Source organism: Sebastes umbrosus, unplaced genomic scaffold (genome assembly GCF_015220745.1).
Source record: "Sebastes umbrosus isolate fSebUmb1 unplaced genomic scaffold, fSebUmb1.pri scaffold_79_arrow_ctg1, whole genome shotgun sequence".
NCBI classification, from domain to species: domain Eukaryota; kingdom Metazoa; phylum Chordata; class Actinopteri; order Perciformes; family Sebastidae; genus Sebastes; species Sebastes umbrosus.
Window position 1 is genome coordinate 6,251 of NW_023618539.1, and position 72,089 is coordinate 78,339.

General features: G+C 43.6%; 4 protein-coding genes across 8 annotated transcripts in view; 3 read left to right on the top strand and 1 right to left on the bottom strand.

The window, feature by feature from the left end:
- The first annotated feature begins 2,024 nt into the window (after positions 1–2,024).
- LOC119484487 (myomesin-2-like) lies at positions 2,025–34,997 on the top strand. The gene is given in 25 exon segments (XM_037763318.1): positions 2,025–2,030; positions 3,862–4,073; positions 4,515–4,636; positions 5,470–5,484; positions 5,487–5,606; positions 5,609–5,655; positions 5,786–5,912; positions 13,059–13,237; positions 14,075–14,189; positions 17,220–17,379; positions 20,749–20,855; positions 20,944–20,988; positions 21,072–21,208; positions 22,281–22,425; positions 23,331–23,390; positions 24,599–24,666; positions 24,787–24,900; positions 25,806–25,893; positions 26,902–26,940; positions 27,140–27,245; positions 29,012–29,175; positions 29,319–29,355; positions 29,439–29,461; positions 32,102–32,157; positions 33,009–34,997. Coding segments are annotated over 25 exon segments (2,820 nt in total). The 3' UTR covers positions 33,537–34,997.
- A 1,133-nt stretch (positions 34,998–36,130) lies between these two features.
- On the top strand, positions 36,131–58,209 carry LOC119484491 (protein FAM83B-like). 2 transcript variants are annotated; one of them, XM_037763325.1, is made up of 5 exons: positions 36,131–36,459; positions 36,821–37,303; positions 40,828–40,992; positions 54,943–55,067; positions 55,713–58,209. In XM_037763325.1, exons 2-5 carry the CDS (start codon positions 36,860–36,862, stop codon positions 57,802–57,804), a joined length of 2,826 nt encoding a protein of 941 aa, XP_037619253.1. In that variant the 5' UTR covers positions 36,131–36,459; positions 36,821–36,859; the 3' UTR covers positions 57,805–58,209. The 2 variants fall into 2 exon arrangements, with proteins under 2 accessions (XP_037619253.1, XP_037619252.1); XM_037763324.1 differs by lacking the exon at positions 36,131–36,459 and adding an exon at positions 36,466–36,618.
- A 3,847-nt stretch (positions 58,210–62,056) lies between these two features.
- Positions 62,057–68,504, bottom strand: lgsn (lengsin, lens protein with glutamine synthetase domain). Of its 3 annotated transcripts, none has more exons than XM_037763315.1 (4): positions 68,170–68,504; positions 67,246–67,966; positions 63,677–63,843; positions 62,057–63,278 (listed from the first exon to the last, which is right to left on the bottom strand). In XM_037763315.1, exons 1-4 carry the CDS (start codon positions 68,191–68,193, stop codon positions 62,085–62,087), a joined length of 2,106 nt encoding a protein of 701 aa, XP_037619243.1. In that variant the 5' UTR covers positions 68,194–68,504; the 3' UTR covers positions 62,057–62,084. The 3 variants fall into 3 exon arrangements, with proteins under 3 accessions (XP_037619243.1, XP_037619244.1, XP_037619245.1); XM_037763316.1 differs by having other exon boundaries at positions 67,246–67,939; positions 68,155–68,504; XM_037763317.1 differs by having other exon boundaries at positions 67,246–67,939; positions 68,170–68,502.
- Positions 68,505–70,856: 2,352 nt separating this feature from the next.
- ptp4a1 (protein tyrosine phosphatase 4A1) overlaps positions 70,857–72,089 on the top strand; it is a 21,872-nt gene continuing 20,639 nt past the window's right edge. For both annotated transcript variants that reach the window (XM_037763319.1, XM_037763320.1), the window contains exon 1: positions 70,857–71,063. The gene's annotated coding sequence lies outside the window, so the exon portion shown is untranslated. The remainder of the gene's footprint in view (positions 71,064–72,089) is intronic.

The window sequence follows — 72,089 nt, forward strand, 5'->3', positions numbered from 1 at the left end:
TTGATTTGATTTTAGTCGGGTTTAACACGTCATGGTTTATGTTTCTATCACATCGTGGGTTCGTTGTTTATGTTTCTAACTCATCGTGGGTTCGTTGTTTATGTTTCTATCACATCGTGGGTTCGTTGTTTTATGTTTCTAACTCATCGTGGGTTCGTTGTTTTATGTTTCTATCACATCGTGGGTTCGTTGTTTATGTTCTATCACATCATGGGTTCGTTGTTTATGTTTCTAACTCCATCGTGGGTTCGTTGTTTATGTTTCTATCACATCGTGGGTTCGTTGTTTTATGTTTCTAACTCATCGTGGGTTCGTTGTTTATGTTTCTATCACATCGTGGGTTCGTTGTTTATGTTTCTATCACATCGTGGGTTCGTTGTTGTGCTTCAACATTTCTTCACAACAAAATATATCGACTTTGAAACAACGTCTGTATTTAAGGCTAAATAAATGTACAGCGTGCCGATGGGAAGAGATGTGGGATAGAGATGTGGGAAGAGATGTGGGAAAGAGATGTGGGAATGTGGGGTTGGCCTTCGAGTGCAGAATGTGGGAATGTGTCTTCACGTTTGCTGATGTTTAAGTCCTGAAGTGTAGATATTCAGTGTCAGAGTTTAATACTTTTGAAGATGAAAATCACGTCTAAAACAGTTTCTGCAAACACAAATGCATGAAATGAAATCTTCAAAGTAGCTTGTGTTCAAAGTGAATCCCTGTCTGTTGCAGGAAACCGAGTTGCCGGTCGGTACGTACAGTTTTAATAGAAACACCTTTATAGAGAGCACTGTTTCACGCTGCTGCAACGTCACACACTAGTTCACTGTTCTTCACTGTGTGTGGTCTAACAGCACAACCAGAACCAGAACCAGAACCAGGACTGCCTGTGTGTGGTCTAACAGCAGAACCAGAACCAGAACCAGAACCAGGACTGCTCGGGGCACACTGTCAGACCCTGCTGCAGTAAAATGAGAGCTTTTTCTAAAGGGACTCTGGTGCTCAGAAACACGACCGCTTTAGTTCAAAGGGCCCGTCAGAACCAACACAGAATGAAAGTCCCTCGTAGTAACTTTAACTTTAAACTATAGAACAAGGTGTATCTTTATCTTCTATCTTTCATTGGGATCTCCATTAGCTGAAGCCCTGACCTCATGTTGTGGCTGATCGGTGTATACGTTCTCCATTAAACCGACCCATCTGGAGCTTCTTGTAGTTCAGGTCCGATGTTGTCAGCTTCATCTGGAGCTTCTGGTAGTTCAGGTCCGATGTTGTCAGCTTCATCTGGAGCTTCTGGTAGTTCAGGTCCGATGTTGTCAGCTTCATCTGGAGCTTCTGGTAGTTCAGGTCCGATGTTGTCAGCTTCATCTGGAGCTTCTGGTAGTTCAGGTCCGATGTTGTCAGCTTCATCTGGAGCTTCTGGTAGTTCAGGTCCGATGTTGTCAGCTTCATCTGGAGCTTCCTGTAGTTCAGGTCCGATGTTGTCAGCTTCATCTGGAGCTTCTGGTAGTTCAGGTCCGATGTTGTCAGCTTCATCTGGAGCTTCTGGTAGTTCAGGTCCGATGTTGTCAGCTTCATCTGGAGCTTCCTGTAGTTCAGGTCCGATGTTGTCAGCTTCATCTGGAGCTTCCTGTAGTTCAGGTCCGATGCCGTCAGCTTCATCTGGAGCTTCTTGTAGTTCAGGTCCGATGCCGTCAGCTTCATCTGGAGCTTCTTGTAGTTCAGGTCCGATGCCGTCAGCTTCATCTGGTGCTTCCTGTAGTTCAGGTCCGATGCCGTCAGCTCGTGTCCCTGCATTCATTTTATTACATGCCAAATACAGTAGATGTGAAAAAATGCACACTTATTTATATTTTTTACATCAAAATCCCATTTAAGCGTCAACTTGTTCACTGATCTTGTTGAATTCAAGATGCAGAATATATATATATATATATATATATATGAATCCCATTCAATCAAACGCCGTCTAACTCAGGGCTCAGCAACCTTTACTATCACGTATAAAGACCTCCGTCTGGAGCCTCTTAATGAAGGTACGCAACGCAGCCTGTTGAGTCTGATGCAGCGAGGACCAGTGAGGTCCAGACGAGAGGCAGGACACTGAAGAAAGCTCTCAGGACGTTCTGGCTGGAAGCTGCTGCTGCTGATATCCAGCAGGTCCAGTGTGCTTGTTCTGAAAAGCTCTTTCAATATTACTTGTCTTGTTTGTCCAATCTGTCCGCGCACTATTCAATTACTCAAAGACTTTTCTTTTTTTGGGGATTTGGAATCCATAACTATCCTATTGAGCTATTAAGGTTCGGTTAAACTGGAGGATAAGGCGCCGGGCCGGAGACGTGCAGAACATAGAGGCTATGAGACGCATTTTAGTGGACTGAAATGATGGACTAATTTTATTCAGTGTATAGGATACATATCTCTGTTACAACTGGAGAATGTAAGAAACACTTCAGGCCGACAGCAATGATGTTAAAAAATAAACGTTATTCATTTCCATATCCACTCACCGGCCACTTTATTAGGTACACCTTGCTAGTACCGGTGGTATCCTCTTTATTAGGTACACCTTGCTAGTACCGGTGGTATCCTCTTTATTAGGTACACCTTGCTAGTACCGGCTGGTATCCACTTTATTAGGTACACCTTGCTAGTACCGGTGGTATCCTCTTTATTAGGTACACCTTGCTAGTACCGGCTGGTATCCACTTTATTAGGTACACCTTGCTAGTACCGGCTGGTATCCACTTTATTAGGTACACCTTGCTAGTACCGGTGGTATCCTCTTTATTAGGTACACCTTGCTAGTACCGGTGGTATCCTCTTATTAGGTACACCTTGCTAGTACCGGGTGGTCTTCATCTGCTTCCAGGTTGGACGTGTTGTGCGTTCAGAGATGGTATTCTGCATACCTTGGTTGTAACGAGTGGTTATTTGAGTTCCTGTTGCCTTTTCTACCATCTCCAACCACTCTGCCCATTCCTCCTCTGACCTCTGACATCAACAAGGCATTTCCGTCCACACAACCCCCGCTCACTGGATCTGTTCTCTTGTTGGGACCATCCTCTGTAAACCCTAGAGATGGTTATGTGTGAAAATCCCAGTAGATCAGCAGTTTAATACTCAGACCAGCCCGTCTGGCACCAACAACCATGCCACGTTCAAAGTCACTTAAATCCCTTTCTTCCCCATTCTGATGCTCGGTTTGAACTTCAGCAAGTCGTCTTCACCACGTCTAGATGACGTAATGCATTGAGTTGCTGCCATGTGATTGGCTGATTAGCTATTTGTGTTAACAAGCAATTGAACAGGTGTGCCTAATAAAGGGGCCGGTGAGTGTATATTTTCTGTCAAAGCCACTGGAGAGGCGGGGGGGGGGTAAAGAGCTGCAGGCTGCAGGTTGCAGGCTGCAGGTTGCAGGTTGCAGGCTGCAGGTTGCAGGCTGCAGGCTGCAGGTTGCAGGCTGCAGGCTGCAGGTTGCAGGTTGCAGGTTGCAGGTTGCAGGTTGAAGGCTGCAGGTTGCAGGTTGCAGGTTGCAGGTTGCAGGCTGCAGGTTGCAGGTTGCAGGTTGAAGGCTGCAGGTTTGCAGGTTGCAGGTTGCTTTCATTCCACAGAATCTTTCAAACTAATTCCACATGTTGTGTTGAACCCGGTTCCACAGACCTAAACTCACTCTGTGTTCCTCTCGTTTCATTGGAAACACCACGAGCACCTCTGCATGTTTTATAAGTGAGTCGTTGTGTAACCTGCAGCTGGAGGTGGAGGACACACAATGAGCAGGTTTACAGATGATTCGTAGTGTTTCTGTTCCGTGTAAAGCCAATGGATGAGGAATCGGTACATTAATAGTTATTGTATCATCACTAGTATTTAATAATAATAACTTCTCCCCCCCCCCGAACAGGCGTCCCGTCTGCTCCCGGTAAGGTCGTCGCCACCAGGAACACCAAATCGTCTGTGTTTGTTCAGTGGGAGGCTCCCAAACTGCTGAAGAACCTGATGGGGTACTACATCGACGGACGCATCGCCGGATCCAAGGAGTGGTTCCCCTGCAACCACAAACCCTTCAAACACACCAGGTCAGTGCTCAGGACCCACACAGTCCTGCTGACCTTAGAATAATATTCTCATAATATTAGGTCTTTTTTTCTCTTAAACTTCTGACTGTATTCTCATATATTATGACTTTATTCTCATAATATTGTCACTTTATTCTCATGATATTATTACTTTATTCTCATAATATTATATCTTTTTCTCTCTTAAACTTCTGACTTTATTCATAGATTATTCGAGATTTTTTATTCTTGAAATCTCTGGTTTATATATTTTTCCTCGATGTGGCCGATACTCGTCGTACTATAATGATCTGTTTGACTCACCTATAATATGTATTAAGATACAATAATTACATAGAGATATCATATGCAGGCACTAAAAGATCATCATGATGAGCAACTTTGAAAAGTCTGTAATTCTAATAGTAAACTCTGAAACTCTAGTAAACTGTGTGTTTTCAGGTTTGTGGTCCACGGTCTGATCCCAGGAGAGAGCTACACGTTCCGCGTCCAGGCTGTCAACGTGTACGGCCTCAGCGAGGAGTCTCAGGAGTCGTCTCCCATCGCCGTGGAGCCGGCCCTCGGTAACAGCAACCTCTCCTTCACCATACATCCATACACTCTGTTTCCATACAGGAGACCTGCAGCTAAAGATGCTCTAACATGATGATAACGGTTGCACAGAAGACGTCGGGTGTAAATTAAAAACTGCAGTTTCAAAAGGAACAGAAGTGAATATTGGTGACCTGAAAAGGTGAAACGTTCAAAGTTTATGTTCATTTCATTATTCTATCCAGGCGGGGGAGAGGATTATGGTATGTATGAAATAGTTGATTTCCTCCCACCTGACTCACCCACTTTGTGCACTTTCACTTTCACTTTCACTTTGTGCTTTAATCACAGGACTGCATATCTCCAGTGTCACCGCTCACAGCAGTAACAAAACGCACTGCCAGAAATATCCCAAAAAACACATAAAACTACTCTATATTATTATTATTATTATTATTATTATTATTATTATTATTATTAATATTATTGTTATTATTAATATTATTATTATTGTTATTATTATTATTGTTATTATTAATATTATTGTTATTATTATTATTATTATTATTATTATTATTATTATTATTATTATTGTTATTATTATTATTATTATTATTATTATTGTTATTATTTATTCTTATTATTATTGTTATTATTATTTTTATTATTATTATTAGTTATTCTTATCCATACAGTTATTCTGAAATCTTTCTGCTAGATGTGTTTTCCGGGAGTCAAAGTGTTTCCCTGACGGTAAACTGAAATAATGAAACACAGATGTATTATTAAAGTACTTGTTCTAAGTCTGTAGAAAGGTTCCGGTTGAGTGTCTGATATTAAACGTGATGTATTTGATGTGATCCAGCGACTCCCAGCGCTCCTCCGGCATCACCATGCTGAGCTGCGACGGCTCCTCCATGACCTTGGCCTGGAAGAAACCCAAACACTGCGGCGGCTCCAAGGTCAGCGCCTACTACATCGACAAGAGAGATGCCGACTCTCTGGCATGAAGGAGGTCAACCTGGCGGCCGTCACGGAGAGAATCTGCACCGTGAGTGGCGTCAGTCAGACACTAAATCATCACGCAGGAATATCAGTGATATAATGCACCTTTGTGTTGAGTCATCAGAGATGAAGAAGCGTCCGTCACATACAATGAGAGTCTCTCTGTGTGTCTTCAGGTCGACAGTCTGACGGAGGGAGTCTTCTACGAGTTCACAGTCCAGGCCGCTAACATGGCCGGCGTCGGCGTGCCCTCGGCTCCCAGCGCCCCGATGAAGTGTGAATCTTGGACCATGGAAGAGCCAGGTGGGAGATCCATCGCTGCTCCTACAGTAATCTAATACTGACCGCTTCCTGTCCTCCCGTGTCCCACTAGTGAAGGACGAGCGCGTGAACTGGTGCCAGATAGGACGAGTTTTACTTTGACAAAAAGAAAATACACCAGATCGCTTCTTCTCTCCAACAAATATGACATCAGTAGTCAAGTCAGTCCAAAGATCCAGAAACATATTAACCCTCTGAGACCCGTGGGACCGCCGGCGACCCGACATTACTGTCTTTAACCTCCTAAGACCTCCTGACTTCACTGTCTTTAACCTCCTGACTTCACTGTCTTTAACCTCCTGAGACCTCCTGATTTCACTGTCTTTAACCTCCTGAGAACTCCTGACTTCACTGTCTTTAACCTCCTGACTTCACTGTCTTTAACCTCCTGACTTCACTGTCTTTAACCTCCTGAGACCTCCTGACTTCACTGTCTTTAACCTCCTTAGACCTCCTGACTTCACTGTCTTTAACCTCCTGAGACCTTCTGACTTCACTGTCTTTAACCTCCTGACTTCACTGTCTTTAACCTCCTGACTTCACTGTCTTTAACCTCCTGAGACCCTCCTGACTTCACTGTCTTTAACCTCCTTAGACCTCCTGACTTCACTGTCTTTAACCTCCTGAGACCTCCTGACTTCACTGTCTTTAACCTCCTGAGACCTCCTGACTTCACTGTCTTTAACCTCCTTAGACCTCCTGACTTCACTGTCTTTAACCTCCTGACTTCACTGTCTTTAACCTCCTGACTTCACTGTCTTTAACCTCCTGAGACCTCCTGACTTCACTGTCTTTAACCTCCTGACTTCACTGTCTTTACCTCCTGACTTCACTGTCTTTAACCTCCTGACTTCAGTCTTTAACCTCCTGAGACCATCCTGAATTCACTGTCTTTAAACCTCCTAAGACCTCCTGACTTCACTGTCTTTAAACCTCCTAAGACCTCCTGACTTCACCTGTCTTTAACCTCCTCAAGACCTCCTGACATTCACTGTCTTTAACCTCCTGAGACATCCTGACTTCACTGTCTTTAACCTCCTAAGACCATCCTGAACTTCACTGTCTTTAACCTCCTGAGACCTCCTGACTTCACTGTCTTTAACCTCCTGACTTCACTGTCTTTAACTCCTGACTTCAGTCTTTAACCTCCTTGAGACCTCCTGACTTCACTGTCTTTAACCTCCTAAGACCTCCTGACTTCACTGTCTTTAACTCCTAAGAGACCTCCTGACTTCACTGTCTTTAACCTCTAAGACCTCCTGACTTCACTGTCTTTAACCTCCTGATCAGTACTTTAACCTCCTGAGACCTTCCTGACTTCCTGTCTTTAACCTCCTAGACTTCACTGTCTTTAACCTCCTGACTTCACTGTCTTTAACCTCCTGAGAACCTCCTGACTTCACTGTCTTTAACTCCTGACTTCACTGTCTTTAACCTCCTGACTTCACTGTCTTTAAACCTCCTAAGAACTCCTGACTTAATGTCTTTAACCTCCTAAGACCTCCTGACTTCACTGTCTTTAAACCTCCTGACTTCACTGTCTTTAACCTCCTTAGACCTCCTGACTTCACTGTCTTTAAACCTCCTGACTTCACTGTCTTTAACCTCCTAAGACCTCCTGACTTCACTGTCTTTAACCTCCTAAGACCTCCTGACTTCACTGTCTTAACCTCCTGACTTCACTGTCTTAACCTCCTGAGACCTCCTGACTTCACTGTCTTTAACTCCTAAGACCTCCTGACTTCACTGTCTTTAACCTCCTAGAAGACTCCTGACTTCACTGTCTTTAACCTCCTGAGACTCCTGACTTCACTGTCTTTAACTCCTAAGACCTCCTGACTCACTGTCTTTAACCTCCTGAGACCTCCTGACTTCACTGTCTTTAACCTCCTGACTTCACTGTCTTTAACCTCCTTAGACCTCCTGACTTCACTGTCTTTAACCTCCTAAGACCTCCTGACTTCACTGTCTTTAACCTCCTGACTTCACTGTCTTTAACCTCCTGAGACCTCCTGACTTCACTGTCTTTAACCTCCTTAGACCTCCTGACTTCACTGTCTTTAACCTCCTAAGACCTCCTGACTTCACTGTCTTTAACCTCCTGAGACCTCCTGACTTCACTGTCTTTAACCTCCTGACTTCACTGTCTTTAACCTCCTGACTTCACTGTCTTTAACCTCCTGAGACCTTCACTGTCTTTAACCAGTCCTTAAGACCTCCTGACTTCACTGTCTTTAACCTCCTAAGACCTCCTGACTTCACTGTCTTTAACCTCCTAGAGACCTCCTGACTTCACTGTCTTTAACCTCCTGACTTCACTGTCTTTAACCTCCGTAGACCTCCTGACTTTCACTGTCTTTAACCTCCTGACTTTCATCTGTCTTTACCTCCTGACTTCACTGTCCTTTAACCTCCTAAGACCTCCTGACTTCACTGTCTTTAACCTCTAAGACCTCCTGACTTCACTGGTCTTAACCTCCTGAGACCCTCCTGACTTCACTGTCTTTAAACCTCCTGACTTCACTGTCTTTAACCTCCATGAGCCCTCCTGACTTCACTGTCTTTACCCCTCCTGACCTTCACTGTCTTTAACCCTCCTAAGACCCTGACCTGCTTCACGTCTTTAACCTGCTGACTTCACTGTCTTAACCTCCTGAGACCTCCCTGACTTCACTGTCTTTAACCTGCTGACTTCACTGTCTTTAACCTCCTGAGACCTCCTGACTTCACTGTCTTTAAACCTCCTGACTTCACTGTCTTTAACCTCCGTAGACCTCATGACTTCCTGTCTTTACCCTCTCTGACTTACTGTCTTAACCTCCTGAGACCTCCTGACTTCACTGTCTTTAACCTGCTGACTTCACTGTCTTTAACCTCCTTAGACCTCCTGACTTCACTGTCTTTAACCTCCTAAGACCTCCTGACTTCACTGTCTTTAACCTCCTGACTTCACTGTCTTTAACCTCCTGACTTCACTGTCTTTAACCTCCTAAGACCTCCTGACTTCACTGTCTTTAACCTCCTAAGACCTCCTGACTTCACTGTCTTTAACCTCCTGAGACCTCCTGACTTCACTGTCTTTAACCTCCTAAGACCTCCTGACTTCACTGTCTTTAACCTCCTGAGACCTCCTGACTTCACTGTCTTTAACCTCCTGACTTCACTGTCTTTAACCTCCTGAGACCTCCTGACTTCACTGTCTTTAACCTCCTGACTTCACTGTCTTTAACCTCCTAAGAACTCCTGACTTCATTGTCTTTAACCTCCTAAGACCTCCTGACTTCACTGTCTTTAACCTCCTGACTTCACTGTTTTAACTCCTTAGACCTCCTGACTTCACTGTCTTTAACCTCCTGACTTCACTGTCTTTAACCTCCTGACTTCACTGTCTTTAACCTCCTGAGACCTCCTGACTTCACTGTCTTTAACCTCCTGACTTCACTGTCTTTAACCTCCTAAGACCTCCTGACTTCACTGTCTTTAACCTCCTAAGACCTCCTGACTTCACTGTCTTTAACCTCCTGAGACCTCCTGACTTCACTGTCTTTAAACCTCCTAAGACCTCCTGACTTACACTGTCTTTAAACCTCCTAAGACCTCCTGACTTAACTGTCTTTAACCTCCTGACTTCACTGTCTTTAACCTCCTTAGACCTCCTGACTTCACTGTCTTTAACCTCCTGACTTCACTGTCTTTAACCTCCTAAGACCTCCTGACTTCACTGTCTTTAACCTCCTGAGACCTCCTGACTTCACTGTCTTTAACCTCCTTAGACCTCCTGACTTCACTGTCTTTAACCTCCTGAGACCTCCTGACTTCATTGTCTTTAACCTCCTGAGACCTCCTGACTTCACTGTCTTTAACCTCCTTAGACCTCCTGACTTCATTGTCTTTAACCTCCTGAGACCTCCTGACTTCACTGTCTTTAACCTCCTGACTTCACTGTCTTTAACCTCCTTAGACCTCCTTACTTCACTGTCTTTAACCTCCTTAGACCTCCTGACTTCACTGTCTTTACCCTCCTGACTTCACTGTCTTTAACCTCCTGAGACCTCCTGACTTCACTGTCTTTAACCTCCTGACTTCACTGTCTTTAACCTCCTGAGACCTCCTGACTTCACTGTCTTTAACCTCCTGACTTCACTGTCTTTAACCTCCTGACTTCACTGTCTTTAACCTCCTGACTTAACTGTCTTTACCCTCCTGAGACCTCCTGACTTCATTGTCTTTAACCTCCTGAGACCTCCTGACTTCACTGTCTTTAACCTCCTGACTTCACTGTCTTTAACCTCCTGAGACCTCCTGACTTCACTGTCTTTAACCTCCTGACTTCACTGTCTTTAACCTCCTGACTTCACTGTCTTTAACCTCCTGACTTAACTGTCTTTACCCTCCTAAGACCTCCTGACTTCACTGTCTTTAACCTCCTGAGACCTCCTGACTTCACTGTCTTTACCCTCCTAAGACCTCCTGACTTCACTGTCTTTAACCTCCTGACTTCACTGTCTTTAACCTCCTGACTTCACTGTCTTTAACCTCCTGAGACCTCCTGACTTCACTGTCTTTAACCTCCTTAGACCTCCTGACTTCACTGTCTTTACCCTCCTAAGACCTCCTGACTTCACTGTCTTTAACCTCCTGAGACCTCCTGACTTCATTGTCTTTAACCTCCTGAGACCTCCTGACTTCACTGTCTTTAACCTCCTAAGACCTCCTGACTTCACTGTCTTTAACCTCCTGAGACCTCCTGACTTCACTGTCTTTAACCTCCTAAGACCTCCTGACTTCATTGTCTTTAACCTCCTAAGACCTCATGACTTCACTGTCTTTAACCTCCTGACTTCACTGTCTTTAACCTCCTGACTTCACTGTCTTTAACCTCCTTAGACCTCCTGACTTCACTGTCTTTAACCTCCTTAGACCTCCTGACTTCACTGTCTTTAACCTCCTGACTTCACTGTCTTTAACCTCCTGACTTCCACTGTCTTTAACCTCCTTAGACCTCCTGACTTCACTGTCTTTAACCTCCTTAGACCTCCTGACTTCACTGTCTTTAACCTCCTGACTTCACTGTCTTTAACCTCCTTAGACCTCCTGACTTCACTGTCTTTAACCTCCTGACTTCACTGTCTTTAACCTCCTTAGACCTCCTGACTTCACTGTCTTTAACCTCCTGACTTCACTGTCTTTAATCTCCTGACTTCACTGTCTTTACCCTCCTGAGAGCTCCTGACTTCACTGTCTTTAACCTCCTGAGACCTCCTGACTTCACTGTCTTTAACCTCCTGACTTCACTGTCTTTAACCTCCTGAGACCTCCTGACTTCACTGTCTTTAACCTCCTGACTTCACTGTCTTTAACCTCCTGAGACCTCCTGACTTTACTGTCTTTAACCTCCTGACTTCACTGTCTTTAACCTCCTTAGACCTCCTGACTTCACTGTCTTTAACCTCCTTAGACCTCCTGACTTTACTGTCTTTAACCTCCTGACTTCACTGTCTTTAACCTCCTGAGACCTCCTGACTTCACTGTCTTTAACCTCCTGACTTCACTGTCTTTAACCTCCTGAGACCTTCTGACTTCACTGTCTTTAACCTCCTGAGACCTCCTGACTTCACTGTCTTTAACCTCCTGAGACCTCCTGACTTCACTGTCTTTAACCTCCTGACTTCAGTCTTTAACCTCCTGAGACCTCCTGACTTCACTGTCTTTAACCTCCTGAGACCTCCTGACTTCACTGTCTTTAACCTCCTGAGACCTCCTGACTTCACTGTCTTTAACCTCCTGACTTCACTGTCTTTAACCTCCTGAGACCTCCTGACTTCACTGTCTTTAACCCCCTGAGACCTCCTGACTTCACTGTCTTTAACCTCCTGAGACCTCCTGACTTCACTGTCTTTAACCTCCTGACTTCACTGTCTTTAACCTCCTAAGACCTCCTGACTTCATTGTCTTTAACCGCCTGACTTCACTGTCTTTAACCTCCTAAGACCTCCTGACTTCATTGTCTTTAACCGCCTGACTTCACTGTCTTTTAGAGGCTGTAGCAGGTTCAGTTTTAGAGGTAGAGTGAGTTTACAGATAACATATGAAACTAACGAACCTGATGAATCCATCGGTACCAACCAGGTCAGACTAGCTGGTCAAGAAGGAGGTTAAATAACGCTCCAAACTTAGGCTACATTTCAGCGAGAAAAAAACTGGGGTCCAGGGGGTCTTTAGGAGGTCCAGGGAGTTCAGGGGGTCTTAAAGGGGTACAGGGGGTCTTCAGGGGTCCAGCGGATCTTTAGGGGGTCCAACGGGTCTTTAGGGGGTTCAGGAGGTCTTTAGGGGGTCCAGGGGGTCTTTAGGGGGTCCAGAGGGTCTTGAGGGGGTTCAGGAGGTCTGTAGGGGGTCCAGGGGGTCTTAAGGGGGTCCAGGGGGTCTTTAGGGGGTCCAGCGGGTCTTTAGGGGGTCCAGCGGGTCTTTAGGGGGTTCAGGGGGTCTTTAGGGGGTCCAGCGGGTTTTTAGGGGGTCCAGCGGGTCTTTAGGGGGTTCAGGGGGTCTTTAGGGGGTCCAGCTGGTCTTTAGGGGGTCTTTAGGGGGTCTTTAGGGGGAGATAGCAGGTCAACAGTAGATGTCACATAGAAGTGGTGAACATCATCTGAAAGCTGGAACCTGAAGATGTGAGATGCTGCTCAGCACTTTTACATAACTGTAGTGTGTAGAACATGATGATAGTATCTGATGGTCATTTCCATGCTCTATTAGGTCTCATCAGTTGATATCATTTGGTCCACAGATTTGGTGCTAAATTTAACCATTTTATTACCACTGGAGAATTGATAAAAATGATCAATAATCCTCCAGAATACCACATTAAGACACCAAGACCTCGAGGAACACCAGAGAAGAAGACATGCTGGGGTTTGGCATCAAAAACTTTTGACATTTGCAGATTTCTGTATTTTTCAGTGATCGGATGGTGAACAGAAACCCCCTTATTGATCAATCTGCTGATCTGGATCAGGGTGTTAAACACAAAGGTCAATGTTTAACCTGAATCACGACCACAGACTGCAGACAGAACTGCAGGCCGACGGCTCCTCCCTTTGGTCCTGCTCATGTGGTATTTAATCTTCCCTCCAGGTCCAGCCTACGACCTGAGCTTCAGCGAGGTCCGGAGTCAGTCCCTGGTCCTCCTGTGGAAGGCTCCGGTCTACATCGGAGGCGCTGCCGTCACTGGATATTTGGTGGACATGGCTAAGAAGGGCTCGTCCGAGTTCGTTACTCTGACTCAGGAGGCCGTGAGCCACCGTTACCTGCAGGTAGGACACCGACACCGACGCCAACCGGTCGACTAGACGCTACGCTGCTACTTATTAAACGTGGCGTTCATTAGACACCTCAAAGCTCTGTTCAGCAGTTTAATCCCAGGAAAAAACTCCCTTCATGTCTTTGTATGAATATGCAAATTAATCTGACTGAAACTGAAACTTACCGGATGACCAACATGTCGGCTCGTACTCGCTGCGTCCCCACGGTAACTGGATGGAACAGCATCGGCCTTATAATAGTGGTCTGGATACTAAACTCTGGAAACGACCTACTGCAGACCTGAGTTCTCTCCATTAGTTTGGCTGAGACGTTAAACTGCTCCCATCTGTCTCTGATCTCAGGTCCTTTGGTTTAAAACATGAAGGCTCACCATTTTCTCCTTCTGCAACTTTGCAACAGAACTCGTCTCGTTTTGAAAATAGTCAAACATACCTTGTGAAATACCGATCTGTAGCTCCACCTGGCTTCTCCTCTGATACCCCTCGCTCCGCCGCAGCGCTACGCTGATGATGTGGTTCTTTAGGTCAGTGACGTATGAACCCCAGTCTGTCTGACTCCGTGGTTCTGAGACGCTCGTTGTTGGTACTCTGCCGTTGATCATGATGAGTCTTGTAGCGTATAAAAACCACCGTATTGACGCGTTGCCAAGGTTCTAAAGTTGAGTGTTTAAGCCTAGGCCCTGAGATCCCGTTCACAGACGTTTTTACAGCAGTCAAATGTCAAAGACTTTATTGATTCTTTATTATTGAAAGTTTGATTTATAACGTTTTCATCTATAACAGTCATCCTGACTGTTGATGTAAAGGTGTTTCCATGGTTACCTGCAGGTGAGCGGTCTGCAGGAAGGTGAAACCTACGTGTTCAGAGTTCGTTCTGTCAACGCTGTAGGAGTCGGGAAACCTTCCCAGCTGTCTGAGCCGGTCTGTGCCAGAGCTCTTCCAGGTAACAACAACTACTTCTACTATGTCTACTTCTACTACGTCTACTTCTACTCCGTCTACTTCTATTACGTCTACTTCTACTACGTCTACTTCTACTACGTCTACTTCTACTACGTCTACTTCTACTACGTCTACTTCTACTACGTCTACTTCTACTACGTCTACTTCTACTCCGTCTACTTCTATTACGTCTACTTCTACTACGTCTACTTCTACTACCTCTACTTCTACTACGTCTACTTCTACTCCGTCTACTTCTATTACGTCTACTTCTACTACGTCTACTTCTACTACGTCTACTTCTACTACCTCTACTTCTACTACGTCTACTTCTACTCCGTCTACTTCTATTACGTCTACTTCTACTACGTCTACTTCTACTACATCTACTTCTACTCCGTCTACTTCTATTACGTCTACTTCTACTACCTCTACTTCTACTACGTCTACTTCTACTCCGTCTACTTCTATTACGTCTACTTCTACTACGTCTACTTCTACTACATCTACTTCTACTCCGTCTACTTCTATTACGTCTACTTCTACTACCTCTACTTCTACTACGTCTACTTCTACTCCGTCTACTTCTATTACGTCTACTTCTACTACGTCTACTTCTACTACGTCTACTTCTACTACCTCTACTTCTACTACGTCTACTTCTACTCCGTCTACTTCTATTACGTCTACTTCTACTACGTCTACTTCTACTACATCTACTTCTACTCCGTCTACTTCTATTACGTCTACTTCTACTACGTCTACTTCTACTACCTCTACTTCTACTACGTCTACTTCTACTACCTCTACTTCTACTACTTCTACTCCGTCTACTTCTATTACGTCTACTTCTACTACGTCTACTTCTACTACGTCTACTTCTACTACGTCTACTTCTACTACCTCTACTTCTACTACGTCTACTTCTACTACGTCTACTTCTACTACCTCTACTTCTACTACGTCTACTTCTACTACGTCTACTTCTACTCCGTCTACTTCTATTACGTCTACTTCTACTACGTCTACTTCTACTACGTCTACTTCTACTACGTCTACTTCTACTATTTACTTCTACTACGTCTACTTCTACTCCGTCTACTTCTACTACGTCTACTTCTACTACCTCTACTTCTACTACGTCTACTTCTACTATGTCTACTTCTACTCCGTCTACTTCTATTACGTCTACTTCTACTATGTCTACTTCTACTACGTCTACTTCTACTACCTCTACTTCTACTCCGTCTACTTCTATTACGTCTACTTCTACTATGTCTACTTCTACTCCGTCTACTTCTATTACGTCTACTTCTACTATGTCTACTTCTACTACCTCTACTTTTACTACGTCTACTTCTACTATGTCTACTTCTACTCCGTCTACTTCTATTACGTCTACTTCTACTATGTCTACTTCTACTACCTCTACTTTTACTACGTCTACTTCTACTACGTCTACTTCTACTACGTCTACTTCTACTATTTACTTCTACTACGTCTACTTCTACTCCGTCTACTTCTACTACGTCTACTTCTACTACCTCTACTTCTACTACGTCTACTTCTACTATGTCTACTTCTACTCCGTCTACTTCTATTACGTCTACTTCTACTATGTCTACTTCTACTACGTCTACTTCTACTACCTCTACTTCTACTCCGTCTACTTCTACTACGTCTACTTCTACTATGTCTACTTCTACTCCGTCTACTTCTATTACGTCTACTTCTACTACGTCTACTTCTACTACCTCTACTTCTACTACGTCTACTTCTACTATGTCTACTTCTACTCCGTCTACTTCTATTACGTCTACTTCTACTATGTCTACTTCTACTACGTCTACTTCTACTACCTCTACTTCTACTCCGTCTACTTCTATTACGTCTACTTCTACTATGTCTACTTCTACTCCGTCTACTTCTATTACGTCTACTTCTACTATGTCTACTTCTACTCCGTCTACTTTTACTACGTCTACTTCTACTATGTCTACTTCTACTACCTCTACTTCTACTACGTCTACTTCTACTATGTCTACTTCTACTCCGTCTACTTCTATTACGTCTACTTCTACTATGTCTACTTCTACTACGTCTACTTCTACTACCTCTACTTTTACTACGTCTACTTCTACTATGTCTACTTCTACTACCTCTACTTCTACTACATCTACTTCTACTATGTCTACTTCTACTACGTCTACTTCTACTCATTTATTTATTTACCGTGATGCATGTTTTATATTAATAACACAATACCTGCTGACGTGTTAGGCATCTTCTATTAAACACACAAAGGTAATCCAGCACATTATTATATTAATAATAATAATAATTATTATTATTATTATTAATACAGCCTGATTTATGTTTATTACACAGAAACGACCATGAAGGTTTCCATGGTAACGTGGATTAAACATGTACCAGAACCGACTCCGCTCGTTAACATCCGTCCTGTGAAACACTCACTTTAAAGTGCTTTATTGTTACTCTGGTTTACGCCGGGTTCTCTGTTCTCCGTTCTTGACTCACCTTCCAGCCGAGGATTAATCTCTTCCACCGGCTTCGCTCGACGCCGGGATGGCGAGCACATTCCACGCAATCAGTGACAGGACTTTCACAATAAAATAAATTCCTGGCGGCTGATTATGCTCGGTAATATTAGATGTTAAAAATACTGCACAATCATTTTCATTTCTGATTTCTCCAGAATATATTATTGATCTCACGCGCTGCCTGAATTTATTCATCTTTACCCATCAATTCATATCAATGTTTTGAACTCTGTCACAACTTGTTTGCATGCAGGACTATTTCTAAGTGAATAATACACATGTTGTACGTTGGCTGAACTAACTGAGGTGCACAGAGATACCCAGATGACCTCACATTAAGCTGAATGTGGACCTGAGTGTTTTATTTCAGATTTATTTAGAAGGTCTTTTTCGCTGTAACTTCTCAGAGAAACGTGTTATATTATATTATTATATATATTATTATATTATATTATTGGTGTTGACAGGCACTGAGGAGATCGTGGCCAGCGTGGACGAGGAGACCGGAGACATCTTCCTGTCTCTGGAGGCCTGCGAGATCTGCGAGACGTCCAAGTTCGTGTGGTCCAAGAACTACAAAGCCATCGCCGACTGCCCCAGGGTCACCGCCACCGCCAAGGGCAGAACGTAAGCTCGCCGTTCTCCTCGACGCGTCACGGAGGCGTCAGGCGTTCATGTCTTTGGTCACAGTAAAGAATAAAATAATCCATAAATACAGCAAACAGCTCAAAGTCATGAGTTAAACTCAGGAGACAGTAAACGGTAAATGGACTTGCATTTATATAGCGCTCTTAAATAACTCCATCTAAAGCTAATAATAATAATAATAATGTTTATTATTGGATCATTAGAAACGTTATTCTCATTGTATGTCTGCCAGGAGGGGAAAGTAACTAAGTACATTTACTCAAGTACTATACTTAAGCACATTTCTAGGTACTTGTAGACTTCTACATCTCTATTTTGAGAAAATTACAGATCCATAAAATAAAGCACCAAAAAAACTGACATGACTGTAAAAGGCTTCGTCTCAAACAAAACAACTTATTAAAGTATTCTTTACACTCGACTGCAGAACGAAGACTACGACGGAGTATCAGGAACATGCTGAGGGAAAAAGAATCAGAGATTTAGAGAATAAAGTCATAACTTCAGGATAATTAAAGTCATGTCCTCCTCCTCTAGAGAGTCAGTTTCCTCCATCAGCTCCGTGTGGTTCTTTCTTCAGAATAAACTCAGTTTCTTTAACAACAATCTGTTCCAGGTCCTGATGCTGATGATAATGTGCTGCTGATGAGCCAAAAGATGAAGTATAAAACTAAAGTAGAACTTCACAAGATGCTCCACGTTCCTCATGTTCACACTATTTACCCTCTAAAACAGTGGTCTCAAACTCAATTTACCTGGGGGCCGCTGGAGGCAGAGTCTGGGTGAGGCTGGGCCGCATCAGGTATTCCACAAAAAAAGCTTTGTTAAAAAAAAAATAATCTTCTCAAACGTCATTATTAACAGTTCTTTAACTTGAATGGGTTCTTCTGAACATGAACGGTTCTTCTGAACATGGCCTCTATTGCGTCTCCCACTTTTCCTGAAATTGTCTGTGCTCGTCACCAGCCTTTCTCTTCACTGCAGGCTTTGAAAAAGACATGATATATATTCATTCCACTTGGTGTCACTCCGCAGTAAAGTTGTGCCTGCTGTGTTTGTGTTGCTCTGCAGTTACACCACCAAACCGCTAGTTGGCGGCGTCTCTATGAGTTTCTTCTTCTTCTTGTACTACAAACAGAAACTGAGCGGAGTTGGAGCTAATAACTGTTGAACCACAGAACTTTTACTGACATTACTGCAACGCCGAGAAGAGAACATATGTCTGAGTGGATCTGTGTGAACAAACATTGAACAGATGGAGGCAGAGAGAAGTAGAACTTGGTCCTGGCCGCTCAGCATCGCTGAGAGACTGGACCAATCACAGCTGTTGCGGTCTGCGTCGCCGCGACGTGTAGTTACATTTCTGGAGAGGTGCACGTCAGGCTACGGCGTCGATTCAACGCAGAAGTATAAATCAAGCTTTAATCAAGCTTATGCGATGTTACACGGGCCGCCATAGCTGTTGTGAAATGTTTCTCTGCTTGCATCAAGCCCGGCCGATTGCCCGCCCCCGGGAGCCACATACCCCGCTGTGATTGGTAGGTTCGTTCAGCTCGGGCTCGCGCAACAAAGGGACCTTCCACGGCAAACTGCCATTCACATAAAACTCGCGGGCCGAGGGCGCGTGGTTAGCTCAGTTGGTAGAGCGGGCGCTCATGTAACAAGACTTGGTCCTGACCGCGGCGGCCCGGGTTCGAATCCGGCCTGTGGCCCTTTCCGCATCCACTCTCTCTCTCCCCCCTTTCCAAGACTCTATCCACTGTGCTGTCAATAAAAATGAAAAAATGCCCCCAAAAAAAAAACTTTATAAAAAAAAAAAAAAAAAAAAAATTTGCGGGCCGCACAAACATTAAACTTTCATATCAAGGTGGGGGCCACAAAATATCGTCTTGCGGGCCGCAATTGGCCCGCGGGCCGCGAGTTTGAGACCCATGCTCTAAAACAACACGTAACATTACTACTTTATAATATTATCACTTTATTCTCATAATACTACAACTTTTATTCTCATAAACCTACTGTATGATTGGCCCTGATACTCCGTCGTAGAAAACACTATGAACGTCGTATTGAAATGCTGATTTCTGTGGGAGGAAGTGAAACCAGCAGCAGCTTCGGTTTAATCCTGTAGAGTTGACGGCTATAAACGTGTTGACCTTGACGGGTATAAACGTGTTGACCTTGACGGGTATAAACGTGTTGACCTTGACGGGTATGAACGTGTTGACCTTGACGGGTATAAACGTGTTGACCTTGACGGGTATAAACGTGTTGACCTTGACGGGTATGAACGTGTTGACCTTGACGGGTATGAACGTGTTGACCTTGACGGGTATAAACGTGTTGACCTTGACGGGTATAAACGTGTTGACCTTGACGGGTATGAACGTGTTGACCTTGACGGGTATAAACGTGTTGACCTTGACGGGTATGAACGTGTTGACCTTGACGGGTATAAACGTGTTGACCTTGACTGGTATGAACGTGTTGACCTTGACGGGTATGAACGTGTTGACCTTGACGGGTATAAACGTGTTGACCTTGACGGGTATAAACGTGTTGACCTTGACGGGTATAAACGTGTTGACCTTGACGGGTATGAACGTGTTGACCTTGACGGGTATAAACGTGTTGACCTTGACGGGTATAAATGTGTTGACCTTGACGGGTATGAACGTGTTGACCTTGACGGGTATGAACGTGTTGACCTTGACGGGTATAAACGTGTTGACCTTGACGGGTATAAACGTGTTGACCTTGACGGGTATAAACGTGTTGACCTTGACGGGTATTAACGTGTTGACCTTGACGGGTATAAACGTGTTGACCTTGACTGGTATTAACGTGTTGACCTTGACGGGTATAAACGTGTTGACCTTGACGGGTATAAACGTGTTGACCTTGACGGGTATGAACGTGTTGACCTTGACGGGTATAAACGTGTTGACCTTGACGGGTATGAACGTGTTGACCTTGACGGGTATGAACGTGTTGACCTTGACGGGTATAAACGTGTTGACCTTGACGGGTATAAACGTGTTGACCTTGACGGGTATAAACGTGTTGACCTTGACGGGTATAAACGTGTTGACCTTGACGGGTATGAACGTGTTGACCTTGACGGGTATAAACATGTTGACCTTGACGGGTATGAACGTGTTGACCTTGACGGGTATAAACGTGTTGACCTTGACGGGTATAAACGTGTTGACCTTGACGGGTATGAACGTGTTGACCTTGACGGGTATAAACGTGTTGACCTTGACGGGTATGAACGTGTTGACCTTGACGGGTATAAACGTGTTGACTTTGATGGATGTTTAATAGTTGACTGTGTTTGTTTCTCAGCTCCAGACTGACTTTCACCAACCCCGATAAAGACGATCTGGGCAGATACTCCGTGGTCGTCACGGACACAGACGGAGTGTCTGCCAGCCACACTCTGACGGAGGACGGTAGGTCCTGTAGTTAACTCACTCCTTCTCCTCAGGCTCTGTTCTTCTGGTGTCTCATGTTTCATGTTGTCTTGACTCCGTCCTGCAGCCCTGAACACGATGCTGGAGCTCAGCTACGCCATCAGACATCCCAGTGAGTATAGTTCTTCAGCAGCAGACCATCACTCAGATGAACACTGGGAGTCACTGTGTGTGTCTGTGGTTGTTTCTGTGCAGTCGTTCCTCTGAAACACGGTCTGAACTACGAGATCTTGGAGAAGGGTCACGTGCGCTTCTGGCTGCAGGCCGTCAAACTGTCTCCGTCCGTCTCCTACCGGTTCATCGTTAACGACAAGGAGGTCAAAACCGGGGAGGTAACGCTTCTTCTAACACTCCTACCGACTAACCTTTAAGATCAAAATGTTCACCTCACATTTAATCAACATGTTGCTGTCAGGGCTCCCAAACGCTGGAACGCTGGAACGCACTTCCTGTACTCTGGAACGCACTTCCTGTAGAGACTCCGTCGTCTAATTTTGATCCACTTTGAAAAAACATTTGAAAAACTTTAGCATTCATATCCGGTCCCAACGTTATATGTTATGCGTTTTTTATGTGCATATATGTGGTGGAGCAGAACATGTACAGAACATGTCTGTATGGGTATATATACATATATGTATATATGTATATATACATATGTATATATGTATATATATATATGTTTTTATCAACTTGTCCTACCATTTTACCACTTTTATTATTACTGATATGTTCTGTGATGTTGTGTTTTATTATTATGATTGTGTTACCATATTTACTTTATTTATCTGCTTTTATTGTCTAGTGAAGCACTTTGTAACATCTGTTTTGAAAAGTGCTATATAAATAAATATTATTATAATTATTGTTATTATTATTATTTATTAATCAAGTACTGTACTTAAAGGGATAGGTAGGATTTTTTGAAGTGGGGTTGTTTGAGGTATGTATCCGGATTTTAGACACCTTAGAAATCAATATCAGTTTAAATGTACGCTATATTTAGAATATTTTCCCCGCTTCACCGACAACACGCCAAGCAGCGCGTGGTGGCTGCGTGGCGTGTTGTTTTTTATTTCGGCGTCCCTGTTATCAGGTTAGAGCAGCCACACTGCCCACGTGAGACACGAGTCTCACGTGGGCAGTGTGGATGAAAAAAGAAAAGTAAAAAAGTAGTATTTATATACAATGAAAAGTCAAATAAATTGTCAAACACCTGATGCCTTGATTTACATACCCTAACCCTAACCCTAACCGTAACCCTAACCCTAACCCTAACCCTAACCCATATTGGAAAAGGAAGGAGAAGAAGTAGAAACTTATTTAATGTTCGGGTCTTCAGATAGAATCCATGAATTTATATTTAGATCATGATTTCTCAGTAGATGTAAATCTGTCTCTCAGGGCATCAAGATCAGCCACGACGTGGCGACGGGAGTCATCCAGATGACGGTGGATACTTTCACCAGAGCCAACGAGGGAACTTACACCGTTCAGATCCACGACGGCAAGGCCAAGACCCAGAGCTCCCTGGTCCTGGTGGGAGACGGTGAGGCCGTCATCACACACACACACACACACACAACTCACACACACACACACACACACACACACACACACAACTCACACACACACACACACACACAACTCACACACACACACACACACACACACAACTCACACACACACACACACACACACACACACAACTCACACACACACACAACTCACACACACTCACACACACTCACATTAGAGATTAGCTCATTCATTTATCAGATAAACATCTTGGTTCAGTCTGAGAGAAAGAAGTTCATGTCTGATTTAAATGGAATTATTTGAGAAGATTTGTGTTTTTTGTGTCCAAATGAATCTCAATGTTATTATGGGATGTCCTGCACTGCCAACCTGTAAGCTCTCCCATTGGTACATCCTTATACTGGGTCTGAAATTGGAACCCGCCACCCGCTAAATGTGGGTTAATGAAGTCAGTGGCGGTGAAATCATCAGGACATCAGCCACGTTGGCAGGCAGAGAAAACACTAGTGATGGAATAGAGAACCGTAGTTGTCCGATGCCTCCGTGACCATCGATTCCTCTCATTGATGCTTTCCCACAGTTACGCTGCACAATGACGCAGACGCACGCTGCATCATGTTTCAGTTTGTTTGGGACCGGAGACACGGTGGAGAGAAAAAAAGCTCTCAACAGCGTGGAGCTACTAAACCTGAGAGGATGCACCCTATTTCTACCTGATAAAGAGACACTGTGAACAACAAACCTGTGTTTGAATCAGCAGGAGGAGAGTTAGAAACGTTAGTCCTGATACCAGAGATACCAACGTTACATCATTAAAATACTGCATCAGCTGTTTGTTCTTCATCTGCCATTTTTATGTTGTATGTTTAAATCATTTTGCAGAAGCAGAACTCTAAATGTGTTTCCCTGTTTCAGTGTTCAAAGTTGCTCTGAAGGAGGCCGAGTTTCAGAGGAAAGAGCACATCAGGAAGCAAGGTGAGTACCTGACACACAGGATCACCTGGAAACACGCCGCCAGGGCTGCTGTCACGCTGTAAACATCACGCACACACACTAAACAACACTAAACAAAAAAATGTACAATACCAGCCCAAAACCACAGAGATGCTGATTCACACGGGGCTGATATCATCACGGGACCTCTGGGGGGAGTTTTCATTTGACAACTTACGGACAGATGTTCACGACCTTCACAATTATTACAGATGACCAGAGGTCCCCAGGTACTACTAGTACTGTGTGAGTATACTGTATATATACTGTATGTAATAGGGCTTTAGAGGGTCCGTTCCTCAGCAGACATCACAGTATATACAGTATATATATATACATGCTGTATATATATATACAGTATGTATATATATATACAGTATGTAATAGGGCTTTAGAGGGTCCGTTCCTCAGCAGACATCACAGTATATACAGTATATATATATACATACTGTATATATATATACAGTATGTATATATATATACAGTATGTAATAGGGCTTTAGAGGGTCCGTTCCTCAGCAGACATCACAGTATATACAGTATATATATATACATACTGTATATATATATACAGTATGTATATATATATACAGTATGTAATAGGGCTTTAGAGGGTCCGTTCCTCAGCAGACATCACAGTATGTTGTGTTCTGATTTGTTGGTCTGTTAGCAGGAGAACTCTGAACTGTGAACAGATGTCTGTGAATTCTGCTGTAAAACTAAACCACAGACAAAAAGACAAGTCACTAGTTTCTACTGAAGTATTGAACTTAAATGAAGACACATTTATGTATTTGAATCCCTCACAGATTCATAATCAGGTGGACTGAGTCGACTGAGTCGGGGAAGTCCCGTCTTTAATCTATCTTTTATTTTAGAGCCGTTCCTGATGTTACTTCAGTCTTAATCTCATTTGAACTGTCTCTTTTATTTCCTTTAAAAATGCTTTTCTTCTCCTGTTCTCACCCTTTCTCTACACTATGTTGGTTTTTATTTTCATTGAATCCTGATGATTGATGACGTGTCTGTTGTATTTCCTTTGTGAAGCACTCTGTCATAAAGATAGTTATTATATTTAAAATGAGTAGATATAGATCTGATTTAAAGGAACGTGTTTAGGAGAACTGTACAGCCTCAGCAGAGTGTTTTTATTCACCGTTGCTCTTAACGTCATCATCTAAATGTTCCAGGTCCTCATTTCTCTGAGTATCTGTACTTCACCGTCACCGAGGACTGCACCGTCCTGCTGGCCTGCAAGGTAACCGGGACATCAGCCTCTCCGTCACCTCTTCCATCACCTCTTCCATCACCTCTTCTCCTCCCAGTCAAACTCAACCTGGTGTGTGTGTGTGTGTGTGTGTGTGTGTGTGTGTGTCAGGTGGCCAATGTGAAGAAGGAGACGTCCTTCCACTGGTACAAAGAGGACGATGAGATTGTTCCAGAGACTCCTCCTAATGTCCTGTCTGGAGCCTGCGCTCTGCCCATCCCTCTGGTGACTACTGCAGCACCCACACCACAGTATATACACACATATATATACACACATATACATACTGTACATACTGTATATACTGTATATACTGTATACAAGCTAACAGGACCTGGTTGGGACTTCTAGTTTCATATGATGCCGGTATTCTTCCCTCTTCCTTTAACACTGAGCCGCTACGACCTCTGAGAGACAGAAGAGCAGCTAGCAGGTTGTTAAGAGGTTATAAGTTTATACAATATAAAATCAATACTTCACGTCCGTGTATTGATACAATATATGCCACGCAAAATATACCGTCATTTCTTAATATAATAATACATTAATTCATAATATAATAATATATTAATTAATTAATTAATTAATCGTCATTTTTTAAAATAATAATGCATTAATTAATAATATAATAATACATTAATTAATAATGTAATAATACATTAATTAATAATATAATAATACATTAATTAATCAATTAATTAATCGTCATTCTTGTAATATAATAATACATTCATTAATTAATGTATTATTATATTAAGAAATGACGGTATATTTTGCGTGGCATATATTGTATCAATACACGGACGTGAAGTATTGATTTTATATTGTATAAACTTATAACCTCTTAACAACCTGCTAGCTGCTCTTCTGTCTCTCAGAGGTCGTAGCGGCTCAGTGTTAAAGGAAGAGGGAAGAATACCGGCATCATATGAAACTAGAAGCCTTAAGGAATCCATTGCTACCAACCAGGTCCATCAATTCATTCATTCATTCATTCATTCATTCATTAAAGACATGAAATACAAGATGAAACATTCACTCCTGTATCAATAATATGTTTGAGACTAAAATATAGATTTATTTTAACGTTAATGTTTGTTGATAAAATAATCTTTGTTCTTTTCTTCCAGTTCTCCAGAAAGGATCAGGGCGTCTTCAAGGCCGTCCTCGGGGACGACAGAGGAAAGGACACATCTACGTTTGACATCTCAGGCACAGGTACGAATAATAATAATAATAATAATAACAATAATAATAATAATAATAATAATAATAACAATAATAATAATAACAATAATAATAATGATAATATGATAATAATAATAATAATAATAATAATAATAATAACAATAATAATAATAATAATAATAATAATGCTAATAATAATAATAATAATAATAACAATAATAACAATAATAATAATGATAATATGATAATAATAATAATAATAATAATGCTAATAATAATAATAATAACAATAATAACAATAATAATAATGATAATATGATAATAATAATAATAATAATAATAATAATAATAATAATAATAATGATAATAATGATAATAATAATGATAATAATTATAATTATTATTGTTATTATTATTTTATTTTATTTATTTTATTTATTTTATTTATTTTATTTATTTTATTTATTCATTTTTCTTTTCCTATTTATTATTTTTTTATTTCCATTATACCTCAATTTAGTTTTTCTTTTGCTATTAAGGTATATTCTAGATATTTTCTCTATATTTTTGTCTATAATTTTAACTTTATTTATCCATAATTTAGATGATATCTTCTGTGGTTTCCGGTGTGTGTGTTTTCTGTTTGAGTAGACGGACGTGTTGAAACACGGCTGAGTGTTCTTCAGAAAACTAAAAATTCCTTTCCCTGGACAGCTAAACTTTTATTATTGTATTACTGACGATCAGTAAAAGACCTTTGAAAGAGAGAAAGAGGAAATAAACAGTGATTTAAAAACAGCGAGAGGGACTCTGAAGCTCGCCCGCTGTAAGAAGTGGTGCTAGAGAAAGGCTCAGGTAAAGAGAGAGGTTTTTATAAAAGTCAACAGAGTCTGGCTCTCTGATCTCTGATCTCTGATCTCTGATCTCCATCAGTAGAGAATGTAAAGGTGAATCTGGTGAAGTGGGTCACTCATCTTGGTGTTGATTATTATTATAATAAACATGTTAATGATAATGTATTCTTTCTTTGATTTGCAGTGTTTGATGACATCATCAATGCCCTCGCCCAGAATGCTGGTGAGTTTGATCTGTATGAAAATGTTCTGGAGAGGGAAGAGCAGCAGCTCCCCAGAATCTGCTGAGTATCAGTACTTAGTGAATACTTCAAGTAGTATAACAGTACATAACTGGGACACACATGCAGCCTTTTGAAATGCACAGAAAACCTCTTTCTTTCCCGTCTGACTGTGAGTTCATGTGTGTTTGTGTCCGTCAGGTGCGTCTGCGTCTGAGCTGGTGCTGCAGTGTACACCAGAGGGCATCCGGCTGCAGTGCTACATGAACTACTACACGGAGGAGATGAAGACCGTCTGGAAGCACAAGTACAGTCTCATTCCTCTATTTCACTCCACCTAGTACCATGCAGATATTTACCTCTAGCTGAGGTGTAACAGCGTTTATATCTGTTGAGCTCTGTCTATGTGTAAAAAGTTTAGTTTGTGAATATTCATATTGTAGTACAGCGATATTTGCAACCAGAGACTGGTACAAAAACACAGAATAAAACTTGCTTTCATGTACAAAAACAACATATTACAGAGCAGATCATGAGAGATATCAACCAGTGTTTGTTTAAAGGCTGATTAGAACGTAGTCAACAGGTATATATGTACACCGATACAGCTTCTCCTGCATTAACAACAGCAGTTCAACTCTCACGCTGCTGTTCTATACTGTATGTGCTGTTCTATACTGTATGTGGTGTACTCCCTAAGAAGTTGTACACACTTGCAGTATTTCAAATCACATTGAACAGAAATGATAATTGTATGTGTTGGTTGTGGCTTTCATTACATCAGAACATGTTTTTATCTGTCAGCTGTCAGCAGTAGAATACCTCAGTTGATGGATCATGTAAAGGTTTTGTTTAGGAAGTGTTGCACCTCATAATTAAGCTGAGGCCGTGCCGGGATGATGTACAGCTAGTGGGTCAAACCCCTTCTGTCGGGGTATACGTTACACCGGCTCGCTCTACCAGAGGCTTAACACTTTGGTATTTGGAGGAACATGATGGCGTCATGACCACGATAACAATGTTCAAAACAACGTGACGTTCATTTAGTGAATCACAGTCTCATTTAGAGAATCACGGTCTCATTTAGAGAATCACGGTCTCATTTAGAGAATCACGGTCTCATTTAGTGAATCACGGCCTCATTTAGAGAATCACGGTCTCATTTAGAGAATCACGGTCTCATTTAGTGAATCACGGCCTCATTTAGAGAATCACGGTCTCATTTAGTGAATCACGGTCTCATTTAGTGAATCACGGTCTCATTTAGTGAATCACGGTCTCATTTAGAGAATCACGGTCTCATTTAGAGAATCACGGTCTCATTTAGAGTCGAGGATGCTTTAGGGCGGGGCTACCTGGTGACTGACGGGTCGCTACCACGCCGTTGTCCCATCTGGGAGTTGTCCGTGTTCCAGTCTTACTTACAGTCTTTCCAACATCGTCCACCCTACCTTTAATTATAACATTTTGGTCGCCTAAAAGCGTGTTATTCAGCGTTGGGATGTACGTAGCTCCGCCCTCTCTGTCACTCTGGTTGCAAAAAAACAAGATGGCGAACTCGAGGCTTCAAAACGTCAGTCTACAAACCGACGGGTGACGTCACGGTGACTACGTCCACTTCTTATATTCAGTCAATGGTTATCTGCCTGAACATAGGTCTGTGGTGAACACAAGCATTTTAAAATATGTCAGTAAATATCCCACTCGTGAATTATGAAGCTTTTACGTGTTCTAAAAAGGCGGTAGCCAACAAGTGGCTAAATGAAAACACACAGGTTGTCGTAAAAAAATCATATGACAAGTTGGAAGCTTCGTGGCGTTGAAGTAATGGTGACCGTGCTGTAGTTGGTTTATAGCCTAATGTTAGCCAGAGAGATGATCACTTCCTGTTAGTGGAGGGAACCAGAGAGATGATCACTTCCTGTTAGTGGAGGGAACCAGAGAGATGATCACTTCCTGTATCTCAGTGTTTGATGTCACATCATCAGTATGAAGTGAGAAGTGACCTCTGTGATGTGAAGAAGTGACCTCTGTGATGTGAAGAAGTGACCTCTGTGATGTGAACCCCTGCAGGGAGAGTAAGATCGCGTCCTCTGAGAAGATGAGGATCGGAGGAACGGCGGAGATGGCCTGGATGCAGATCTGTGATCCGTCTGACAAGGAGAAGGGAAACTACTCCATCGAGATCTCAGACGGCGTTCAGACCCACGCCAGAACCTTCGACCTCTCCGGACAAGGTCAGAGTCCACATCAGGACATAAACATGTCTTTACTCTGTAGCCGTTAGTTTTCATTCTTATGAGTTATTGATGTATTGTTTTATTTTTTTATTTTTGGTGGCTTTGAAAAGTAAAGTCATGAGTTCATTTTCTTTTTGCAGCGTACACCGACGCCTACGAGGAGTACCTGAGACTGAAGTGAGTCATCTGTCAGTACGCTAGTCTGTGAACATCTTTAAACTCAATCATATTAATCATATCCATATTCTTTCATCTTTTAGGGCGGCCGCATTTGCTGAGAAGAGTGAGTATATCATTATCTATTATCCTGACACATTATTCATTCCTTCTAAAACTGAGGGTCTCGGGGGCGGGGGGGTTAATCAGTTAATCCATTAATCCATTAATCGTCTCGTCAAAATGTCAGAAAATAGTGAAAAATGTCCGTCCTTGTTTCTTAAAGTCCAAAGTGATGTCTTTAAATGTCTCGTTTTATCAGTCAAAACCCAAATACAGATATTCAGTTTAGTATGATATAAAACAGAGAAAAGCAGGAAATGCAGCGATTATTTTCATTATAGATTAATCTGACTCTTTCTTTCTTCTTCTATCAGTCCAGAACTAGTGAACCTATAGAGCCTCTGAAAGACAGTAAAGATCTGACGGATCTCAGAGGGGTTAAAGGGACATATTTAAGATTTTATGACTTTAATTGATCACGTCATGATGACGTTTTTAAACCTCCAGTGACATTCTGAACATTTTCAGACGCCCAGACGAGTTATTTGCTTTTCAGGCAGCTCAAGTACGAATGAAGTTCAAACAGTTTAGACCTCTTTCTCCTTCTGAAGAGCTCCTCTCTGTTTACACTGAGACAGGTGGAGTCTTCCATGACATCATCATGACTTCATCATGACTTCATTATGACTTCATCAGGACTTCATCATGACATCATCATGACATCATCATGACTTCATCATGACTTCATCATGACTTCATCATCACTTCATCATGACTTCATCATGACTTCATCATAACATCATCATGACTTCATCATCACTTCATCATGACTTCATCATCACTTCATCATGACTTTATCATGACTTCATCATGACTTCATCATGACTTCATCATGACATCATCATGACATCATCATGACTTCATCATCACTTCATCATGACTTCATCATGACATCATCATGACTTCATCACGACTTCATCACGATTTCATCACGACATCATCACGACATCATCACGACTTCATCACGACTTCATCACGACATCATCACGACATCATCACGACTTCATCATCACTTCATCATGACTTCATCATGACTTCATCATGACATCATCATGACTTCATCATGACATCATCATGACATCATCATGACTTCATCATGACTTCATCATCACTTCATCATGACTTCATCATGACTTCATCATGACTTCATCATGAATTCATCATGACTTCATCATGACTTCATCATGACATCATCACGACATCATCACGACTTCATCACGACTTCATCACGACTTCATCATGACTTCATCATGAATTCATCATGACTTCATCATGACTTCATCACGACATCATCATGACATCATCATCACTTCATCATCACTTCATCATGACTTCATCATGACTTCATCATGAATTCATCATGACTTCATCATGACTTCATCACGACATCATCATGACATCATCATCACTTCATCATCACTTCATCATGACTTCATCATGACTTCATCACGACTTCATCACGACTTTATCACGACTTCATCACGACTTCATCACGACATCATCACGACATCATCACGACTTCATCACGACTTTATCATGACTTCATCATGACTTCATCATCACTTCATCATGACTTCATCATGACTTTATCATGACTTCATCATGACTTCATCATGACATCATCATGACATCATCATGACTTCATCATGACTTCATCATGACTTCATCATGACTTCATCATGACTTCATCATGACTTCATCATGACTTCATCATGACATCATCATGACATCATCATGACTTCATCATGACTTCATCATGAATTCATCATGACTTCATCATGACTTTATCATGACTTCATCATGACTTCATCATCACTTCATCATGACTTCATCATGACTTTATCATGACTTCATCATGACTTCATCATGACATCATCATGACATCATCATGACTTCATCATGACTTCATCATGAATTCATCATGACTTCATCATGACTTCATCATGACTTTATCATGACTTCATAATGACTTCATCATGACTTCATCAAGACTTCATCACGACTTCACCATGACTTTACCACGACTTCACCAGGACTTCATCACGACTTCATCACGACTTCACCAGGACTTCATCACGACTTCATCACGACTTCATCACGACTTCACCACGAATTCATCACGACTTCATCACGACTTCATCACGACTTCATCACGACTTCACCACGACTTCATCACGACTTCATCACGACTTCATCACGACTTCATCACGACTTCATCATGACTTCATCAAGACTTCATCACGACTTCACCACGACTTCATCACGACTTCATCACGACTTCATCACGACTTCACCATGACTTCATCACGACTTCATCACGACTTCACCATGACTTCATCACGACTTCATCACGACTTCATCAAGACTTCACCACGACTTCACCACGACTTCATCACGACTTCATCACGACTTCATCACGACTTCATCATGACATCATCACGACTTCATCACGACTTCATCACGACTTTATCATGACTTCATCACGACTTTATCACGACTTCATCACGACTTCATCACGACTTCATCACGACTTCATCATGACATCATCATGACATCATCATGACTTCACAATGCAAACCAGGCCGATATTCTGCTCTAAAGTGGAGTTTCCTGTGTCTGATGACGTGTTGTTGTGTCTCCTCAGACCGCGGCAGAGTGGTCGGTGGTCTGCCTGACGTGGTCACTATTATGGAGGAGAAGGTAAACACTGTGTTAATAATATGTATATTGTTATGCATTCATTTGAGGGGTTTTGTTTGCAGTAATAAGGAGGTCGAAGAGCTGAACGGCCCCGGCAGCATTCCTTTATGAAACAAATGTAAAACTGGGCCGTCCCTTGCTCTTGTTTGGTATCCAGATATGCACATACGGTCGGTTTTACAGGTTTACAAGTATTTCTTTTTTTAGCTTTTTCTAGTTCAAGTCTTCATAAACAGACGCAGTTTGCTGAGCTGTCACAGAGAAGAATCTGCTGGCACTCAGTAGATTTTATGATTTCCAGCACACCGTAGTTCTCCGACAAGCTTGTGGTACCGTGAGCCACAGAATGCTAAACCGTGGTACCGCCAGCCGCCGTCTGACTCCAGTTGCTCCTAAAGTAATGTTATTATGGTATGGACGGCCTCTGAGAGAGGTGAACGGCGTTACCACGGTTTAACGCTTGGCGGCTCACGTAACCTGAGTCTTGGAAAGAGAGGAGTGAGCAGAGGGGAACACCACTAAACACCACTAAATCCAACGGACTGTTCCTTTAAAAACCTAAAACATATCCAGTAATTCACAAGAAATAGCAAAGATTTGAAAAACGTCTGAAAAAATGAACCTTTCTGTGGCAGAAATATATTTTTCTTCTTCTTTCTTATCCTGTTAGTGATCTTATGACCCTTCAGATTTATTTTAGGACCCCTTGAGGGGTCCCGATCCCCGTGTTGGGAACCAGTGCTCTCAGTATAAGTGGGTTTATTACAGCGTAGCTGAACTGCTCCTTTAAGTGTTTTTAAACCTCCGTTTAGAATGAATGTTGACTTGAGTTGACTCTCGACCCTCTCCAGTCTCTGAGCCTGACCTGCACCGTGTGGGGCGAGCCGACCCCCGAGGTCTCCTGGTTCAAGAACGAGCAGGAAGTCGCCTCCACCCCGCACACCAAGGTCACGTTTGAGGGCGGCAAGTTCGCCAGCCTGGTCATCAACACGGTCACTCCTGACGACTCCGGCAAGTACAGCATCAACGTCCGGAACAAGTACGGCGGCGAGTTCGTGGAGATCACCGTCAGCGTCTACAAGCACGGCGAGAAGATCCCCGAGCCCAAACTGGGACAGCCCAAAACGCCCGCCGCCACGCCAGCGTCCACGCCCGTGCCGCCGAGGTCCCCGGCTCCCCCCTCCAAGACCCCGACCCCGACCCCCTCTAAGTCCCAGACCCCGGCGTCCATGAAGAGCCCGACTCCGGCCTCGACCCCGGCTTCCACCCCGGTCCCCAAATCTCCCACCCCGACCCCAAAGTCTCCGACTCCATCCCGCGGCGCCAAGTCGCCCACCCCGCCCAGGTTCATGAAGTCTCCGACCCCACCGAGGAAGTAAACGGCGGTGGTGACGTCTAACGGGGGAAACGTTTGCTGATTTATAGCATGAGTGTGAAACCCTGAGGTGTTAGAGTTCATGTAGACGTAGCCGCTGATAGAAGTCTGAGAATTTCTGGACGACCGCTGACTTAAAGAACGGGTTCTAACTAATGAGAAGGTTCTAACCAGGTAGAAGGTTCTAACTAGGTAGAAGGTTCTAACCAGGTAGAAGGTTCTAACTAGTTAGAAGGTTCTAACCATTTAGAAGGTTCTAACTAGTTAGAAGGTTCTTTCCAGGTAGAAGGTTCTAACCGGTTAGAAGGTTCTAACCAGTTAGAAGGTTCTAACCAGTTCTAGTGTTCTCTATCATCTCTGAGAACTAGTTCCAGGATATATCCAGATATAACAGACAGACTTTACAGCGGCTACCAGCGTACAGTAGATTTCCTTTCAGTTTCATATCGCTGTGCTTTTAACAGGCAGGAAAACTAAGAAAAAGAATAAAAAAACAACAGGGTAGATGTTTAAATGTTTTAAAAGCTGCACCTTCCACTTCTCAGTGGAACGCCTGTATACTTTATGTTTGTGGATGTTAAAGGAGAATTCCTGTTTTATTACAACTTGGGTCATAATCACGTCATTTCAGTGACGTCACTACAAAGACAGTCAGACGGGTTGTAGTTGGGTTCACAACCCGTTCTCACTCCCGACTCTTCAAATACCACCGTCCGGTCGGCGCCCCTCAGCATCGGAAACAGACCCTTTAGCAACAGTACGAGATGAGCCGGGCTTTCAACTAACTCCAGACTAAACCCCCCCCGCGGCGTTCTTCCACGCTCGGAGCAGCGGCGTACAGTATTAATAGCGTGACAGTCGTTCAGGGTGGAAGGGGAGCGGCGGTGGACGAGTCAAACAAACACAAGACTTTCCACCAGGAGACCACCGTTCGTGTCCCGCGTGAAACTAAAAGTAACGTTGACTTATTTAGTCACGTGACTCGTCGGTATCGTCAGCCCCGTGAGTCATGTGACTCGTTAGTCAGTGAAGTCAACGTCAACCACCACCGTTTCCTAACCCTACCTAAGTGGTTGTGTTGCCTGAATCTGGTGAGTACATCTGGTAAGTTATCATAACCAGTTAAAACGACGACCAGATCTCCGGAAATCAGACCACAGTTGTTATAAAGTGGAATTGTCCTTTAAAGATGGTGAGCTGGGAGCGGGCAGGGATGGAGCCGGGTCATGTGGTCGGGACCTGGGACGGAGATTAACACCACATTATTTAGTCTTTCTTTCTCTGGGGTGATGATGTCTTCCTCCTTTAGGAACCGATCCTTTAGTCCCAGGTAGCTTTCATCAGTTAGTGATCCTGTGAATAATGAATATTCACTTCCTGACCCGAGAGGTCGGTCTGTCTGCGACATGTTGTGTTTCCCCCCCGATGCTTTGTGATGGCAATAAACGTATGAACCTCCTCCTGACGTCTTTGTGATTGATCTCTTCTCTTCTCTGTCTCCATTTAAAAGTTTAAAATCAGCTGTTATGTTGATTGTTTTCTTGTTCCTTCAATATTAACTGTTTTATTGATGGTCCCCACAGTGTTGCATGATGGGAGAATACTGTTGGATGTTGAATTTGTTTTCCAGTCCAGAGAAGCGTAAGTGACCTTCGATCATTATTGAACCAACACGGTGCAACTGGGCTCTAAATATGGAGTTAAACCTTCTTCTCTCTGTTTAAATCTGCTCACGGTTTGATGCTCAGTTTACAGGTTATTGATTCCTTCTGTTCTGATTCAACTGGTGCTCAGACGCTTTGTCTCCTTCTGTCCTTTTCTCTGTCAGTCTGGTTGATCCATCCAACAGCATTTTGGTCTCCATGTACAGAACAAACCCTTCATACTGAATAGAGCGTTAGCTAGAATGAGTCCTAAATCACAGAAATGAGTCAGCATTTCTTCACTTCCTGTTCCGTCGTCTGGAAGGTCTCTGGTTACCTCTGGGAACCAGGGAGATGATCACTTCCTGTTGGTGGAGGGAACCAGGGAGATGATCACTTCCTGTTAGTGGAGGAACCAGAGAGATGATCACTTCCTGTTAGTGGAGGAACCAGAGAGACGATCACTTCCTGTTAGTGGAGGAACCAGGGAGATGATCGCTTCCTGTTAGTGGAGGAACCAGGGAGATGATCGCTTCCTGTTAGTGGAGGAACCAGGGAGATGATCACTTCCTGTTGGTGGAGGGAACCAGAGAGATGATCACTTCCTGTTAGTGGAGGAACCAGAGAGATGATCACTTCCTGTTAGTGGAGGGAACCAGAGAGATGATCACTTCCTGTTAGTGGAGGGAACCAGAGAGATGATCACTTCCTGTTAGTGGAGGGAACCAGAGAGATGATCACTTCCTGTTAGTGGAGGGAACCAGAGAGATGATCACTTCCTGTTAGTGGAGGGAACCAGAGAGATGATCACTTCCTGTTAGTGGAGGGAACCAGAGAGATGATCACTTCCTGTTAGTGGAGGGAACCAGAGAGATGATCACTTCCTGTTAGTGGAGGGAACCAGAGAGATGATCACTTCCTGTTAGTGGAGGAACCAGAGAGATGATCACTTCCTGTTAGTGGAGGGAACCAGAGAAATACAAATAAAACACGTCATCCCTGCAGCAATCTATAACTAAAGAAGTGCATCTATTAGTAAAGAGTATTTTCTACAACCTCAAAGCGTGAGAGAGCATTGAAACATCTATCGAGTCGTCCTCTCAGTAATCTGACTGGAACCCGTACAGCTTCTTCTTCATGCTTCTGAGGGGTTAACCATGTTTGTCAGGAGGTAACAGGACTCCTGCTGCAGCACATGTGCACACATTGTGTCATATCCAGGTTGAAATGCTCCGGCCGACAGCTGAGCAGGTAAACAAACCTGCTCCTGCTCCTGAAAGCCAGGTGAGCTGAGGTGGGCGGGGCTCGTGTCAGTATGTGAGCCAACAGGGCAGGTACAACAACATATTGGTTCAGATCCACACCTTAGTGCTGCAGAGACACAGACTGGAGGCTTTCACTTCTCTTCAAGCTGTTTCAGGGTTTCCTTTCAGCAGTCATGAAGTAAGTGTGTTGATGTTTCTCATCCTGATGTTGGAGGTTAACCGTCTGTCACCTCATGCTTTGTACTATTTACCTACTGGTGGTGAATCACACTGGACAGACAGGTTTTAACGTTGTCCCTTTACATATGTAAACTGCTCTCTGTGTTGCTTCATTCTGGTTTTGAGTCTGATTAACAGTCACACCACCTGTCACACTGCAGGTAAAGAGAGGCCTGCTGCTCACATAGAGAGTCTCATCCATGGAGTCCAATCTGTCCTGCCTGTCTTCACTGAAAGAAGAAGACGATCCGGTTTACATCCAGCCGCATTACAAAGAGTCCTACCGCCTGGCCATTTATGCCCTGCTGTGCGGAGGCAAGGAGGCCTACGAGGAGTTCCTCCGGGCCGAGCAGATCAGCCACTTCCTGTCGGAGGAGGAGATCCTGTTCATTTTGGAAAATGCAGAGTTACCGGTCGTGGAGGACGACGACTCCTCCGAGGGGAGACGGGTCGCCGACGAGGCCGGCCACTCCACCTACTTCCCGACCGAGTCGGACGACGAGGTGCCGGACCTGGACCTGGGCTGGCCGGAGGTCCCGCTGGAGGGCGCCGAGACCAGCATCAGCCTGCTGTTCCACCCGCCCAGACAAAACACACCCACCATCAAAGAAGTGGTTCGCAAACAGATCCAGGAGGCGAAGAAGGTGAGGACACAATACTGATAAAGACAATATGGTATTATAGAATAATAGAACAGTCCCAGTCATCTGATCCATCAGAGAGCGGCAGGTGAGCTGAACAATTGTGCATTTTGTGATAAAAGCAACACACAGATTTCGGTTTATATGTTATAGATATAGATATTTGACCCCTGAAGGCCGTGGCAGACATTTTAAAAAATGGCTCCAAAAAGGCGCTAAATATTCCTAAATCAGAGTCATGATGATTTCCAAGGTGTGTTCAAGCTGATCAGATCAGATGTCAGAAGATCACAGACAGGTTTTTATTACCTCTTTAGTTTTTAAAGGTGCTTTTTAAAAACTTTTAAGCTGAGAAAAAACCTGAAAACCAAATAAAAGGAGCATGAAGGTCACTTCAGGGTCAAAGTTCACCCCTTCACCTTCATGATAGAATAACAACCAATATACAACCTGTGACAATAGAAGTTACCACCAATCCTGAACTTCATCCAGCGACATCTCCATCACTTTGACTGCTAATAAAAAGAGAAACGCACCGATGGAAAGCTGAAGATCTCTCCGTTCTAACGGTGTATTTCTTGCAGCGCCCAGATCTCTATATCTATACATAACATACAATCTGTGCTAAATGTGTTGCTTTTATCATAAAAGGCACAATTGTTGTGGATATTTCAGCTTAACTGCCCGGCTATCATGGAGGATAAATGTGTAGAGATTCCTCTTCCTGTCTTTGGTGTACACACATATTTAACACAACAGCAGTTAATCTGCAGCACAAACACAGTGACAGGCGTTGCTTTGCACACTACATATTTCTCTGCGTACACAGCACACTGCAGGCCTCTTAGAGATCATTTACTCAAGTGAAAGTAGAAATACCAGAATCTAAAAATACACCATTACAAGTACAAGTCCTGAATTAAGGACAGAAGTTTTATCAGCAAAGTATCCAAAGTAAAAGTACTCGTTATGCACAATGGCTCCTTTAAAAAGTCCAATATTATTATAGAATATTACATTACAGTCCAGTCGCACAGCAGTTCGTGAAATAGTCATGAAATGTAATGTATTGATTCGTGTACATAGACACCAATTTGATGGTCAGCATGAAATCAGTTCTGACTCTTAGTGGAACAATTCATTCACAAATTCACAGACTGATCAACACGGTCCAGACGTGAGCTCGCTTTGGACCGAGTCTTGTTTTTCTGTGGATCGGGGGGGTTTAAGGCCTTCATGATGACAAATCAAATGGCATCAGTTTACTTCAAGAGGCTGTAATTTAGATGTTCCGTGATTTACATTTACAAGGAGCACTGCCCCATTCGGATAAAACCTGCAGAAACACATCACACAATCAGGATGGATCCACTTGATCTGACTCAGTCCTCATGTAAGAGCCTGCGGGGCTGACGAGCAGACGTGTGCCGGATCACACATGTTACAACGCAGCCTCCCGCTCCTCTGGAGGTCCGACCTGCTCCGTCCTGCAGCCGCTTACCCACTGTGATAAAACCATAAAACCATAACCACCAATCTATTACGCTGAACTAAAGGTTAACTGTTAAATGTAAAACAGCTTGTTGTGATTCAGTAACATGTCACATATTACAATGAACTAAAAGAATAGAAACTGAATACAAAGAGGCCGATATAGACGGTTTATGTTGTCAAGTTTGAAAAGGTCTACATGCAGCGAGCTAAACACACATCCTGTAACAGCTGAGTTGACCTTTAACGATTTTACTGGAGGCGTTTGTACTGCGAAACTCATAGACATATAATCATAGACGCTGCATTGGACGCTTCAACCCGTCGCAGCGATATGTCAACGTGGGCGGCATATTGGACCTGTCCAGACTGGCCTGTAACCTCCTACAAGTGAACGGGGGAGCTGCCGTTTCTCTGGATAAAAAGCACTATAACGCCTACATTTCTCAACCGGTTTCAACCAGTCGTTATCAAATTAAAGGGGAACGTAATAATTGGGGGCTCGTCCAAGATCCCAGACGAGCCTCCAATTGTTACGTTCCCCGTTTAGGGTCCAGGGGATAAAGGGAGCAACAAGAAATGTTTACCCAGGAAGGAGAGGGACTGGCAACGGATGTGTGTAAACAATAATTATACAATTTATTAACAATAAATTATTAGTACTATTTTGCATACTGATACTTTCGGTACTTTTACTGAAGTAAAATTTTAAATGCAGGACTGAGTATTTTTACACTGTGGTATTACTACTTTTATTGAAATATCTGAGTACTTCTACCAACACTAACTTTATTGGACAGCAGGTTTGACAAGCAACAGTAATTATGTGAAGAAAACGTGGATCCAGCAGCTACTGAAGTTATAACCGTGACCTTCAGCTGGCAGAATACTGACTAGCGGCAAAAAAGGAGCACCTGAGGCCAATTATTAGTCATTACTGCTGTTAATTAAAAGAAGAAATGATGAAACATGTTGCCGCAGCATGAGGTATATACTGTACGACTTACAGACTACATGTTGCTCTGCTCAGCTTCACAGAGGTAAAACGTTAATAACTGTTAACGGGTTTATTCATAGACGAGGTTAACATGAAGGTTTCACTCTCAGACTCATTTTACTAATCAGCCAACGTGTCTCAGCTTGAATGTTCTCCGTGTTCAACTCCTCACGTTGTGATGACGACCGGCTCGCCGTCTCCAGAGCTCAAACTAATAATTCACACATTACAGCAGGGCGTGGGCGTGAGCGTGAGCGTGAGCGTGAGCGTGTCCACAGATATCCACCGTGTGGAATGACTGATAAAATGCACGCGGTGATGTGCACGGCCCAGTGTAATCATGCACAGTGTACAAGGTGTGAAATCCAGTCTGATCATTATTAAGACACAAACCACTAATTAGTCCTCAGAGAACCTCTCCTTATTATTATTATTATTATTCATTTACACTCCTCTTCATCCTCTTCATCCTCCTCATTCACACTCCTCTTCATCCTCCTCATTCACACTCCTCCTCATCCTCTTCATCCTCCTCATTCACACTCCTCTTCATCCTCCTCATTCACACTCCTCCTCATCCTCTTCATCCTCCTCATTCACACTCCTCTTCATCCTCTTCATCCTCCTCATTCACACTCCTCTTCATCCTCTTCATTCACACTCCTCCTCATCCTCTTCATCCTCCTCCTCATCCTCTTCATCCTCCTCATTCACACTCCTCCTCATCCTCTTCATCCTCCTCATTCACACTCCTCTTCATCCTCTTCATTCACACTCCTCCTCATCCTCTTCATCCTCTTCATTCACACTCCTCCTCATCCTCCTCATTCACACTCCTCCTCATCCTCCTCATCCTCCTCATTCACACTCCTCTTCATCCTCCTCATTCACACTCCTCCTCATCCTCCTCATTTACAGTATCTGAATCTGTTTTGACACATTTAAAATGTATTTTTCTTGGTAGAGCTTTTGTCTGAAAGCTCCTACAGTGCCTCTCTGACTGAACTTTATTTCTGTCTTCATCTTATCTTGTCTTCAGGTTATCGCCATAGCGATGGACGTCTTCACCGACGTGGACATTTTCAAAGAGCTCATCACGGCCACGTTGAGGGGCGTGGTCGTCTACGTCCTCCTGGACGATTCCCAGTTCAAGAGCTTCCTCGCCATGTCCCACCGGGTGGGCGTCAACATCCAGGACCTCAAGGTGACAAATACACAACCGTACCCGTGATGCAGCCACCGCAGCTCGATTAGACGCCATGTCGGCGGTTACTGTTGATCTGCTGGCCGACTCCGTTCACACAATCGCTTCCTTCCACTTCAAACATTTAAATCATCCGACCTTTTGAGTTTTGATGCTTTTTGCTGAATATAGCGTCAGTTTCTCCGTGACTCTCCATTATGGTACGTGCACGTTGGACAGGTAGAGCTGCCCATAGGTAGAGCTGCACGTAGGTAGAGCTGCTGCCCGTGGGTAGAGCTGCCCATAGGTAGAGCTGCACGTAGGTAGAGCTGCCTGTTGGTAGAGCTGCTGCCCGTGGGTAGAGCTGCCCGTAGGTAGAGCTGCTGCCCGTGGGTAGAGCTGCCCATAGGTAGAGCTGCACGTAGGTAGAGCTGCTGCCCGTGGGTAGAGCTGCCCGTAGGTAGAGCTGCTGCCCGTGGGTAGAGCTGCCCATAGGTAGAGCTGCACGTAGGTAGAGCTGCCTGTTGGTAGAGCTGCTGCCCGTGGGTAGAGCTGCCTGTAGGTAGAGCTGCTGCCCGTAGGTAGAGCTGCCCATAGGTAGAGCTGCACGTAGGTAGAGCTGCCTGTAGGTAGAGCTGCACGTAGGTAGAGCTGCACGTAGGTAGAGCTGCCCATAGGTAGAGCTGCCCGTAGGTAGAGCTGCCTGTAGGTAGAGCTGCCTGTAGGTAGAGCTGCCCTTAGGTAGAGCTGCTGCCCGTGGGTAGAGCTGCCCATAGGTAGAGCTGCACGTAGGTAGAGCTGCTGCCCGTGGGTAGAGCTGCCCATAGGTAGAGCTGCACGTAGGTAGAGCTGCTGCCCGTAGGTAGAGCTGCTGCCCGTAGGTAGTGCTGCCCGTAGGTAGAGCTGCCCATAGGTAGAGCTACACGTAGGTAGAGCTGCCCGTAGGTAGAGCTGCCCGTAGGTAGAGCTGCCCGTAGGTAGAGCTGCTGCCCGTAGGTAGAGCTGCCCGTAGGTAGAGCTGCTGCCCGTAGGTAGAGCTGCTGCCCGTAGGTAGTGCTGCCCGTAGGTAGAGCTGCCCATAGGTAGAGCTACACGTAGGTAGAGCTGCCCGTAGGTAGAGCTGCCCGTAGGTAGTGCTGCCCGTAGGTAGAGCTGCCCATAGGTAGAGCTGCACGTAGGTAGAGCTGCCTGTAGGTAGAGCTGCACGTAGGTAGAGCTGCACGTAGGTAGAGCTGCATGTAGGTAGAGCTGCCTGTAGGTAGAGCTGCCCGTAGGTAGAGCTGCTGCCCGTAGGTAGAGCTGCCCGTAGGTAGAGCTGCCTGTAGGTAGAGCTGCCCGTAGGTAGAGCTGCTGCACGTAGGTAGAGCTGCTGCCCGTAGGTAGAGCTGCACGTAGGTAGAGCTGCTGCACGTAGGTAGAGCTGCCCGTAGGTAGAGCTGCTGCACGTAGGTAGAGCTGCCCGTAGGTAGAGCTGCTGCACGTAGGTAGAGCTACCCGTAGGTAGAGCTGCACGTAGGTAGAGCTGCCCGTAGGTAGAGCTGCTGCCCGTGGGTAGAGCTGCCCATAGGTAGAGCTGCACGTAGGTAGAGCTGCTGCCCGTGGGTAGAGCTGCCCGTAGGTAGAGCTGCTGCCCGTGGGTAGAGCTGCCCATAGGTAGAGCTGCACGTAGGTAGAGCTGCCTGTTGGTAGAGCTGCTGCCCGTGGGTAGAGCTGCCTGTAGGTAGAGCTGCTGCCCGTGGGTAGAGCTGCCCATAGGTAGAGCTGCACGTAGGTAGAGCTGCCTGTAGGTAGAGCTGCACGTAGGTAGAGCTGCACGTAGGTAGAGCTGCCCATAGGTAGAGCTGCCCGTAGGTAGAGCTGCCTGTAGGTAGAGCTGCCTGTAGGTAGAGCTGCCCTTAGGTAGAGCTGCTGCCCGTGGGTAGAGCTGCCCATAGGTAGAGCTGCACGTAGGTAGAGCTGCTGCCCGTAGGTAGAGCTGCCCATAGGTAGAGCTGCACGTAGGTAGAGCTGCTGCCCGTAGGTAGAGCTGCCCATAGGTAGAGCTGCACGTAGGTAGAGCTGCCTGTAGGTAGAGCTGCACGTAGGTAGAGCTGCACGTAGGTAGAGCTGCACGTAGGTAGAGCTGCTGCACGTAGGTAGAGCTACCCATAGGTAGAGCTGCACGTAGGTAGAGCTGCTGCCCGTAGGTAGAGCTGCACGTAGGTAGAGCTGCTGCACGTAGGTAGAGCTGCTGCCCGTAGGTAGAGCTGCTGCCCGTAGGTAGCGCTACACATAGGTAGAGCTGCTACACGTAGGTAGAGCTGCTGCCCGTAGGTAGAGCTGCCCATAGGTAGAGCTGCACGTAGGTAGAGCTGCTGCCCGTAGGTAGAGCTGCCCATAGGTAGAGCTGCACGTAGGTAGAGCTGCCTGTAGATAGAGCTGCACGTAGGTAGAGCTGCCCATAGGTAGAGCTGCCCGTAGGTAGAGCTGCCCGTAGGTAGAGCTGCCCGTAGGTAGAGCTGCTGCCCGTGGGTAGAGCTGCCCATAGGTAGAGCTGCACGTAGGTAGAGCTGCTGCCCGTAGGTAGAGCTGCCCATAGGTAGAGCTGCACGTAGGTAGAGCTGCTGCCCATAGGTAGAGCTGCACGTAGGTAGAGCTGCCTGTAGGTAGAGCTGCACGTAAGTAGAGCTGCACGTAGGTAGAGCTGCACGTTGGTAGAGCTGCCTGTAGGTAGAGCTGCCCGTAGGTAGAGCTGCTGCACGTAGGTAGAGCTGCCCGTAGGTAGAGCTGCTGCACGTAGGTAGAGCTGCACGTAGGTAGAGCTGCCCGTAGGTAGAGCTGCTGCACGTAGGTAGAGCTACCCGTAGGTAGAGCTGCACGTAGGTAGAGCTGCCCGTAGGTAGAGCTGCTGCCCGTAGGTAGTGCCCGTAGGTAGTGCTGCTGCCCGTAGGTAGAGCTGCCCGTAGGTAGAGCTGCTGCCCGTAGGTAGAGCTGCCCGTAGGTAGAGCTGCTGCCCGTAGGTAGAGCTGCTGCCCGTAGGTAGAGCTGCCCGTAGGTAGAGCTGCTGCACTTAGGTAGAGCTACCCGTAGGTAGAGCTGCACGTAGGTAGAGCTGCCCATAGGTAGAGCTGCTGCCCATAGGTAGAGCTGCCCGTAGGTAGAGCTGCACGTAGGTAGAGCTGCCCATAGGTAGAGCTGCCCGTAGATAGAGCTGCCCCTAGGTAGAGCTGCTGCCCGTAGGTAGTGCCCGTAGGTAGAGCTGCTGCCCGTAGGTAGAGCTGCTGCCCGTAGGTAGTGCTGCCCGTAGGTAGAGCTGCCCATAGGTAGAGCTGCACGTAGGTAGAGCTGCCCGTAGGTAGAGCTGCCCGTAGGTAGAGCTGCTGCCCGTAGGTAGAGCTGCCCGTAGGTAGAGCTGCTGCCCGTAGGTAGAGCTGCTGCCCGTAGGTAGTGCTGCCCGTAGGTAGAGCTGCCCATAGGTAGAGCTGCACGTAGGTAGAGCTGCCTGTAGGTAGAGCTGCACGTAGGTAGAGCTGCACGTAGGTAGAGCTGCATGTAGGTAGAGCTGCCTGTAGGTAGAGCTGCCCGTAGGTAGAGCTGCTGCCCGTAGGTAGAGCTGCCCGTAGGTAGAGCTGCCTGTAGGTAGAGCTGCCCGTAGGTAGAGCTGCTGCACGTAGGTAGAGCTGCTGCCCGTAGGTAGAGCTGCACGTAGGTAGAGCTGCTGCACGTAGGTAGAGCTGCCCGTAGGTAGAGCTGCTGCACGTAGGTAGAGCTGACCGTAGGTAGAGCTGCTGCACGTAGGTAGAGCTACCCGTAGGTAGAGCTGCACGTAGGTAGAGCTGCTGCCCGTAGGTAGTGCCCGTAGGTAGTGCTGCTGCCCGTAGGTAGAGCTGCCCGTAGGTAGAGCTGCCCGTAGGTAGAGCTGCTGCCCGTAGGTAGTGCTGCTGCCCGTAGGTAGAGCTGCCCGTAGGTAGAGCTGCCCGTAGGTAGAGCTGCTGCCCGTAGGTAGTGCCCGTAGGTAGTGCTGCTGCCCGTAGGTAGAGCTGCCCGTAGGTAGAGCTGCTGCCCGTAGGTAGAGCTGCCCGTAGGTAGAGCTGCTGCCCGTAGGTAGAGCTGCCCGTAGGTAGAGCTGCTGCCCGTAGGTAGAGCTGCCTAAAACTGAACCTGCTAGAGCCTCTGAAAGACGGTAAAGACGGTAAAGACGGTAAAGACGGTAAAGACGGTAAAGTCCGGCGTGATCGCGGTCTCAGAGGGTTAAATCTCCTCGTGAGAACAGGAACCTCTATCGACTCCCTCTTGTCTACTGAGGATCCAACTCTAAATGATTTCTTCCAGTGCTCAACATAAGAAGTTCAGATTGCTGCGTAGAGTGTGATGATGGAAAGTGATCACTTCCTGTCTGGTCAACGAGATGCACAGAAACAGAGACATGAACTCACAGAAACAGAAACAGAGACATGAACTCACAGAAACAGAGACAGAGACATGAACTCAGGGTCTCAAACTCAGTTTGTTCGTGCCGTGCCGCTGTGGCCGGTCACTGAACATTTCTACGAGCCACACAATGTTTCTGCCACTTCTGAGATCTACGTAGAACGCTTCAGAACCGTAAACACCACGACTGTGTATCGGCAAGAGTCTGGCGATAACGTACGTATCATGATACCGGGGTTACCACCACACAATATATCACAATGTTTTTTAAATCTAACTTTAGGAAAAGTGTCATGGTATATAAGACACACACCTTCATATGCATAAAATCTGAGCAAAAACAAGTTTACTTTTTTATACAATCAGAATTGTAAGATCTACATTTGCATTTATCACAGCCGGTGCAGCTCTTTGCAAATAAAATAAAGTATTAACTGAGTTCATCTTTGCATGTAAACTATTAATCAGAATTTAATACAGAGTTTCATCACAAAACATAATAATGCAATACTCTATATTTTGCGTCCAGCCCTAGTAAACACTGAGTCAGTGGGAACAGACAGTAGAGATATGGATCATGTGACCTTAATCCCTGACTAGTTTTAATTTAGGAACTGCTTTTTATGAATAATATTTCTTAATATAAGGAATCAGCCTGAAACCTTTACCTGCCTCAGCCAACATTCAGCCTGTTCTCTGATGGTTTCATTCCCTGCATGAACTATTCAAAGTACAACACGATAACTTGTTGAATATGATGTGATGTTTCTGACATGTCGGGGTTAAAGCAGCCCGTCTTCCTGCTCCTTCAGCAGCGTGTTTGTAGATTAGTATTCCAGCAGTGTTTCCTGCCAGAGGAAGCTTCGCCTGTGGTGTGACCTTTCTTCTGTTGGCGGGAGCATTTAGTGGATTAAGTGTGACATTTGCTCCACACACCCTCGTGAAGCCGCCGTCACTCAGCAGCGTTTCTCTGGTCTGCGTTGTCATTAACGTACGAGAGAGACGAGTGCAGCGGCCGTGGGACAGATCTGTGAGTGGGGCTGGATTTTCCTGTTAGACAGCATCAGGAAGACGTTTCAACAGTCCAAACAACAGAGACAGAGACAGGGACGGCTTTGTGATCAAATAGCTTAGCCGGTAGCCACATCAGAAACGCAGCCTCAGAGAAAGTGACGCACAGGTTTGATCTTGTCGAGGATCACAAAGGTGTGTTTGCTTCTCTGTGTGTCTGTGTGTTAAAGCGCTGTCATGGAAACCATGAAACAAACTCCTGCTGCTCCACTCTCATCAGAATCTACTTAAAACATGAATGAATCCAATACAGTGAAGGAAAACGCATCTCCTTTAACATGGAAGTGTTACTCTTACTGTGTTATATGTTCTATATTCCAGTAAAAGAACAAGAGGTCAGAGGTCTTTTAGAATCGTGGGGAGGCTCAACACATCATAACAATAGTTTATATAAAGTATATAGATGATAGCAGGGCTGTCGATCCATTCAAATATCAAATCAAGATTAATCACACATGTTTTATCTGTTCAAAATGAACCTTAAAGGACCAGCGTGTAACATTTAGTGGGATCTATTGGCAGAAATGTAATTTATGTAATATGAATAAGTCTGTTTTCTTTAGTGTTTAATCACCTGATAATAAGAATCGTTGTGTTTTCGTTATCTTAGAATGAGACGTTCATATCTACATAAGGAGCGGGTCCAACCCCCCCCCCCAGGAAGAGCGCCGGTCGTTGATCCGGACTTCCGTAGTGGTCAAACGGCGGTACTACAACCTCTGTGTCCGTCACGTGATGCCATCGGGCCAAAAAAGACTTTTCCCGTAGACTTCCATTGAGAAAGAGACGTCTGTAACTCAGAGGATCATTGATTTGGAGGTGAATCAACTCCCCAGTACGAACACTCTAATACTCCAGTACGGACACTCTGATACTCTAGTACGGACACTCTGATACTCTAGTACGAACACTCTAATACTCCAGTACGAACACTCTGATACTCTAGTACGAACACTCTGATACTCAAGTACGGACACTCTGATACTCTAGTACGAACACTCTGATACTCTAGTACGAACAGTCTGATACTCCAGTACGAACACTCTGATACTCCAGTACGAACACTCTGATACTCTAGTACGAACACTCTGACACTCTAGTACGAACACTCTGACACTCTAGTACGAACACTCTGACACTCTAGTACGAACACTCTAATACTCCAGTACGGACACTCTGATACTCCAGTACGAACACTCAAATACTCCAGTACGGACACTCTGATACTCTAGTACGAACACTCTGATACTCTAGTACGAACACTCTGACACTCTAGTACGAACACTCTGATACTCTAGTACGAACACTCTGACACTCTAGTAAAAACACTCTGATACTCTAGTACGAACACTCTGATACTCTAGTACAGACACTCTGATACTATAGTACGGACACTCTGATACTCTAGTACGGACACTCTGATACTCTAGTACGAACACTCTGTTACTCTAGTACGAACACTCTGATACTCTAGTACAAACACTCTGATACTCTAATACGAACACTCTGACACTCTAGTACGGACTCTAACAGTCCTGATTTAAATCATTAAAACTCACTAACAGCTGAATCCAGAGTTATTCTTTTCCTCCGTTCATGTGAGTGAGACCCAGACCGAGGCTGGAGCGCCAAGCCGTGACGACGGCGTGACGTTGGGACCCCGTCACCGAGTCATGTGACCGAGTCATGTGACCGAGCGGCCTGCTCCATGGGCCCAATGGATGCAGAAGATTGCCGGAAGACCCGGGTACTTTTCCATTTGGGCTTCCTGCTCCACTGAGACGCTCTGATAGGATGAACGAGGCCCCGCCTCCAACACTGGATCCACTTCTCTTCATACATCCATGAGCGGCTCCTCTCCACGGAGTCCGCCATGTCGCACCACCATATCTCCTGTTGGGGCCGGAGTTGATAACGTTACTCGCTGCCGTCTCCGCCGCTCTCTCTCTCTCTTGCTTCACCACTCACTTCCCACAAACACACACACTCTACGGGCTGGTTCTGCTCCAGAAGACCTCCGCTACTCTGACAACAACCGGCTCTAGAGAGGGACATTTCTCCAGTACACTGGACCTCCTCATCTCACCACTAGATACCACCAGATCCTCCACACTGGACCTCCTCATCTCACCGCTAGATACCACCAGATCCTCCACACTGGACCTCCTCATCTCACCGCTAGATACCACCAGATCCTCCACACTGGACCTCCTCATCTCACCGCTAGATACCACCAGATCCTCCACACTGGACCTCCTCATCTCACCGCTAGATACCACCAGATCCTCCACACTGGACCTCCTCATCTCACCGCTAGATACCACCAGATCCTCCACACTGGACCTCCTCATCTCACCGCTAGATACCACCAGATCCTCCACACTGGACCTCCTCATCTCACCGCTAGATACCACCAGATCCTCCACACTGGACCTCCTCATCTCACCGCTAGATACCACCAGATCCTCCACACTGGACCTCCTCATCTCACCGCTAGATACCACCAGATCCTCCACACTGGACCTCCTCATCTCACCGCTAGATACCACCAGATCCTCCACACTGGACCTCCTCATCTCACCGCTAGATACCACCAGATCCTCCACACTGGACCTCCTCATCTCACCGCTAGATACCACCAGATCCTCCACACTGGACCTCCTCATCTCACCGCTAGATACCACCAGATCCTCCACACTGGACCTCCTCATCTCACCGCTAGATACCACCAGATCCTCCACACTGGACCACTGGAAGATAGATTAGTCCAGTATTTAATCCTCTTATCAACATGGGAGTGGACAAATCTGCTGCTTTATGTAAATGTATGTATATATTTATTATTGTAAATCAATGAACACAAATCAATGACAGATATTGATCCAGAAACCCTCACAGGTACTGCATTTAGCATAAAACAATATGCTCCCATCATAACATGTCAAACTGCAGCCCAACAGGCAACAACAGCTGTCAGTGTGTCAGTGTGCTGACTTGACTATGACTTGCCCCAAACTGCATGTGATGATCATAAAGTGGGCATGTCTGTAAAGGGGAGACTCGTGGGTACCCATAGAACCCATTTACATTCACTGATCTGGAGGTCAGAGGTCAAGGGACCCCTTTGGACATGGACATGACAGTTTTTCCCCGCCAAAAGTATGATGACTATTCCATAGTATGATTTCTACATACTACTTAATAATAACCGTTATAACATGCTTTTAATTGATCTTTAAATACTGGATGCATGATGAGAGAACTACAAGGCCTCATGCTTCACAAGTTTGTAAAACTCAGACTTAAATATATCAAATACATCTCAACTTATTATCATCTGTAAATTATTACACTTGTTGATTCTGAAATCAATAACAGTGGCAGCATTCTGCTAATAGATAGTAAGCTAATATACTGTAAGCTCCCAGACGAGTTAAACCCGAAACCAACTGAATCTAGTTCTGTGTTATTAACTGAAAACGTTTCCTGCTCGTGGTTTTAAACCGGCGGCGTCACATTCCAGATTCTGGTGCGATGCTTTTATTCTGAAAAGCTGAGGACAGAAAGTGAGTTTCATGTTTCTGGATATATGTTTCTAATATTTCCAGTCAGGCTTTGGTTTTAATTTATTTCCATATGTAATGAAAATCAACTTTAGCTTGAGTTGTGTCACAGTGAACGTCAAATATCTCAACCTGATGTCACAGGAAGGCGTACAGATATCACGACCTTATGAGGACATTCAGCGCAATGAGAACGCAGTTAACCTTTCAAGTGTCATTTTTAAGCCACGCAGCAAAACTCCGGTAACGGCCGCAGTTAGGTTTAAGCAACTAAACAGCTTAGTTAGTTTTAAGCAACTAAACAACTTAGTTAGTTTTAACCAACTAAACTACTTAGTTAGGTTTAAGCAACTAAACAGCTTAGTTAGTTTTAAGCAACTAAACAACTTAGTTAGTTTTAACCAACTAAACTACTTAGTTAGGTTTAAGCAACTAAACAACTTAGTTAGGTTTAAGCAACTAAACAGCTTAGTTAGTTTTAAGCAACTAAACAACTTAGTTAGTTTTAACCAACTAAACTACTTAGTTAGGTTTAAGCAACTAAACAACTTAGTTAGTTTTAAGCAACTAAACTGCTTAGTTAGGTTTAAGCAACTAAACTACTTAGTTAGGTTTAAGCAACTAAACAGCTTAGGTAGGTTTAAGCAACTAAACTACTTAGTTAGGTTTAAGCAACTAAACTGCTTAGTTAGGTTTAAGCAACTAAACTACTTAGTTAGGTTTAAGCAACTAAACAGCTTAGTTAGGTTTAAGCAACTAAACTGCTTAGTTAGGTTTAAGCAACTAAACAACTTAGTTAGGTTTAAGCAACTAAACTACTTAGTTAGGTTTAAGCAACTAAACAGCGTAGTTAGGTTTAAGCAACTAAACTACTTAGTTAGGTTTAAGCAACTAATCAGCTTAGTTAGGTTTAAGCAACTAAACTACTTAGTTAGGTTTAAGCAACTAAACAACTTAGTTAGGTTTATGCAACTAAACAGCTTAGTTAGGTTTAAGCAACTAAACTACTTAGTTAGGTTTAAGCAACTAAACAACTTAGTTATGTTTAAGCAACTAAACAGCTTAGTTAGGTTTAAGCAACTAAACAACTTAGTTAGGTTTAAGCAATTAAACAACTTAGTTAGGTTTAAACAACTAAACAACTTAGTTATGTTTAAGCAACTAAACTACTTAGTTAGGTTTAAGCAACTAAACCACTTAATTATGTTTAAGCAACTAAACAACTTAGTTATGTTTAAGCAACTAAACAACTTAGTTATGTTTAAGCAACTAAACAGCTTAGTTAGGTTTAAGCAACTAAACAACTTAGTTAGGTTTAAGCAACTAAACTACTTAGTTATGTTTAAGCAACTAAACTACTTAGTTAGGTTTAAGCAACTAAACAGCTTAGTTAGGTTTAAGCAACTAAACTACTTAGTTAGGTTTAAGCAACTAAACAGCTTAGTTCGGTTTAAGCAACTAAACAGCTTAGTTAGGTTTAAGCAACTAAACAACTTAGTTAGGTTTAAGCAACTAAACTACTTAGTTAGGTTTAAGCAACTAAACAACTTAGGTTTATGCAACTAAACAGCTTAGTTAGGTTTAAGCAACTAAACTACTTAGTTAGGTTTAAGCAACTAAACTACTTAGTTAGGTTTAAGCAACTAAACAGCTTAGTTAGGTTTAAGCAACTAAACTGCTTAGTTAGGTTTAAGCAACTAAACAGCTTAGTTAGGTTTAAGCAACTAAACTACTTAGTTAGGTTTAAGCAACTAAACAGCTTAGTTAGGTTTAAGCAACTAAACAACTTAGTTAGGTTTAAGCAACTAAACTACTTAGTTAGGTTTAAGCAACTAAACAACTTAGGTTTATGCAACTAAACAGCTTAGTTAGGTTTAAGCAACTAAACTACTTAGTTAGGTTTAAGCAACTAAACTACTTAGTTAGGTTTAAGCAACTAAACAACTTAGTTAGGTTTATGCAACTAAACAGCTTAGTTAGGTTTAAGCAACTAAACTACTTAGTTAGGTTTAAGCAACTAAACAACTTAGTTATGTTTAAGCAACTAAACAGCTTAGTTAGGTTTAAGCAACTAAACAACTTAGTTAGGTTTAAGCAATTAAACAACTTAGTTAGGTTTAAACAACTAAACAACTTAGTTATGTTTAAGCAACTAAACTACTTTGTTAGGTTTAAGCAACTAAACCACTTAATTATGTTTAAGCAACTAAACAACTTAGTTATGTTTAAGCAACTAAACAACTTAGTTATGTTTAAGCAACTAAACAGCTTAGTTAGGTTTAAGCAACTAAACAACTTAGTTAGGTTTAAGCAACTAAACTACTTAGTTATGTTTAAGCAACTAAACTACTTAGTTAGGTTTAAGCAACTAAACAGCTTAGTTAGGTTTAAGCAACTAAACTACTTAGTTAGGTTTAAGCAACTAAACAGCTTAGTTCGGTTTAAGCAACTAAACAGCTTAGTTAGGTTTAAGCAACTAAACAACTTAGTTAGGTTTAAGCAACTAAACAGCTTAGTTAGGTTTAAGCAACTAAACTACTTAGTTAGGTTTAAGCAACTAAACTACTTAGTTAGGTTTAAGCAACTAAACAGCGTAGTTAGGTTTAAGCAACTAAACTACTTAGTTAGGTTTAAGCAACTAAACAGCTTAGTTAGGTTTAAGCAACTAAACTGCTTAGTTAGGTTTAAGCAACTAAACAGCTTAGTTAGGTTTAAGCAACTAAACTACTTAGTTAGGTTTAAGCAACTAAACAGCTTAGTTAGGTTTAAGCAACTAAACAACTTAGTTAGGTTTAAGCAACTAAACTACTTAGTTAGGTTTAAGCAACTAAACAACTTAGGTTTATGCAACTAAACAGCTTAGTTAGGTTTAAGCAACTAAACTACTTAGTTAGGTTTAAGCAACTAAACTACTTAGTTAGGTTTAAGCAACTAAACAACTTAGTTATGTTTAAGCAACTAAACAGCTTAGTTAGGTTTAAGCAACTAAACAACTTAGTTAGGTTTAAGCAATTAAACAACTTCGTTAGGTTTAAGCAACTAAACAACTTAGTTATGTTTAAGCAACTAAACTACTTAGTTAGATTTAAGCAACTAAACAACTTAGTTATGTTTAAGCAACTAAACAGCTTAGTTATGTTTAAGCAACTAAACAGCTTAGTTAGGTTTAAGCAACTAAACTGCTTAGTTAGGTTTAAGCAACTAAACAACTTAGTTATGTTTAAGCAACTAAACTACTTAGTTATGTTTAAGCAACTAAACTACTTAGTTAGGTTTAAGCAACTAAACAACTTAGTTAGGTTTAAGCAACTAAACAGCTTAGTTAGGTTTAAGCAACTAAACAGCTTAGTTAGGTTTAAGCAACTAAACAACTTAGTTAGGTTTAAGCAACTAAACAACTTAGTTAGGGTTAAGCAACTAAACAACTTAGTTATGTTTAAGCAACTAAACTACTTAGTTAGGTTTAAGCAACTAAACAACTTAGTTATGTTTAAGCAACTAAACAACTTAGTTAGGTTTAAGCAACTAAACAACTTAGTTAGGTTTAAGCAACTAAACAACTTAGTTAGGGTTAAGCAACTAAACAGCTTAGTTAGGGTTAAGCAACTAAACTACTTAGTTAGGTTTAAGCAACTAATCAACTTAGTTAGGGTTAAGCAACTAAACAACTTAGTTAGGGTTAAGCAACTAAACTACTTAGTTAGGTTTAAGCAACTAAACAACTTAGTTAGGTTTAAGAAAAACATCACGGTTGGGTTTAAAATAAGTAGGTAAACTCGTAAATACGTACAGAAACAACAACAGTAGTACGGAAAACACGTCACAAACCTAATTTCAAAATAACTCAACAACACTTGGTTCAACGCTGGTTCAATGCTGGACGCGTCCATCTCCCCTCCTGCCCATCATGAGTCAGTACAGACTACATGGCGTACAAATGACACGCCAAAAGCAAGAACGGCGTTCTTATTGCACGCAAAATAACTTCCAAATGACTGTGTGATTCATACACCATGTAGTGTGACTGGGCTGAGCACCTGTTCAGTTTGGTCAGTTGCATTATCATTGCAAAGTCTGCAATGCATGATTACACAATGTCATTTAAAGTGGCAATGGATCACCTTTTAGCGTCTTTCAGCTCATTGTTTGGTTTTGGGGCTGGAAACTTTTCTGTTTTGGTTCATTCTCATTCTCACCACTTTAATAACTAAATAAAGCTCTGAAAACCGACTGACACAGCTGGTGAACATCCTGTAGCAGAGCATTGAGCCTCCCCCTCTCTTGATTTATGTCTTATTTATATATATATATATATGTATTTATATTTATATTTATATTTATGACCTCGGTTAACATTGTAAACATGAGTTTATGTTTTAAGTCTTCTTCAATACAGCATGATGTTCATTTAGTAACTTATGGTCCCGTTTAGAGTCAGATAGACCATAAAGCAGGGGATGCTTTAGGGCGGGGCTACCTGCTGATTGACAGGTCGCTACCACGGCGTTGTCCGGTCTGGGAGTTGTCCGTGTTTTAGTCTTACAACTTTAACCCTTTAATCACAGCGTGTTTTCACTTCATCAAAGTTAATTAGAACATTTTGGTTTACTAAAAATGTCTCATTCAGCGTTCTGTTGTACTGTAGCTCCGCCCTCTAGTGTCACATGGCGACGGGCAAAATGTAAAACTCGAGGCTTCAAAATGTGAGTCCACAAACTGATGGATGACGTCACGGTGATTTCATCTACTTCTTCTACACAGTCTATGATTAATGATATGTCAGTGTTGTGTTCACAAACAACTACACAGTTCAAATAACTGGACTTTATTCTGACGAGACTTTAATAATAATAAATTAAACTTATATATATATATATATATATATATATATTAACCTGGTGACTCTTTCTGTTGGTTTCTCCACCAGAACATCCGCGTCCGGACGGTTCAGGGGCAGCAGTATCAGTGTCAGTCCGGGGTGAAGTTCCGCGGAGATCTGGAGCAAAGATTTATTCTGGTGGACTGCCGGACGGTGTTGTATGGAACATACAGGTGAGTCCGTCCTACCTTTACCCTTTTTCACATGTACGCCTCAACAATGAAATCAAAACTAGGATTCATTCTTTAATCCACCTGTCAAACTCAACAGCTCAAATTCCCCTGATTGAATTTGAAGGGCATTTGGTGCCTCTTGTTTCCATGTTTACATCTTGCATTAACATGCGATCTGTTTCTGGATGTCCTATCTGGGTAAGGAACAACACCAGTGCATGCCGGGTGTGGATGCAAGCAAGAACGCATCCAATGGCATTGTGATTGGATCTCATTGGATAATCAGTTGCAGGTCTTGATCCTACCTCCGATCCTAAAAAGTGATTTTGAAATAAATGACGGCCATCCATTTAATCCTGATTCAGTTGACAAGTCCGCCGGCCCCGCCTAACTTATTAGCACATTGAGATGTGACCTCAATGCAGGTTGAATCAATATAACATCTATCAATGCTAATACTACAAGTAGGTTTGTTAATAGGTGTAAACACAAAGGCTGTAGATCAGATGTCATTATCCAGATACAGATCACATGTTAAGGTGTAGAAAGCACAATATTCATTCTGTTTGACTCTTGTCATTTTAAAGTTGTTTTGTGGAACTACTGTTGGCTCTCTGATGACTGAGTCACCGTTTTCTTTTTCAGCTACACGTGGTCGTTTGAGAAGATCAACCTCAGCATGGTCCTGGTGATCACAGGTCAGCTGGTCACCTCTTACGATGAGGAGTTTCGCCGACTGTACGCTCGCTCTGTAGTTCCTACAGTTCTGTCCAGGGAGAGGCCGTTGGTCCAGTACCTGAGAGACACTGTGGCCATGCAGAGCCCAAACTCCAGCCAGCTCTCCCTCCGCCAAACTCACATGAGACCCAAAGTGATGCACGGCATGAGGAGTGCTCAGGATGACAGGTTTAACAACGCCACCATGATGACCCGAGGCTTGAGCGTGCAGGAGAGGCTGCATCAGTCTCACTGTTTCGACATGGGGAATCTGATGCGGGGACACAGTTATGGCGGAGAACTGCAGAAGTTGAACTCCTTGACTCGGCTGAGGATGGGGACCAAGGACCTCGGAGTCCCTGTTGATAAGACGGGACCTAACCTGAGGGGGGGCGGCGACTTGCTGCTAACAAACAGGTTGTCCCAGCAGCACCTTAAGCACCTGACTCGCTATGGAACGGACCAGAATCTGATACCGTTCAACTCTGAAACATCACTCCACAGGTGGAAGATGGACGCATACTTTAACGACGGCGACGTGCCTCTAGATGCATCATGTGATGCGATATCTCCATATGGAAGCCACACAGGCTTAAACGAGCAGCTGGTTCACAACAGGTCGAGGGACATTAAGTCCAGGATGGAGGAAATGAGACAGAAGAGGCTCAGTCTGCAGGAATACGCTAATCTCAGGCAGAGCCAAGAGTCCTTGAGGTCTGCGTATCCGACTCTGGAAAGACCCAAATATATGTCTCCATTAAGAGGGCAGGACATGAGGCAGAACGTGGCAGAATTAGAGCCAAATGCGCAGAACGGTTGCATCTTGGAAACGGCCAGCTTCAAAGACAATGAGCCAAATAAGGAAAGAGAGCAAACTCTCAGTGATGTCCACCGCTCTGCCTCTCACCACGACGTCACAACGGCTCCAGATCGAAAGACGATGCAGACATACGACTGGCACGAGCCTCTTTCCAGGACGACCTCTGCTGCTGCTGATTTAGATATGATACTAAACGATCCGTCGCTTAAGCTCGCTCATTTGCAGCCCAGCGGTCTCCAACACCCGAGAGCAATGGAGTCTTTGACCGAGCTCCCGGAAGAGAAAGAAGGTTCGCGTGTCAACAGTTCGGACTCGGCCGCATTCAAAGACGGAAATGAGGAGATTAACAAAGACGAGAAAGCTTTTCCAAAGGAGAACTCTGGGAAATCCAGATTACCTGCAGAATCACAGCGCCAGGATCCAACCAGAGGACGCCTTGGTTCTGTAGGTAAGATGGCCAACAGCTCAGGCTCAGCTGCTCCAAAAGAAGGAAAGAAATCAATATCCACTGAGGTACAAACTGTCCCAAAAAGCTTAAACACTTCTACAGGATCTCAGCATGCAGTGGAAGCTACGAGTGGTCACACGGAAAAACAGGAAAAGCAGCGCGAGGAGCCGCCCCTCCAAAGGAAGAACTCCCTGAGAAAGAAAGTATATTCCATGCTTACGCCAGACGACAAGAAAGCATCCAAAAAAGAGGAGAAGTCCCTCCAGAGGAATGCCTCACTGAGATCGCGGACTCCTTCAGGATTAACCCAACCAATCAGAGGAGACCATTCACAGGCACCTGCGGTAGAGCAAACGACCAAGAAAGGTCAGTCGCCGAGCATCTCCAGGTCGCAGAACTCTCTCAGTGGTTCAGCGGAGACTGAGAAGCACAAATCATCATTCCCGAGATCTCCTCAGCAGTCAAGCAAAAGAAAGCCGAACCCTGCAGGAGACCAGGACCGAGGCTCGAGGAGCACTCTGAACGACGAGGGAGAGACCGTCTATCACGCCAGGAGAGAGAGAGTCTACAGTCGATTTGAATATTTGCTTAGCACTGAAAGTCTGGATAAGTCAGTGAAGGTGGTAGCCTCAGAGAAAGACAGAGGCTCTCCCCTGAACAGACGGGACCCTTTGTATCAGTCACAAAGTGGTTCTGACAAACTGGGAAGGTTCATGCAGCGAGTAGGAAATCTAATAAGCAAGAACAAGTAGAGAAGAGAAGAGGGCCGCCATGCTCAGGAAGGCGTATGAATAGCACACAATGTTAAGGACCTTCTCCGTGTCATGATAACGCATTCTAGGCTTTTTGTGTGCCATTAAAGGCTGCGTTGTTACCATGAAACAGTCGCGGCTATGTTTAGGCAACAAAACCAAAAACATCACGTGAATTAAGTATAATACGGGCCCATTGTTCCGAAGTCCCATTGTTCCGAAAGCGCATTGTTCCGAAGGCACATTGTTCCGAAGACCCATTGTTTCGAAGGCACATTGATCCAAAATACTAGGGCTGTCAAAGTTAATGGATAATAAAGCGTTAATGCATATTAGTTTTAACGCCACTAATTTCTTTAATCCAATAACGCAGCTTGTGATCTTTAGGTTGTAGCGGCTCCGTTTTAAAGCTAGAGTGAAGATACTGGTATCATAGTAAACTAGAGAACCTGATGAATCCATCGGGATCAACCATGTCAGACTAGCTTGTCGAGAAGGAGGCTAAAAAACACTCCAAACTTACGCTACATTTTGGTGAGGAAAACCCTATCTGAGTAGAGCCGTTGAAAAGGGACCAGCTGAGGTTGTTCAACATCTGATCAGGACGCCTCCCTTTGGAGGTTTTACGGACACGTCCAACTGGTAAGAGGCGCCGGGGTAGATCCAGAACACGCTGGAGAGATTCTAGATCTGGTCTGGTATTAATATATATTAATATATATATCGTTTAACCGTGTAACCGATAGCGTTAATCGGTTTAAATTCTTAACGGTTAAACAGTTAATTATTAACATCCCTAGTACAGACCGACACGCCAAAAGCAAGTACGGCGTTGTGATTGCACGTGAAATGTCTTACATATTGTTGTTATCCATACGCCATTTGGTGAGACCGGGCTGCTCAGGAATGAAGGCAAAGTTATCCATGTATTGATTATTGATTTATGAGACGTAGATACTGTATGTGGTCAACACTGCTTTGATAATGTGGCTCAGATATCTCAGGAAAGATGCCATTTATCAGGTATCTGCTACTAAATCAGTGTCTATGTTACCTTGAACTGGATGTTACAGGGAAGCATGTAATAATAATAATAAAAATAATAATAATAATAATAATGATAATAATAATAATAATAATAATAATAATAATACCAGTAAGTCCAGGTGTTTACAGATGAAGTTATGGCAGGGGGAATATGTAGCGCTTGCAGACACTGACAGGTATTTGAATATCTGTCTTTCTATTGAAAGTGTTTGTTCTTTGTGAAAGTTGACCTAATGGATAAGTCTGGTGACATTATATATTTATATATATATATATATATATGTTTCTATAACGAGACCAAAAACCAACAGTGAAAGTATTACTACAAGAACTGTGTGTGAATCAAAGTCTGATACCTCTTCTTCTTCCTCTGTTGTCCGGTCGGGGAGTTTTGGTCGCCTGAAAACGTCTTATTCAGCGTTGGGTTGTCCTTAGCTCTGCCCTCTGGTGTCACTTCTGGTTGCACAAAAACAAGATGGCGACGGGCTTAATGCTGAACTCGAGGCTTCAAAACCGTAGTCCACAAACCAACGGGTGACGTCACCGTGAGTATTGGTGCCTTCAGATGTGGTGGTGTCCACCGTGTTCACCAGTAGAGTCCATGTTAACGCCCCCCCCCTCCTCATGTCGTATTCACGACCTCGTCAGTGGAACGGTTCTGAAAGCTCCGAGTTCACGAGTTGTGACGTGTTTGTTGACGTTGTCAGAAACGGCGGAGGTCATGGAGGTTCATGTTTCGGGGCATGATAACTGAATATAATTTTAGTGGTATATTGTTTTTCTTGGTAGTTTTATAACGTGTCTGAGGAAAATGTTGATATTCCAACGGCCTCATCTTTCTCCTCTGTCATTATGGCTTTACATTTACTACATTATGTTTGCTAGCTTGCTAAATTGTTAGCCTCTGTGGTTTCTAGACGGCGACAGTAACGTTAATGTTGTCGTTGCTTAGCAGCGGTGTTCTCAACACTTAACCACTTGAACGCCAAACACATCGTGTTCACGACTTCCCGTGTTGTAAACACAAGCTCACCAGTTTCATCTGAAGGCAGCACTAGCTCCGCCCCCTCATGTCACTTCTGGTTGCAAAAACACAAGATGGCGACGGCACAAATGCTGAACCTCAGGCTTCAGTTTGGCAGTCCACAAACCACCGGGTGACGTCACGGTGACTACGTCCACTTCTTATATACAGTCTAAGGAAATTACTGAGCCTTTCTGTCAAAAATGAAACTATATTTTTTCCGTTTTTTTAACATTTGACATCTTTAATAGGAACTAGTGACTCGGAGAGCTCTGAGAGACACGGACAGCGTTGGGAGGTCAGGAAGTATTGACATCATTAATAGGAACTAGTGACTCGGAGAGCTCTGAGAGACACGGACAGGTTGTTGGGAGGTCAGGAAGTATTGCATCTTGTTGGTTTTGGTCTTTTCATGGAACTCGTTGACCATAACAAAAACAGTATAATATCACCAACCTTATCCTTTAATGTACTTTTGCTTTGTCTAATTTGTAAAATATTGTTTTTCTATCACGGCTTGATGTTGTTATGTTCTCATCTTGTGGTGATTTTGACTCATGGAAGATATTCATGTTTGAAGCATGTGTGGATGTAACACAGAGAAATCCAACAAAGAATTAAAACATGCAATACAACCACGTTGACTCACAAAGTAATGTGACTCCTGATTAATGACTTCACGTCACTGTGAACAGGATTCATTGGATCTACTTTCTACTGAAGAAATAGTTCCTTTGAGAAGTTACCAGTCTGTTGACGGAGGAACGAGGACGTTGCTTCTGCTGTTGAATATTTGAATGTATTTCTTTCAGGTCGCAGCGCTAGCATTCATCTCCATTCTACTGGTGCAGCAGCAGAAGCTTCAGACTCACATCTGGGCACATAAACTAAAAAGAAATGTGTTTTTTTTAAGTAAAAGTTTATTCTTGACCTTGGAAACAGCAGTTTAGGAAACAATCACACCTCAAAGTCTATTTAGTCGCTGCTGTGGAGCTTTCAATCAAATCACATGACATTAAAATAAATTAAAAAAGTTCTGAGGACTTTAAAGACTTCACTATGGAGGACAAAACCTGCCTAAATACAAAATAAATACAGAAAAGAATATAGAAATAAATAGGTTTGGGGAAATAATGCATAAAAATAAATAAATAAATACATAGATATATTTAATAATGAATAAAGACATTACAAATACATTTTAAAAGAATAAAAAAAAAAAAAGTTAATAATAACAAATAAATAAAAGGTCAAATTAAATACAGCAGATAAATAGGGTAATTAATACAAAGGTAAATAAATAAAGAAGCAAATTAAAACAGAAATATCAATTTAGGTCACACTTTGTCAATTAATTAATGCCTATATTTATATTTAATATTATTTTGTTACATTTAAAGCTTCAGTTGACAGATTTGTTTTAGGCATCACTGGGCAAAACATTTCATAATAACCTTATAATAAATAAATAAATAATAACTAAAAAAATTAATAAATAAATATTGAATGAATTAATCAATAATATATATTTTTTATTCATTACCAAATTTATTGATTTATTGATTTATTTATTGATTTATTGATTGCTTGATTGATTGATTGATTGATTGATTTGTATGCATTATTTTCCCTATCTATTTCCCCAAACTAATTTATTTCTGTATTCTTTTATTTATTCATTTTTGATATTGGCAGGTTTTGTCCTCCATAGAGAAGTCCTTTAAGTCCTCAGAATTAATTTTTTACGTCATGTGATTTTGATAGAAAGCTCCAGAGCAGTGACTCAATAGACTTTGAGATGTGATTGTTTTGTGAACTGATGTTTCCGAGGTCAGTATATAGAGACACAACAACAACAAAACTGCTTTGCACATTGAGGCTGTACTTATACCTTTATTTTGAAATGACTGAAAAATATCTACAATCTGTATAATAATAATAATAATATTATTATTAATAATAATAATAATGATAATAATATTAATAATATTATTATTATTATTAATAATAATAATAATAATGATAATGATAATAATAATAATAATAATAATAATGATAATAATAATAATAATATTAATAATAATAATAATAATAATAATAATAATAATAATAATAATATTAATAATATTAATGATAATAATAAAGTATCAACATAATATATAAAATAAAAAGCTGTCCAGGCTGTTTTCATGCTTTTATTAGTGTGTTTCTAGATGAAATACTCGAGGCACTTGTTCCTCTCATCATCCAGTTCTTGGGTCTCAATCTCAAACTTTTTCATGGCGATGAAATACTGAATAAACGGCTCTCCGAGGGTGCTGCGGATGACGTGGTCCTCCCCCAACGCCTCCAGAGCGTCGTCCATCTTCACGGGAACGGCAAAGTCCTTCTGCTGGCAGGGCGCTTTGTTCAGACCGGCGTCGATGTTCAGGTTTCTCCTGATGCCGTCCAGTCCCGCGGCCACAGTAGCGGCCAGCACGATGTAAGGGTTGGCCATGGCTGAGCCCAGCTTGTTGTCGATGTGCGTCTCCCTCCCGCCGTGACACTTGATGTTAAAGGAGCTGCTGTTATCGTTGCAGCCGCAGGTGGCGTAGAGCATCCGTTTGGGGTCTTTGATGGTCTTGGCGATGTGGCTTCGGCAGCTCAGGCCGGGCGACATCAGGCAGCTCAGGGCGGCGGAGTGGGCGAGGAGCCCGGCCAGCCATTTCCTGCCGATCTCAGACAGCTCGCCCGTCTTCTCCCCGCTAAGGAAGAGGCTACGACGCCCGTTAGCATCCCACAAGCTGTGAGAGAGCACCCCGGCGTTGTACAGGCCGTCGTCGGTGAAGAAGCTGGCGATGTAGCTGTGTTTACGAGCCATCTCTTTGATGCCAGTGCGGAAGGTGAAGGCGGTATCTGCGGCCGCGATCCCAAACTCTGGCCTCAGGTTGATCTCCATCTGGCCGGGGCCGATCGCGGACGCAATGCTGTCTATGTCTGCGCCCATGCAGTACATGCTGTCCACCAGCTGCTGGAAGAAAGGCAGGTCGTGGTTGCCGAGCAGCGTGGTGGCCGGGAACAGGAGCGTCTTTGGTCCGATGCGGTCCGGCGCTCCGAGGACGCAGCATTCGTAAGTGAAGGACGAGTGCAGGGAGAATCCCAGGCTTTGGAGCTGGCCGAGGAGCTGCTTGGCGATGAGGCGAGGTGAAGTGCGGAGGGGGCTTCCTGTCACCGTGCAGGGGTCGCAGATGACCCGGGCCGTCTGCTCGGCCCAGGGTAAGACCCTGAAGGTCGAAAGGTCAGGGATCAGGAGGACATCACTGCTGAAGTTGGCGGCGCTGGCGTTGTCCACTTCGTTGCTCTTAGGGCTCAGGGTCAGCTCCAAGTAGCTTCTCGGCATCGGTACCCCGTACACTGCTTTCTCCTGAGGATGACACGTTTACATTCAAACATCTTTCTACTCAATCACTTCCTTTCTGAGATGAGAAGATCAATACCACTCTGATGTTGGTGCGTTAAGTATGGAGGTATAACTGACAGGTGATTAGCCTAGCTAAGCATAAAGACTGAAACAAGGTTGGCTCTACCAATACCTCTAAAGCTCATATATCATCTTTGTTTAATTTATACACAACAACAGTAATGTTAAAATGACTGTTTGTGGTTTCAGAGGGAGTTAGGTGGTGAAACAGTACCAGCATAAAACTCCCCGGGAAACCAGACCTTCTAGATAGATAGATGGATGGATGGATGGATGGATGGATGGATGGACGGATGGATAGACAGATAGATGGATAGATGGATAAGAGGTGAGGTGATTACGTGGAAGAAGCGGACAGGCACTGTCTTGGACCTGGACACCCCGTGGAGGTCGGTGGCCTCAAAGCGGACGAAGTTGATGTTTTCTCTGGCGATCTGCTGCTTGATCTGCTCCATGGCTGCAATGAACCGCTGATTCCCAAAGACCTCGACCGTCTCCTTTCCGTTATCTGTGGAAAAGAGTTTCAGATGTCTAAAAAAACATTTGACAATCATTGGAAAGTTTAATCTGAAATTCAAAGTATTGCGTTTTTGGAGAAAAAAGACATGAATCCATGTTTTTCCCAGCGGGCTTCCTCCGGGTCTGACAAGAGAAGCCGACGCTGAAGAGCCTGAAACCTGCATCCTGTCTACCAGCCAGCAGGGGGCGACTCCTCTGGTTCTATAGAAGTCTGATAGAAAATGAGCTTCTACTTTTCTCTTGATTTATGACCTCAGTAAACATTGTAAACATGAGTTTATGTTTCAAGTCTTCTTCAATACAGCATGATGTTCATTTAGGGACAAAAACCAAGATGGAGACGGACAACAACCAAGATGGAGACGACCAAAAACCAAGATGGAGATGGACACCAACCAAGATGGAGATGGATACCAACCAAGATGGAGACGACGAAAAACCAAGATGGAGACAACCAAAAACCAAGATGGAGACGGACACCAACCAAGATGGAGACGGACATCAACCAAGATGGAGACGGACACCAACCAAGATGGAGACGACCAAAAACCAAGATGGAGACGACCAAAAACCAAGATGGAGACGGACACCAACCAAGATGGAGATGGACACCAACCAAGATGGAGACGACCAAAAACCAAGATGGAGACGACTAAAAACCAAGATGGAGACGACTAAAAACCAAGATGGAGACGACTAAAAACCAAGATGGAGACGATTAAAAACCAAGATGGAGACGGACACCAACCAAGATGGAGACGACCAAAAACCAAGATGGAGACGACCAAAAACCAAGATGGAGACGACCAAAAACCAAGATGGAGACGATTAAAAACCAAGATGGAGACGGACAACAACCAAGATGGAGACGACCAAAAACCAAGATGGAGACGACCAAAAACCAAGATGGAGACGGACAACAACCAAGATGGAGACGACTAAAAACCAAGATGGAGACGACTAAAAACCAAGATGGAGACGGACATCAACCAAGATGGAGACGACCAAAAACCAAGATGGAGACGGACATCAACCAAGATGGAGACGACCAAAAACCAAGAATGAGACGACCAAAAACCAAGATGGAGACGACCAAAAACCAAGATGGAGACGACCAAAAACCAAGATGGAGACGACTAAAAACCAAGATGGAGACAACCAAAAACCAAGATGGAGACGGACACCAACCAAGATGGAGACGGACATCAACCAAGATGGAGACGACCAAAGACCAAGATGGAGACGACCAAAAAACCAAGATGGAGATGGACATCAACCAAGATGGAGACGGACACCAACCAAGATGGAGACGACCAAAAACCAAGATGGAGACGACCAAAAACCAAGATGGAGACGGACACCAACCAAGATGGAGATGGACACCAACCAAGATGGAGACGACCAAAAACCAAGATGGAGACGACTAAAAACCAAGATGGAGACGACTAAAAACCAAGATGGAGACGACTAAAAACCAAAATGGAGACGATTAAAAACCAAGATGGAGACGGACACCAACCAAGATGGAGACGACCAAAAACCAAGATGGAGACGACCAAAAACCAAGATGGAGACGACCAAAAACCAAGATGGAGACGATTAAAAACCAAGATGGAGACGGACAACAACCAAGATGGAGACGACCAAAAACCAAGATGGAGACGACCAAAAACCAAGATGGAGACGGACAACAACCAAGATGGAGACGACTAAAAACCAAGATGGAGACGACCAAAAACCAAGATGGAGACAGACAAAAACCAAGATGGAGACGACTAAAAACCAAGATGGAGACGACTAAAAACCAAGATGGAGACGGACATCAACCAAGATGGAGACGACCAAAAACCAAGATGGAGACGGACATCAACCAAGATGGAGACGACCAAAAACCAAGAATGAGACGACCAAAAACCAAGATGGAGACGACCAAAAACCAAGATGGAGACGACCAAAAACCAAGATGGAGACGACTAAAAACCAAGATGGAGACGACCAAAAACCAAGATGGAGACGGACATCAACCAAGATGGAGACGACCAAAAACCAAGATGGAGACGAGCAAAAACCAAGATGGAGACGGACACCAACCAAGATGGAGACGACCAAAAACCAAGATGGAGACGACCAAAAACCAAGTTGGAGACGGACAACAACCAAGATGGAGACGACCAAAAACCAAGATGGAGACGGACAAAAACCAAGTTGGAGACGGACAACAACCAAGATGGAGACGACCAAAAACCAAGATGGAGACGGACAAAAACCAAGTTGGAGACGGACAACAACCAAGATGGAGACGACCAAAAACCAAGATGGAGACGGACAACAACCAAGATGGAGACGACCAAAAACCAAGATGGAGACGGACAAAAACCAAGATGGAGACGGACAACAACCAAGATGGAGACGACCAAAAACCAAGATGGAGACGACCAAAAACCAAGATGGAGACAATCAAAAACCAAGATGGAGACAAATCAAAAACCAAGATGGAGACAATCAAAAACCAAGATGGAGACGACCAAAAACCAAGATGGAGACAATCAAAAACCAAGAAGTAGACGACCAAAAACCAAGATGGAGACAATCAAAAACCAAGATGGAGACGACTAAAAACCAAGATGGAGACGGACAACAACCAAGATGGAGACGACCAAAAACCAAGATGGAGACGACCAAAAACCAAGATGGAGACGACTAAAAACCAAGATGGAGACGACCAAAAACCAAGATGGAGACGATTAAAAACCAAGATGGAGACGACCAAAAACCAAGATGGAGACGGACAACAACCAAGATGGAGACGACTAAAAACCAAGATGGAGACGACTAAAAACCAAGATGGAGACGGACAACAACCAAGATGGAGACGTAACCAGGTTTAAAATCCTTTAGAATCAGAGTCGGTCCACTATGGTGTCACTGACCAGTTGATTTTTTTACAATATACGGTTGTTAGATGTTTGAAATATTTAAATATGAGTACTGGTTAAAGTAGAGAAGTTTGAAAAACAACCTCAAAACAGGTAATAAACTATTGATCAAGTTGCTCCGAATGTAAAACTAAGGATTAAAGAGTTCCTTAAAAGAGATCAATACTAAGTTAATTCCTTAAAACTGGCTTATCAGTTTGAACAAGTTAAAAGACCACAAATAAAAATGTATTTCTTTCAGATTGAAGAAGTCGATATCCATCAATCATTGAGTCCAAGTGGAGCTCAAGTTCAAACAGGAACTAGAACAAGACAAAGCCAAGACTTTAAACCAAGACTTCAGCCTCTTTGAATGGTTTGTCCTCACAGAGCTGAGGCCATCTACTCTCTACTCTGTTTTGATGAGATGATGAAGATGAAGATAAGTCTTCATCTCCAACCAAAGCTCCACCTACCTGTGTGAGTAGCTCCAGTCTCTCCCCAGGAGCCTCCGCTGGCGTATGTGTGAGCTCCAACTCCAGGCTGCCTATTTGTGTTGGCATCAGACCTGAGAGAGCTGGATGGATCCACGCCGGAAGGCTGCTGAATAGATGTGCTATCTGTGGACCTGGGCCCCCTTCTGGAAGCGTCACACTGGGGTTTGAAGGTGCTGAACGTCCTGTTGGGGTTTCCATCGTCCTGCCGTCCGTCGGGCCTTCCACTGCCGCCACCGCCGCTGCTGCTGCTGCTTCCATGCAGGTACGTGTAAGGACTCCCTGGCTTCCCATCATCTCTCCCCCGGATGCTGAGCAGAGGACTGTCCCTCAGGATGGTCTTCAGCTCCTCCATGGTCTGCCGGGGGACGCCCCCGTCACCGTAGGGCGCTCTGGTTTGAGAGGACTCCTCTGTGGTCCAGTCGTCCCCGGCGGCAGCTCGGTCCATCCTGGGATCGTCAACGCGCTCGGGGGGCCTGTGAGGCAGCGGGCCGATGGAGATCACCGTGGGGGTGTCTGGAGGTAAAGCGATGCTGGTGGGAGGGTGGACGATGGACGGACCTCCTCTCCTGCTGCCCCAGTCCACCGGAGGAGCGTGTTTCCCACTCACCCTCACTCCCTTCCTGTGGCCCAGGCTCATCCGGGTGCCGTCGATCTGGTCTTTGCTTCGACTCTCCTGGAAAACACACAGTCGGTCACGAGTCTGGTAAGAGACGGTCGAGTTTACATGAAGAGTTACCAAAGAGAGCACGGAACCACATCGGACAAAAACAGACACACAAGTCAAAGAGAAGCGACATATCTGAAGCCAAAGCTGCCGTGTCCGTTCACATGAAGCCAAAGTTGCCGTGTCCGTTCACATGAAGCCAAAGCTGCCGTGTCCGTTCACACCTTTTGAGTTTTTACCTTGAAATCTTCCGAATCATTCATTTCTTTGTTTGGACTCTTTCATGAAGTGTGATTTAGAATTTGATAGCCCTCCTGTGAAGGCAGAGCTTCACGCGCACATCAATCTTTATAGACAATTGGTACAATGGTGACGGATTAGAAGATTCTTTCTGCCCCCCTCGACACCCGCGGGAGTCCGGCTGGAAACTGGCAGCAGCCGGCCGCCGGTGGAACGCCGAGCCGCTGCCGCTGCCGCTGCTTTGAGCTCATTGGCTGCTCGTGAGGACAATTCAGAGGTGCTTTTGTGTGGTTGCAGAGTGAAACTGCAGAGCTCAGCGGCTCTGTGTGAGCTTCCAGAAAGATATGTATTTATTCCAGAGACTATGAGGAGCAGACAATGACTGCTGCTGCTGCTGTTAGTGATGGTCTGTGCATTAAAGAGCTGCTGTCTGACTGAAACACGCTCTAATAAAGAGCATTAAAGAGCTGCTGTCTGACTGAAACACGCTCTAATAAACAGTGTGTGTCCTTAAAGGAAGCAGCTGAACGTCAGTGTTTACAGACTAAAGCAGCGTAGAGTCACTTCTTCATCTTAGCAGTATAATGGTACCACCTTCTAATGCATTATATGGAATCAAATGTTGGTTTATAAGACAGTCTCACCACAAGGTCCATTTAAATACTCACAATTATACACTCAAGAAAAAAGGCAGCGCAGCTTTTTAAACTAATCTCCAAAACTATGGAATAATAATAACCTACCGAGAGCTAGAAGAGATGCAGACATCGCTGAACCTTTAAACTACAACTACAAACCTAGTTATAATATTTAGTTTGGCTTTTAATTGATGTCATTTTTCTTCTTCTTCTTTTTCTTGTTATTATTATTATTGTTGTTGCTGTTATTAATACTTATTTATTTGTTTATTTATTTATTTATTTATTTATTTATTTGTTTATTTATTTATTTATTTAGACTAATTATCTCATTTTTATTATTCTTAATGGTGTCTGTTTTTAATTTCACTTATATATTTTAGCATCTATCTGCCCTTGTTTGGATATGTTACATTTTTCTTTTCTTTTGTAAAGTACTTTGAGCTACATCAGAGGTTAAAAAGAATAAAAGTGCTCTATAAATAAAGCTGTTTATTATTATTATTATCATTATTATTATTAGTAGTATAAGTATTATTAATATTGTTGTTGTTGTTATTATTCTTATTCTTAATTTTATTTTAATTTTAATTTCAATATTATTATCATTACTACATGTGTTGTTGTTGTTGTTGTTGTTGTTGTTGTTGTTGTTGTTGTTATTTAGTAGCTGTTCTGGAGATTTCTTATGGAGGACTGAACATGCCAAATCAAAAATAAATGAATACATAATGTTTTTTTAAATAATAAAAATAAATTCATAAAGGTAAAATAAAACAGAAGAGTAAATAAATAAAGGAATCAATACAAAGATAGATGAATAAAGAAGCAAAGTAAAACATAAATATTACAATTTATGACACATTTTATTATTTCATTAATGGCTACATTTATTTTTAATATTATTTGTGCTACATTTAATTACTTATTTATTTATTTATTTAGTCAGGTTCCGTCCTCCATACTTTCTATCATATCACATGGTCTTCCTCAGGAAGTTTTCACTCTGTTAAGCCAACGTGGACGAGATGTCCATAGAGTGCTCAGTGAAATGCATGACGACGGACCTACTCCGCCTGCTGATGAAGATCATGTGATACAAACTATTAAAAACAGTATTATCTTATTATTATTCCTGAAGTGGCCGCTGCTGTATTCCTCCGCCTTAAAGGAGGAGCTTCACTGGGAGGTCAAAGGTCAGTCGGGCCTCAGCAGCCACCACCTGACCAGTGTGTGTGTGTGTGTGTGTGTGTGTGTGTGTGTGTGTGTGTGTATGTGTGTGTGTGTGTGTGTGTGCAGCCTGGAGGCAGAGATATGTCTGGGCAGAGCACCTCATGTTTTCAGGGAGGGGTTTTAGGTTTTAGGTTTTAAAGAGCGTCATCAAGCTCCAGATCATTTAATATAGATCCCGGGGTGTCTCTTCAAAATAAAGCTCAAGATGTTTTCATTCATGGGGACAGAAATACTTTCAAGGAATAAAAGGAAAAAAAAGACATGAAATACTTCAGTACAGTGAAATCCTGAAATCACACATGAGACCAAACTGCATTAGAGCATATAGAATATAATATATGCATTAGACTACTGGAGTAAATGTACTTAGTTACTTTATACCACTGGCTCCAGCAGTGTAAAGTAAATGTACTTAGTTACTTTATACCACTGGCTCCAGCAGTGTAAAGTAAATGTACTTAGTTACTTTATACCACTGGCTCCAGCAGTGTAAAGTAAATGTACTTAGTTACTTTATACCACTGGCTCCAGCAGTGTAAAGTAAATGTACTTAGTTACTTTATACCACTGGCTCCAGCAGTGTAAAGTAAATGTACTTAGTTACTTTATACCACTGGCTCCAGCAGTGTAAAGTAAATGTACTTAGTTACTTTATACCACTGGCTCCAGCAGTGTAAAGTAAACATGCATTAGACTACTGGAGTAAATGTACTTCGTTACTTTCCACCGCTGGTTACAGATGCAACAACAGGTGTGTTTTATTGTGAAAGGTGAGAGAGGAAGTGTTGTCTCGGTGGTGACGTCGTGGTGACGTCGGCGCAGCCGCTCGGCAGTCTTCGGCTCGGCTCGGCTCGGCTCGGCTCGGAGGATCAGGAGTGTTCGTGTCTGCTCGGAGGATCAGAACCAGAACCGGAACCGGACAGAACCGGACCGCATGGTGGAGCACCGATTCATCTCTCTACCGTTTTCTGAGGACCGGCTGTATGATCAAGCTACAATCTTCAATGAGTAAACACATCCCGGTAAGAACCGACACATCCTCCGGTAGATCCTCCGGTAGATCCTCCGGTAGTCTCCGGTAGATCCTCCGGTAGTCTCCGGTAGATCCTCCGGTAGATCCTCCGGTAGATCCTCCGGTAGATCCTCCGGTAGATCCTCCGGTAGTCTCCGGTAGATCCTCCGGTAGATCCTCCGGTAGATCCTCCGGTAGTCTCCGGTAGTGTTAGTGTTCTCTGTGTGTCCGCCATGTTGTTACTGATCACCGGGCCGGTACCGGGATGTTACCGGAGGGCCTTCCCGGTGGATTCACGGCCTGCTCGGTGAATCTCCCTGTAGCGGTGATATTCACTGATTTACCGGGTGTTACCGGGTGGTTCTCCGGTGGTTCTCCGGGTGTTACCGGGTGGTTCTCCGGTGGTTCTCCGGGTGTTACCGGGTGGTTCTCCGGTGGTTCTCCGGGTGTTACCGGGTGGTTCTCCGGTGGTTCTCCGGGTGTTACCGGGTGGTTCTCCGGTGGTTCTCCGGTGGTTGTGTTGTATTAATGTGGTGTAGAGGTGAATAACTGAATCATATGAAGTCATGTTGTGATCATCACCCCTCTGATGATCCACCAGACCTGAAGCACCGGGAGGTCTACCGGGAGACCGACTGACTCATCACATCCCGGTAGAGGCCTTCAGACACCGGGAAGCAGTTCCCGGTGTCTGAAGGCCTCTACCGGGATGTGATGAGTCAGTCGGTTCAACACAAAGAACAACAACAACCCCCTGCTGTTCTATATTATAACACCTCTAACACATCTAGAACTCTAGATCTATATATCTCTATAACACCTCTAACACATCTAGAACTCTAGATCTATATATCTCTATAACACCTCTAACACATCTAGAACTCTATCTCTATATCTCTCTATAACACCTCTAACACATCTAGAACTCTATCTCTATATCTCTCTATAACACCTCTAACACATCTAGAACTCTATCTCTATATCTCTCTATAACACCTCTAACACATCTAGAACTCTATCTCTATATCTCTCTATA

Bases quoted from the DNA above. Each gene is read 5' to 3' on its own strand.
- LOC119484491 (XM_037763325.1), top strand. From the start codon at position 36,860: ATGGAGTCCAATCTGTCCTGCCTGTCTTCACTGAAAGAAGAAGACGAT. The intron at 40,993-54,942 runs GTGACAAATACA...TTTCTCCACCAG, and splicing joins TCAACATCCAGGACCTCAAG to AACATCCGCGTCCGGACGGT. The intron at 55,068-55,712 runs GTGAGTCCGTCC...TTTCTTTTTCAG, and splicing joins GTGTTGTATGGAACATACAG to CTACACGTGGTCGTTTGAGA.
- lgsn (XM_037763315.1), bottom strand. From the start codon at position 68,193: ATGAATGATTCGGAAGATTTCAAG. The intron at 67,967-68,169 runs GTAAAAACTCAA...GTCTCTTACCAG, and splicing joins ATGATTCGGAAGATTTCAAG to ACTCGTGACCGACTGTGTGT. The intron at 63,844-67,245 runs GTAGGTGGAGCT...TCTTTTCCACAG, and splicing joins GACTGGAGCTACTCACACAG to ATAACGGAAAGGAGACGGTC.